Source organism: Leopardus geoffroyi, chromosome B2, assembly GCF_018350155.1.
Source record: "Leopardus geoffroyi isolate Oge1 chromosome B2, O.geoffroyi_Oge1_pat1.0, whole genome shotgun sequence".
Lineage (NCBI taxonomy): Eukaryota > Metazoa > Chordata > Mammalia > Carnivora > Felidae > Leopardus > Leopardus geoffroyi.
Genome location: NC_059332.1, coordinates 102,772,909 through 102,844,997, shown reverse-complemented (window position 1 = coordinate 102,844,997; position 72,089 = coordinate 102,772,909). Strand labels below are relative to the sequence as shown.

At 38.7% G+C, this 72,089-nt stretch overlaps 1 protein-coding gene, 1 long non-coding RNA gene and 1 pseudogene across 2 annotated transcripts; all 3 read left to right on the top strand.

The window, feature by feature from the left end:
* Positions 1-7,898: 7,898 nt before the first annotated feature.
* Positions 7,899-7,996, top strand: LOC123610041 (annotated as a pseudogene).
* Positions 7,997-18,078: 10,082 nt separating this feature from the next.
* On the top strand, positions 18,079-48,162 carry HDAC2 (histone deacetylase 2). The gene is made up of 14 exons (XM_045499329.1): positions 18,079-18,655; positions 28,023-28,135; positions 29,293-29,410; positions 31,019-31,093; positions 32,124-32,262; positions 34,732-34,873; positions 37,815-37,907; positions 38,111-38,219; positions 41,357-41,497; positions 41,781-41,889; positions 42,503-42,633; positions 43,097-43,252; positions 46,811-46,868; positions 47,788-48,162. Exons 1-14 carry the CDS (start codon positions 18,604-18,606, stop codon positions 47,816-47,818), a joined length of 1,467 nt encoding a protein of 488 aa, XP_045355285.1. The 5' UTR covers positions 18,079-18,603; the 3' UTR covers positions 47,819-48,162.
* Positions 48,163-54,126: 5,964 nt separating this feature from the next.
* On the top strand, positions 54,127-67,790 carry LOC123608890. The gene is made up of 5 exons (XR_006717499.1): positions 54,127-55,567; positions 59,470-59,787; positions 60,576-60,729; positions 60,934-60,990; positions 66,674-67,790. It is a non-coding gene; the product is annotated as an uncharacterized LOC123608890 (long non-coding RNA).
* The last annotated feature ends 4,299 nt before the right edge of the window (positions 67,791-72,089 follow it).

Here is a 72,089-nt window from a genome sequence, read left to right as displayed (position 1 = left end):
AGCATCTTTTTTTTTTTTTTTTAATGTTTACTTATTTTTGAGAGACGTAGAGAAATAGAACAGGGCGGGGAAGGGCAGAGAGAGAAGGAGACACAGAATCCAAAACAAGATCCAGGCTCCAAGCTGTCAGCACAGAGCCCAGTGTGGGGCTTGAACTCACGAACCACAAGATCATGACCTGAGCCAAAGTTGGACAGTCCATAGACTGAGCCACCCAGATGCTCCTCAGTTAAATGTCTGACTCTTGATTTTGGCTCAGGTCATGATCTCATGGTTCATGAGATTGAGCCCTATGTAGGGCTCCAAGCTCACAGTGTGGAGCCTACTTGAGATTCTCTCTCTCCCTCTCTGTGCCCCTGCTAGTGCATGTGCATTTTCTTTCTCTCAAAATAAATAAACTTAAAAAAAAAAAAAAAAGACTAGAATTAATTTTGAGAGTCACAACTAGCTTCTTCAAGAATAGAAGAACATAGAATGGAATGGAATAGAAATAGCAGAATGCTAGCTTCCCTAGTAAGAGCAAGTATTGCTTTAACATATTTTGTTTACAGTGTGCATACATTGGGTCACAATAAAAAATTATTTTTTTTTACGAGTCTATGTCATAGACAAAAGTTAAATACCCACTGGATTAAACCACGATCTCTTCCAGAGAATCCCAAATCAAACATAAGAGGAAAGATTTGGGAATTACCCGAGTTCAGTCACAAGCTCCTGTCCTGACTAGTGTGTTTTCTTGGACAAATTACTTAACTTCTGTACTTCTTGATTTTTTTCATCTGTAAAATGGGTATAAAAATAATAGCTCCTCATGGGACCATTGTGAAGATTACATGAATTAATGTAGCTATTGCTTGACATGGATGAGTTTTTTTAACTACTCTTAATGAAAATCTAAATATTTTATTAAAGATATTAAAATTATGGAAATACATAAGAGATATCCACATATAGGCCTATTTCATATAATGTGGAAATAGACAAATTCGTCAGGTTTCATTTTTTTCATGATGCGACAAATATGGAAAATGACAGTGTTTGCTGCTGTGGGATAAAGGAAATATCCCACTCTGGCTGGAGATGACTGCTCAGATGTGACTGCAGCTTCTGGACCGAAACAAATGGCAGCCCCGGGACCCGAAGGGATCAATATCTCTACATTTGACCCATCCCCAGCACAAAGTGGGAAGCTCTGGACTCTAAACCAAGAGATATATATATCTTTCCCATGGCCACTGTTACCAATTCAGGGTGGGCCTGTGATCAAGTCTGGCCAAGGAAACTGATGAGAAAGATTTATACCCCACTGTGTCATTCTCGCTCCCACTGGATGAAAAAAAAAAAAAGTGATGCCAGCCTTAGAAGGAGGCTGATTCTGTGGAGGGCAGAAAACGTGATCTAAGTAACCTGGTCTCTCACAAAATGTCTGAGCTGCTCAGTCAACCGGCCCTGAAGAACAGCCCCCTGTTCTAGACTCCCCGTTTAGGGAGGGATAATAAATGTGTTTATTGTTTAAGCCATTTTTGAGTTAGGATTTCAATTACATCCAACACACAGCATCCTAACTGATTCAGTGTCTTGTTCTATTCTATAGATTTTCCAACACTGTAATTCATGAATGCTGTACTGCGAAATGCAAAGTATTGCACGTGACTTAAGTAATCGGTGTCATGGGCCATAGAACTCAGATAATTGCAAGTGTTTACATTTGGGTTTTCAGGTTCTTCTCGGATCCTCATTAACCCTTCCGTGGCAAAGATTCCTGCTAACTGAAGACTGCTCCATCTCTACCTCATCTAGATTTTTTTTTTTTTTTTTCTGTTTGGCGGATTCAGTGTACTTTCATAGGTCTGGATAACCTCAGGGTGTTAACCGCTGGAAGCCACGGTGCCGCCATCTGTGTAACTGCTTCTTTGGGTAGCCTATGGGGAGCTCTCTCACGGAAATCCCATACCTGCTGTAAAAAGAGGTTTAAGTTCATGGAACTCAGTAACTATGAGGACATGGGAGACCACGCCCTCTAGGTGGCCCATGACCGGCTGTGTTCCTCGAATGATGTGGCCATCCTGAAGGGGTCAAAGGCACACAGCTGCAGCGGACAGGAAGAAGCCAGGGCAGGCACAAGGGACCATCTTCATAAGCTGCTCACTGCTCTCCCAACTCTTCTTCAGGCTGCTGCCTGGCATCATCCTCAAATGTACTGGCAGAAACGGAAGAGGGATCCATGGAACAGGCAGCCTGGGAGCTCCTGAGAACCCCCTTTATCACCACCATTTCAAAGCCTCTCATAAATGACAGAGGACAAGTGACAGGTGGCTCCAGCACGTCCCCGTGCCACAGCAGGTGAACGTGTGTCAGAGAAGAGGAGTGGACTTAGTTTACACAGAACACTGAAGAGTGACTGGAACAATAACAAAGCAGTTTTGAAGCAGAATTCACATGATCCCTTTATTTTTAGGCAACTTTGGATGACAAATGGTGGCACACACACATTTTCAGCCCTGCAATCACTTCAGAGGAACTCCTTCCTCTTATCGGCCAACTGAACTCATCTGGAAGCAGCCCACCGAGGCACGAGCGGGACTCCCTGCAACGGCTAGTTCAACCTGACAAGTCTCCCTACTGCCTTTGTTTGTTTTTATTTTTAATACTGGAAACATTAAGGAGCCGAAGAACTTTGGCTGCTGACCACTGGACTCCCCTTACTCATTAACTAGGTTCTGCTCCACTTCTGGCTCAGCACTTTGAATTTGGCATCCATGCAGCGACTTCCCCTGGGGAAGGATGACTGGGATGGGACAGGTTCTGGGAAACTCTTCGTGAGGACCTCTGAATTCTGTCCCTTGAAGGTACAGAGAGCTCTGCCAATCCCAAGGCCACTTCCCAATTTCTAACTCTGCTGTGTGTGATGCTTCTTTATAGAACAGTTCTTAAAATATTTACTTTTCAGCAAGGGAATGATGGCAGTGTTAGTTCCTAGAGATGAAGACACCATGCCATTTGGGTTGGCTGCATTCATTTTGGGAAACTTAAGGGAATTATTTGTACAAAGATAGGGCTAGCTAGTAACTGTCCACTGTCCTCAGAGATTGGTTTGAGGTCACCTTCAATCTGTGACAGATGCTACAGCCTAGGGTTTTAAGGATTATAGAGAACAATAAACATCAAGTATAGAGTTAGTCAGGTCCTTCCCTCAAAAAGATTTAAAAAAGAGAGAGAGAGAGAGAAAAGTTTTTAGTTCAAGGAAATTTAGGTGGTGATCCTCCTTTAGGGTTATTTGATATTGCATTATATTGTTAACTAACAGCAATGCTTTGTAGCCCATTAGTGTCCTTGGTTGTTTCCATGGAACAAATAATCTGCATAGAGTTAAAGGAAACAGATTATGTGCACGCTTCAGAATAAACTGAGAGAAGGCTCATCCTGGCCATGATTTGTGGTTGATGCCAGAGCCTTCCTTACCCAGCACCTTGAGGGCCCAGTGGTGGGAAGAGCTGCAAAGGGTCCACTTCTAATGGGTCATTAGACTTCTTCACAATGGTAGGTGTGGCCCTTGTGGACAAAGTACCCTCAGTGTTCTTAAATTTATCACAATAAGGATTCTAAAGAGAACAAAGGAAAGAGGGAATGGGAGTCCCTTAAAAAGAAATGTGAAATCGTTTTTATCCTCCAACCAGTGAATTAAAACCTATTCATATTATAAGCATGTATAATGGATACATACATTAGAGTACACGGTACTCTAGTTTCCACCTGAGGGAGATATTAATTGAGGTACAACAAACTGTACGTAGTCAAAGTATACAACTTGATGAGTTTTGACCTATGTTCTATTCCTTGAATGGGATGAGACTTGTTGAATTTCCTCGGAAAGTTTCTACTGCCTTGGGAATCTCACCGTATGGGACTTAGAAGGTCTCGGGGCAGGGAGGGGGAAGAAGTCAACTGTTATACATGCACAGATCCCAGCACCAGAGCATAAAAGTGACATCCGGAGGGACCTGAAGAGCAAGGAGACCATAAAAATCAACCATTCTCTGTAAGCGGCTCTGGGACAGAAGGCAAGAGGAGGGTCCTTTTTCATCTGTATTCTCTTCTTTGCCAACACGGTCCATAGGAAGGTGCCACCTCTCGTCTGGATGGCTGCAGTGGGTGGCAGCAAGGGTCACACAAGATGACGGGGTCCCCAACCAATCCACTGGCGGTAGAGTCTCAGTCCAGGGTTCTCAGAGGCCTAAAATTAAACAGATTGAACACACAGTGGGAGGGGAGGCACCGCTCGGAGAAAAGGGCCACGAGTCCGTAGGCATGATGTTGCCTAGTATGTCACACAGCATCTTTCAAAAACAGCTGCCAACACTCTCGGTCCGTTTTTTCCCAAAGGCAACCTTGCGTCTTACCCATTGCGTAATGAGCTCTGTGTCCCCTGGCCTTGAACCGGGGTGTGTCTTTGTGGTTGTCTTATCTAAGAAAGTTCTGTAGAAGTGAAGATGTATGACTTCTGAGACAAGATCACAAAAATGCCATTTTCTTTTTTTTTTACTTTGTTCTTTTGGCATGCTCATTCACAGAACTCAGCCACTATGCTGGGAAAAACACTAAGCAGCCACAGGGAGAGTCTCAAACCATCTTCTCAGAAATAACTTCCTCACAAGGGGAAAAATAAAAGCTATATAGTGGAGAAACCTGGTGGGCATTACCTTAACCAAGTTCATAGGCCAGTTAACATGATCAATAATGAGGGAAACAGACACCCTGTGTCACCAGGCATAACACACTGAGAAAGACACATCACTTCAGAGGCATTTCTGCAAACGATGAAATCTAGCAACAAGAAATATCAGATAAACACAAAGAGAAAGACGTTCTATAAAATAATTGGCCTGTACTCCTCAAAAATGGCAAGATGAAGACAGACAAAAAAAAAAAAAAAAATACAACAACAACAACAACAACAACCCAAAACCGGTTTCCGATTAAAGGAGATTAAACAGGCATTTCAGCTAAATGTTATATATGGTCCTGGACTGGATCTTAAACTGGGGCAGGGAGGGAGGAGAATAACTATAAAAATATTACTGGGATAGTTGTAGAAATCTTAACACACACTCTGAATTAGACAATAGCATTACATAACTATTATATCTCCTAACTTTGATAATTCTACTCTAATTATGTAGGGGAATGTCTTAGCCCTCAGGAAATACACACAGGAATGTTTCCAACCTCCTTTTAAATGGTTCAGAAAAAGAAAAATGTATGTGGGAGTAACTAGCAAATCTGGAGAAACGGTATACCGGAGTTTCTCATCCCATCCTTGCAAATATTCTGAAAGTTTCAAATTATGTCAAAATAAAAAGCTCTTCCCAGGGAAACCCCCCAAAAGAAGAAAAGGACATACGTGTTTATGGGATGGGGCTGGTTTGGGCACAAGGCAATACTTGCTCCTAGAGGCTTCTCTGAATCCAACAAGCTTACAGGCTGGTTGTGCTTTAGGGAACAATGGGTGACCCTCAGAGAAGGGGCATCAAGTACAGAGGATGTCATGGATTCTGGACAGGGGTCTGGACCAGCAAGGGACTCCCACAGCATAGCGATCAGCCTGTGCAAGCTCTTCCTTTTGTGACACCTTGTGGCAAAAAAGAGCTACTACAGACTTCTCTATTTGCCAGGATTAACCTTTGAGCTCAGTCATCTCCCAGAGTTCTTGAACAATTTGGGGGGAAAGATTTTAAGGAGACATTACGCTTCCTATTAAATATGGCAGGTGAGTTTTCAAACTAGACCGTAGGAAAAAAAAAAAGACATGTAAGAGTGTTTGTATCCTGAGTTTACCAGGTGATGCCAGTCATACTTCCTAAGCTTTGTATGCTCCTGTGCAACAACTGTGTCAAAAACTAAGCAAGTGCCAAGAAAAGATGATGAAAATACAACTGGGTAAGTTCTCATGAATGGGAAAAATTCAAAACAAAGCTATGTAACAGTCCTTTTGCATCATTCATGTTCTTGAAAAGTTGTTAGTAACCTGAATTGTTATAATTGAAATCATATTTCCATTGTAATGAGAAGCATTTAAAAGACTATTATATATTATAGCACAACATTTTGAAATGTGAATACTTACAGACTTTTAAAAATTTTTTAATCCAAATTTTCAGTCTCTGAAAAAGTCATGTTCCTGTAAAGGGCAGCATTCCTTCAAAGTTGGATGTTTAAATAGGTAGAGACTAGTGATAAGTCACGTAAGCGTGAGAGCAGAAATTCTGTGTTTTAAAATAGTGGACAACATGATAGAAAAAAATGTGTGTATAGCTACTCAGATAATTTATTGATAAGACAGATAAATCTTTATTACTTTTATTTTTTATATTGCTTCATGTATTATCAAGACTGTTTTGGTTATAAGAGACAGAGATCCAAATCAACTATTATAAGCAAAAAATAAAAAAATAATAAAGTGAATTTATCGGCTTATACAACTGAAGTATAAACAAAAAATTAAAAAAATAATAAAGTGAATTTATCGGCTCATACAACTGAAGAGTCCAGAGGTAGTTCTAACTCTCAGGCATGGCTAGATATAGAAGCTCAAATATTTCCTTCCTTCCTTCCATCCTTCCCTCCTTTCTTCTTTCCTTTTTTCCTTCCTTCCTTCCTTCCCTTCCTTCCTTCTTCCCTTCCTCCCTACCTTCTTTCCTTCATTCCTTCCTTCCCTCCTGTCATCTATCACTTTTCTACTTCCCTCTTTAATTCTCTCAGTTGCTCCTTGTACAAACAGCCTCCTCCTTCGTGCCAGGAAAGACAGCCAAGAGCAGATAGACAAGTCTCTCAATTTGCTCTATCAGCAATGTCTGGGGAAATACTCTGGTCCAATTTGGATCACAAGCACATGCCTGGGAGGGAAGGAGGGAGGCCATGTGATTCAACCCTTCCAGGATCATGGCCCAAGGTGGGAAGCAGAGTAAGATGTTACAAGGTGTAGTTCCCCTAAAGAACCAGAAAAAAAGGGGAAAATGTGGTACAAAAACCACAGCTATTCTCCCCCATACTTGATAAAGGCAGCTTTTTATAATATAATTCTAATGGACCTAAACATAGCGATATATCAGAAGCTCTTTAAGGTAAATATTGGACAAATGCACAAAGATCTATTATAATACATTTAAAGAAGGTACGGTTTTATAAGAGCCCAAGATTTTTAAAAATCTAATAGAGGTTTGGTTAAACAAATCCTACTTTATTCATGAAATAGTTTTGCATTTATTTATATAGAAATGTATTATTGATAGGGAAAACATAAATTTAAAACAGTACGCACTTATCAAACAGTATACCAATAGTTTTGTTCGATAAAACCACTTTTGTTTTATAATGTATTTTCTTATGTGCTTACATAGCTTAGTATGCATTTAAAAAATAGGGCAGTACATGCAAGAAAATGTTATTTCAGGCTAGAAAGAGATGAATGATAGATGATTTTCTTTGGCCTGTTTACATTTTTTTATTTTTCTATAGAACCACATATAAAACAAAACTCAAATACTATATAATCCGAAGTTTTATGCATCAACTTTAGTTGCAAGTACTAATCCATTTCAGACTAGCATAAGGCCTGGAGGCAGTCAGTTTCAAGATGGTGGCGACAGGTCTGTGTCAGGCCTCGCTAGCTTACTTAGTTAACTTGGGACTCAGCGATTCGGTAAGAAATGATAATTGTGCTGTCAAAAGAGGACCACTGTGGGACACGTCTGGGGGGGCTCAATTGGTTAAGCATCCGACTTTGGCTCAGGTCATGGTTCATGAGTTCAAGCCCTGTGTGGGGCTCTGTGCTGGAAGCCAGAGCCTGGAGCCTGCTTCAAATTCTGTGCCCCTCCCCCGTTCTCTCTCTCTCTCAAAAATAAAAAAAAATAAAACATTAAAATTGGAATGATACAGAGAATACCAGCATGTCCTCTGCACAAGAGTGACACACAGTCCTGAAACGTTCCATATTAAAAAAAAAAAAAAAATAGCACAGTTCTTTTGTCTAACATGAACACTGATCAAAAATTATAAAGTTGTTATTAAACATCTTTGTAATAATCACATTACATTAAGGGCATCAACATTTTTTCCCAGAATAAGTTCCAAATATTTGGGGATCAAAATTGATAAAATGCACAAAAATTCACATTATAGAAACCATTCTAGGACGATAACTATGATGTTAGCAAAATAGACTTGAAAGGATAGATAGTTCAGAAAGAAACAGAAAAGGAAAGAAAGGAGGAAGGGAGAAAAAGGGAAGGAAATTTTGCCAGGCACCAACTAAGTACTTAGGGCAAGCATTTTTATAATTAGAAAATTCCAGCAAGGTTACTTTTTAAATTATTTAATATGCAACTTTAAGATACCAAAAGTTCAATGTATAAATAAATTTTTAGGGAATCTACAATTTTAGGTATTTCCTATTATCTTAAAATTTTAGTAGAAAAATAATTGAGGAAGTAAAAGCAAGATGAATTATTAACGCTGATTCCATCCTACCTAGCCAATGAGTGTTTGCAAGTAATGTAACTGAAAGCAATAACTAATAAGGGAAATAATTTAACGGGAAATATTTATTTAATAGAATAAAATAAGCTAAGCTAAATTCTGGTAGATTTTTATTATAAAGACACTGAATAATTTTCCGGTGGGTGTAGCGAAAATCTTTATTGCCTGTTATAAGTACTTTTAAAGTACTTGGAAATACAGTGTAGAGGGAAACTCAGCAAAATATAAAAACTGCATAACCTATGCAGTTCTTTTCTTCTTTAGTTTCTGTGGTATCCTAATAGCTTAAAGAAAGCATTAACATAAGAGAGCTGAAGTGCACCAGATTTCAGTCATGCAGTATACAGCTTACTCTTCAGTGACACAGTACCCATTCTATCTTTATGATTTTATTAGTCAGGTTCTCTAAAGAAACAGAATCAATAAGATGTGTGTATCTGTAAAAAGATATATTTTGGGGCGCCTGGGTGGCGCAGTCGGTTAAGCGTCCGATTTCAGCCAGGTCACGATCTCGGGGTCCGTGAGTTGGAGACCCGCATCAGGCTCTGGGCTGATGGCTCAGAGCCTGGAGCCTGTTTCCGATTCTGTGTCTCCCTCTCTCTGCCCCTCCCCCGTTCATACTCTGTCTCTCTCTGTCCCAAAAATAAATAAACGTTGAAATAAAAAATTAAAAAAAAAAAAAAAGATATATTTTAAGGCATTAGCTCCTACAATTATGGAGATGGGCACGCCCAAAATCTGCAGGGTGGGTCAGCAGGCTGGAGACCCAGGGAAGAGGTGATGCTGAATTTCAAGTCCAAAGGCTAGAGACCCAGGAGTCAATATTGCAGTTCAAGTCTGAAGGCCATCTGCTGGCAGAATTCCCTCTTGCTCGGAAGTCAGTCTTTTGTTCAGATTAGAACTTTAACCAACTGGATGGGGCCCAACCACATTATGGAAGGCAGTCTGCTTTACTCAACCTACTGGTTCAAATCTTAATCCCACCTAGAAACATCCTCACAGAGAGACCCAGAATAATGGTTAACCAAGTATCTCAGCATTCCGTGGCTCAATTAAGTTGACAGGTAAAACTAACCATCACTCAGAAACATCCAGAATGTCTGAATATCTCAGAACTGTGGTCCCAGCAAGGTGACACATAAAATTAACCACCAAAATGGCCTATGTTAGATCTGATGTCTATGAGATTACCAGTAATTTTTCTTTATTTTCTACACAAATGGCTCATTTTCTAGTTGAATACATTATAATAAAAATTAAGTTTTCAAAGTTATTTTATAAAGAGAAAGATGAGACGTTCAGTACAAGATAGAGAAAACCATCAGAGTTAATTATATGTCATTTGCTATCAAGAGGCTAATAGCTGAGGTGGATACTTTTGGGCTAATCAGCATTTTGACCCTCTTCTTATGTTTGGGCAGTCTGTCATTGATGTATTTTAGTGGGAGCCATGCTCCCATCTTCTACCAAAAGACCACACACTTCACTTCCATTGATTCCTGACAGCTAGAGCATATAACCTAAGAACCATTTATTGGGTGCTCCTGCCCAGGACTTTTGTGCTGAAGTTAACACACAGAGAAGGCAGGGACAGTGCACGAAGTGGCAGCTAACTCCAGGGTCTTAAACTGGGTTTGGTGATTGTTAGCAGTGACAGTTTCCAATGTCCACGGAGAAAGCACCCTCATAACCAGACCCTGCATATGAAGATATTTAGCTGTGTTTTATCATCCGTCTTACTGGTTGATTCTTCTCAACTTTCCAAGCCTGTTCCTCTTGCTTTCCCATCAACTTCTTGAGCCATCTATACCCTTCTCATACATTCCGTTTTGCTTATCATCACCAGAACTGGCAACCAAGAAGCTTGACCAATATAATACTCTTATCTAGGAGGCTTCAAGGGATTATTTTGATGTATTTTATAGAGTAGTTGTAGCATAAGTGGGGCTATTTTGATGCATTACAAAGCCTGAATTAATTTTAGAACATTATGATGTGTACATTTACATCAGTCATCCAAAATTTGAAGACTTATAAGACAAGTTTCCCTTCTGTTATGGACTGACTTGTGTTCCATTAAAGTTCATATGTCGAAGTCCTAACCCCTAGAACCTCTGAATGTGATGTATTTGGAGTTAGGACCTTTAAAGAGGTGAGTTAAAATGGGGCTGTTAGGTTTGGTACTAATCCAATAAGACTTTTTTTTTTTCAGTGTTTATTTTTGAGAGAGAGAGAGTGGGAGCAGGGGAGAGGCAGAGAGACAGAGAGAGACAGAGAGAGAGACTGAGACTGGAGCAGGCTCCAGGCTCTGAGCTGTTAGCACAGAACCTGATGTGGGGCTCAAACTGAGAAACTGTGAGTCATGACCTGAGCTGAAGTCAGATGCTTAACCAACTGAGCCACCCAGGCACCCCCAATAAGACTTTTTGTATGGTGCCCTTACAAAAGACGTTAGGTCACAGACAACACAAAGGGATGACCACGTGAGGACACAGCGAAAAGCCAGCCATCTGCAAGCCAAAGAAAGAGGACTCAGAAGAAACTAAACCTGCCAATACCTTTATCTTAGGCTTCTAGCCTCCAAAATTGTGAGAAAATAAATTTCTATTGTTTAAGCCACTTAATTTATGGTATTGTGTTATTGCAGCCCGAGTAAACTAATACATATGCCCTCAAGGATCTTATAATTTTGTAAAGGTAAATAAGTATGAATAAGAAAAAAATATAGATGCTAACATATAAACCACACATAGGATGCTGGAGGATAAAGGTGGAGAGTTAGGGAAGAGGGGTTAGGACAATGCTATATGAATTTAGATATTATTTGTCTTATTTTTAAGTGAGATCTTTTCTTGAGTCAAGCCTCATACAAATACTTCTTATTTAAGCTTAAGAAGAAATGCAAATGTATTTGGGTAATTAACCTACCATCATAAATGAAATACAATAAAAGTGTATTGGAGGGGAAAGCAAGTGATGGAGGGGAAAGAAAAAAAAAAAAAAATCCAAGCCTTAACAGACTGTTTTTAAAAGTTTTGCCTGAAAGATGCTTTTAACAGACTAATATACCAACAAATGTAAGCATTTATTATATCAACAGACTATAAAAACTAGCATCAAATTATCCCCGTAAAGCAAGGAGGCAAAATTATGATACCAGGCCATCAGCCATGAACATCCGGTGAAGCACAGTTGCCACTAGCTCAACTAAGACCGGAGTCCACAGTAAAAGTTTAATGCTTTACAAAATGAGAAGACATTACTATAGAAAAAAGGACAGCACTAAACAATGCAGTCTGTACCATTATGCGCACTCGGGTGTTGGTCATTGTTACATAAAGGAAGGTGTGGTAATGTCTTGGAGCATGGCAATGCAAAATTTGGATGAAAAAGAAAACAAGGTCACAGGTGCATTATATCTCAATAAAATTAGAAAAAAGAAAAAAATGGTCAGTTAGAAGAGAGCAAGAGAAGGTAACCTTCACTGCTGCTGAACAATATCTATTCTAGATTGTCAGCATTCCCTGTCCGTGTTCACACAAAAAAGATACTGAAACTTCAACAATTTGTGATTCTATTTAAGTGCTTTTGATGAATACTTCAACATCTTTGTATTCACATTAGCACAAAGGGGATAAAAGCATCTCCATTTTCCTCTCCTAAGTAACGATCTGATAGTTTTCCAATAAAACTCATCCAGAGGTAATGTGCTAGGAATTTTTACATGTTCCCCCCTGCTCCACCCATGACTGGAAAGAAGAATCTAGAATTCACCGTAAGCTGGATATATCTGTGGGTTCACAGTATAAGGAAAAATTTCTCATTGCTAACAATGCTTTGGCATTACATGGTCATGAACTGTCAAGCCCTTGAGATTTTATTGCATCTTGCAAGTGAGTTAAGTTAACCTGTTAAAGTTTCATGGACTCTGGCTGAAGTCAGGAGATTCCCGGATCAGAGACAAAGTACTTTACTGCTCACAGCATAGCAAAACTGAATGAGCATCAACCCATTTTTTTCAGTTTCTCTTGTCTCCTAAGTCCCAGAAAGAATACGTAACAACCCAGATGACACCTGCACACAGAGTGGGTTGTACTGCAAAAGAGAAACCCGGGACCAAGGGCCCAGATTTCCGAGCAAGCAGCAAGCAAGCCAGTCTCCCTGACCCTGAGAGATGGCACTTACACATTAGTCATGATATGTCACCTTCCTACTTAGATATCTATGTGACTAGCTACAGAAACTGCTTAGTCTCAGGAGACAGAGAAGTCTTGCAACCTGGCATACTCAGCAAGAATGTGCAGGGACCGGCCTCTTCTAACAATCCACCCTACGTGTTCTTGACAGAACTCAAACTTTCACATGGATATATTACCATTAACCACTCTGATTAATCTGACTAGCAGAGGCTTCATTCATTTGGTCTCATATAGCGTTTAATTAAGGCCCTGTCATTGACAGCCAAGCAGCAGGAGGAGACCAATCTGTAGTGTTGACCTCAGGCATGCCCCAAGGTTCCTGAAATCCCATAAACCATTGGGTCACTGGCTTTTTTCCTTATGATTCTGATTTGACCTTTCTATCTGGTCTGAGGCATTAATCCAGTTCAGCTGATGTATTAAGGATGGTTCAAAACCTGCCACCTAGGGTAATTCTATCATCTATAACAACCCTGGCTGGTGAGTTGAGGCAGACTTCACTGCTTTCTAAGGCTTCGGTGGCATCACTGATCACTTGAGCTAAACTCAGGGACAAATTTCTCACCATCTTTTCTAATTGCCTGACATCATCAGGATAATCAACCACAGAGTGCACATAAAGGAGCCAGTTATCCTTCTGGGAAGTTCCTCCAAATAACTAAGGGTGGCCCTGTTTCAAAGAGATCTCCACTGTCATCTGAAACCTATGCAATCTACTGGTGGGTCCTTAAACACTTCAAAGTCTCTTATGACCATAGCTAGGGTGCACATTACTGTGACCTTGGAAGCGGTAAAATTAATACCTGACTTCCATACAAGAAGTATAGTTCTGGGAGTGGACAGGGTATCCCCAGAAATCAAGTATTATTTATTACAACTGTTGGGGATCGCTAGTGGGATCAACCTAAGTCTGAAAACACAGGTTGGCTGTGTCTCCAACATGGTGAAGAAGTACCCCCACCTGGAGGAAAGCTACACAAGCAGGATACTGTGCAGCCACCTGTCTTTAAACCTACTGGTTGGTATTCAGCCTGCAAGCCCCCCAGTTCCTCTTCATTAACAGGCAATACAGTGGAGGGCCATGTAATTCCCAGTTGACTGTATAATCTGGTCAAATGTTTGCTACCAATTTCCATGGACTTCCCTCAAATTCTGCTGGTTGACAAGGCTCTCATCCTTCCTTTTTAGTAAGCCATGTCTTTATCAGCCCCCCAATCTCATCACTAAAAACTGTCAAGAAATGTGAAGGGTCTGAGATTTTACACTATTTGCAAGCTAACAAGCTAGACAACCACAGTTTCATAGACACAAGACTCCTGTGCCAAAGGCAAAGGTAATTTATTATTCAAAGCAATAGCAGTGACCAGAGTATAAGTATTATGTTTTGTGCTGTGGCCAAGCCCCAATTCCTACAGGTCATGAGGAAGAGGACCAGATGACACTTACACTTGTAGCGTGTTGCGTTATAGGAGATGAACCCTGAACTTAGAGAACCTGAATCTTTTATAATGGGTAGTACGCGTGCCCTGCCTTTGCCCCAGAGGGAGTCACCTTCTCTTATCTTCCAAAGCTGTTCATTATACAAACATCTTTGAATGGATTGTTTGGAAAAAAGGGCATTCAGTACCTCCACTCTCAAGATGTTCAAAACCCAAGGAAAGCTGTCTCTCCACAGAAATCTAATTTCTAACTGGAAATCACCAAAAGCCACTAACTCCTAATGCATATTTTAGATGAAGTAGGATTGTATCCAACTGCATTTAACAAAGTCCTGACTACAGTGGTTTACCCAAATATTTGTTTTGATATGTTTTTTCCCTGCATGTAACCAGAAGTCAGGAGGTGGACAGTCCAGGTCTGGTACAGATATAAACGAGGTCTTCAAGGACCCAGGTCCCACCATTCTGCTCCATGATCCTCATTATTGGGCTTTTCACTCAGTGGTCCCAACACACATACTCTACCTCCATTCGTACAGTTCTGTGCTAAGTAGAGAGAAATAATTATCAGATTTGAAGGAAAGTTAAAAAACTTGAGAGGAAAGATGAAGAATTAAGATACAAGTGTTGGGTGATTGGGAGACACTAGCAAATAGATTTTCCCAGATAAAGCATGGGTATAGAATTTTTCTAGAAGATGTGTGTAAGTAGATGGGCTGGATGAAAGTAATACTATGTTTTAAGGGACAGAAGCAAAGCATCCATCAGCTAAGAAGCTAAGAGGGGTGACATGGAAAGTGTAATGCAACAGAATAATTTAGTAGATAAGCTATGATTCAAAAATCTATTTTTAATAAAAATGGGAAATATAAAATTTTATTACACAAATGCACAGCTCAAATAGCACAATAATGTTTCATTATTTGGTGCTACTGTTCAGATTAATGAGTTATAGCTTATAGTACTGGGTAAAAATAGGAACCATGTTTCTAGGGAAATCAAAATTCAGCTTGAGGCTGGTTTAGTGTGTGACAGCACCCTCATGTTAGTAATTCTACTTCTCTACCTTCTGTACTACCTTATGGAATTGCTACAAAGAATTTAACACCAAGAAATCTAAATTTCCCTTAGAGTAGAAACAAGCTTACATGAACAATTCTTTTATAGTAACTAAAAATTAAACTATCTGCTGCAGTTGGTAGCAGGGTTTCATTTTTAGCATAAGCTGAGACAATTGTTTTCCGGTTTTTTTTTTTTTTAAACAATCGGTTTCTAAATAATCTAAATAGTTTCTAGTCAATCAGTGCTAAATAGTCAAAATAATCCAATTATGTTTAACAGATCCTTTCACTTGAATAATCTCAAAGTACTAAACATCTTCAAGATTATAAAGATATGTCCATGTAGACGAAGTAGGAACCAAAGAAAAATAGTTTAAGAATAAAGACAATCCTCCAGGCCCTTGGGTGGCTCAGTTGGTTGAGTGTCCAGCTTTGGCTCAGGTCAGGATCTCGTGGTTCTGAATTCAACCCCACATTGGGCTCCCTGCTGTCAGTGAGGAGCCTACTTTGGATCCTCTCTCCCCCTCTCTCCCTGCCCCTCCCCCTGCAAATAAGTGAACATTTAAAAAATAATGTAAAAAAAAAAAAAGAATAAAGATAATCCTCAATTACACATTCTATGAATTAACCTTGTTCTCAACTTGTTTCCTTCTCCTATATATTGTCTAAAACTTTTTTCTTTTTTTTATGTTTATTTATTTTTGAGAAAAAAAGAGACAGAGACAGAGCGTGAGAGGGGGAGGGGCAGAGAGAGAGAGAGAGAGGGAGACAGAGAATCCGAAGCAGGCTCCAGCCTCTGAGCTGTTAGCACACAGCTGGACATGGGGCTTGAATTCACAGACCGCAAGTTCATGACCCGAGCCAAAGATGGATGCCCAACCAACTGAGCCACCCAGGCACCCAAAAGACTTTCTTTTTTCTGATGGTGAAAAGGTTTGTGACAGATGAGTTTGAATACGGTAAATGAAATTAGAGTTTGTCAATTCTGATAGAATGTTTGATAATCTACAGTTCATTATGACGTTTAGGCACATAATTCACTTGGTCAGCTCTTGTCACTGGGTAAGATATCCTTCTCCAATGCTAGTTTCTAAGGGTAAAATAATTTGCTTCAATTAGTTTAAAATTAAATAATAAATAACATAACAAGTTCCTCAACAGTTAAGATATATGCCCAGGCTCATCTCACACATTCAAAGCTAAATGCTGTGGATGCAAACAATGATTATTATTACCAGTATTGTAATAACAATCATAATAATCCCTTATATTTACAAAGTTCTCACTGTTTAAAAACTATTCCATATTAACTTTCTTATTTGAGCCACTCAGTATTCATATGAGGAACTATTCTTTAAGTGATCCTGCCTCATTTTACAGATAAGGCAATTCAGACCAAAAAAAGTTTAAGTGACTTGCCCCATGTCATAGGCACAGAGATAAAATTGCATGCAAGGCAGACATAGTCCTTCCTCTGGCTAACCTCTATTCTAATCAGAAGTTAAAAGAAGTTGTGAGCAATCTTAACGTGGTGTTGAGCTAGAGCAGTACTAGTCCCAAGAACTACATGAGGGGCAAAGACAGACTTGGGGTCAAGGAGGTAGGTAGAGTCAGGGAAATTTTCCTGAAGTAAATAAAGTCTCACTTCAGACTTCACTATGCTGAATCTGAGAAGAATATTAGTTTTTGCTCAGAATCTACCAAGTTGATTTTGGACTTGATAGAGTAAAACTTTAAAGTCAATACCTTGTAATTAACCTTAAGCCAATGTTTCTCACACTGTGGTTCTTGTACCAACTGCATCAGTTACCTGGTATGCTTGTTAAAAATACAGACTTGGGAAAAGGGGTTACTCTGGACTTTTCTTAAACTTCTTGGGGTGAGATCCAGGAAAATTGCTTTTTTAAGTATAAATACCTTGAGGATTTTGAAGTCAATAGCAAAATCAAGAAGATATTTTTGGTAGTGGCTCCAAATGGCTCCTGCTTCAATAAGGCCTTTTTTTTTTTGGTGAGGTTATGGAAGAGAGTGTGTATTCGTGTATTCAGGTATTTGGGAGAAAATTGTACAAGATATAGTTGGAATAAGAGTGCTACACTGTAGACTGTCAGAAGCCCCCACCCCTCACAATGCAATGTGGTTGGCTTACAATAGGTGCTTGACAAATGTTTGTTGACCTATTGATCAGACACAGGTATTTATCGCTTCCATGAGTTTTGAAAGTGTTTTAGCATTCTGCTCCAATCTTCTAGTGTCCAAACAGCAGCAGCAGTATGGATGTGTGGATTTGGGGAGGGGGGGTAAGACTGAATGAATTCAAACCCTGGATCAACAGTGGAGACGACCAAGTACCTTACTAAAGAAGAAATAGGAATAATACTTACATCTCAGTGTTTGGGGGAGTCTTAAATGGCCTAACAGGTAGCTTTTATAAATAGGTATCAATGAAAATATTCTAAGTGCAAATGCTTACCACTGTGCTTTACGCCCTGATGTAAATGCATTCTATAAATACTCATTCAAAACCAGGCAGTACGGTACTACTTATTGTCTGTATTAGGCCCCCTTAACAGGTCGCAACCTCGGAGCAATTATCAACAAAAAATAAAGAATAAATGAACAAACAAGAAACCTGAGGCGACCCGGCCCAGGGACCATGGGCTGCAGCCCGGCGTGTTCGAACAGGCCAGAAGGGGTGCAAGAGTGGTCTCTCCCCGCCCGGCTCCCGGCACGTGGTCCGCTCGGGCGGGAGCTTCGCGACAGTGGGGGAGGGGAGCGGCGTGGGACGACGCGGAGGGGGTCTAGGCGGCCAAGACTACGGTTGGGGAGGCGCGACTGCGCAGACTCCGAATAGGCGCAACCACTGTGCGAAGATTGTGAGGGGGGAGCGCTCACCCGGCGCCACACTCCCTTTAGCTACTTGTGGAGTGATAGCCTGACTATTTTTCTCGTTTCACGACTGCATTTGGCGCCGCTCTCCACAAGTTATTCATCATTAGAAGGCCTCTTATCTCAAGGCTGACAAGGATTCTTTTTCTAGTCGGACCCCTCTTTCCCCCCCGTGAAGGCCACAGTGGACGCGTCCCACCTCCCCTCGGCCTCCGGAGGTGGTTTGGCTGCCCCCTCCCCCTCCCCAGTGTCGCGAGTTGGCGCCGCTGCCACCCCCCGCTCCGCGCTCTCGGCCCCTCGGCCGGGCGGTACCGAGTCCTCCCGGCATCCCCTCCTCTCCTCCCTTCGGCTGGCCCTTCCCCGCGGGACTGCCACCCCCACCTTCGCCCCAGCCCTTTTCTTTCCCCGCCGAGCCGCGGCGGCAGCAGCAGCAGCAGGAGGAGGAGCCGGAGCCCGGAGGCGGCGGTGGCCGGGGAGCCCATGGCGTACAGTCAGGGAGGCGGCAAGAAGAAAGTCTGCTACTACTACGATGGTGAGAGGCCGGGACGGCGGCAGGGTGGGCGGGCAGGGCTGGGGAGCCAGGCCGGGAGCCGAGCCGGACTCCGCGGCCGCCGAAGCGAGTGGGCGCCGGTGCTGAGGGGTGGGAAGGAGGAGGGACCGACGTCTGGCCGCATCTTAACCCATTCCCGACCCGACGCCGTCAGGGGGAGCCCCTCCGCGGCGAGCGGCCCCCGCCGGCTCTGCGGCGGGTGCCAGGTGGACGCCCCCCTTTTCCCTCTTGCCGCTCTCCCTCCGGCTGTACGGTCCGCCGCCCTGAAGGCGGCCGCCTGTAGGACGGCGCCGGCCTACCCTGCCTCGGTGGAGGTGGCCAAGGGGATGGTCCGGCCTCTCGTCTCTCCTGCCCGCCACTCGCGGGAACGGAGGTGTTGGGGGACCCTGCTCCGGCCCCCGATCCCTCCCCCCCCGGGTCAAAATATCTACCCCGGCCCAGACTTCACACAAAGCCCCGCGGCCCCGAGAGCCCCGCCCCCAGTCCCCGTCCCTACCCCCCTACCCCCCCCCTCCCCGCGGTCGCGGCTCGCTCCCGCCCCGCCCCTCCCTTCCTCTTTGGCTCTGGCTGGCCGCAGTGTCTGCTCCTTTCTCCGCCTCCAGCTTCACCCCGGACCCCTCGACCGGGTCGCGGCTGGCGAGTAGTTACTGAGGGTGGGGGCCCATGGACGCCTTGGGGCACACTCACTCCTCCGTTTCGCCGGGGCTCCATCCCTCTCCTTTGTTCGCCCGGTGCTTTCAGCGCCACTTTCTCAGGATTCAAACGACAGGGCTTCACTTCCTCGAAAAAAATTGGGGTTTTTCGAGTTTGAGGTAGTTAGTCTTCGCGGGAAATATGACGGTGCTAGGGAGACGTGGAGCTGTTACTGCTTGCGTTCGTGGATCAGACTCGATGGGTCCTGGCTTGCCTCTGTGAGAGGCGGTTACCACCCACTTCTTTGTTGCTCTTTGTTCGATCAGGAAATACACCCTGCTTTGGAGGTTTAGGAGAGCATTGGCATCTTGCTTGTGAAAGCTGTTACTAGGTGGTGGGAGTTTGGGTGTAGGAAAACTTTGAGGAGTCGTGCGGAAAGTGCTGAATAATCAGGTAAGCTTGAGCTTGCGGCCCAGTAAAATATGAAAATCAGATAGCTTAAATTTTAGGGGTTCTCCCATTTGAAATTTGAGCAGAGACGTTACACAAAGACATTAACGGCAAATAGTTTCTCCTGGATTATTCTCCACAGAAGGATTTTGAAAAGTTAACAAAGAAGCTAGGCTCCGTGACCTGCGAGTCCTATTTGATGTGTCTCAAGCAGTACAAATCTTGAAAGTTGTTTCCTACAAGTGGTGTATTGTCTGTATTACAGAATCTTAGGTGGAACCAGACCTTAGAGATCTGGTTCAGAATGAAGCTGATTTTAATTTGAAAATGGCCATACCATATTACTTCATTTAGCAAAGATGAATCTTTTAATGCCTGATCATATAAAATGTGTCTTTGGGGGAAAACTTCAGATCATACAGAAGAAATCTAAATTGTTTGATGTTTGATGGCTAGTACTAAGTAGTTAACAGCTGTGGTATAAAACATTTTTTGAGAGCATTGCATATATGTGTAATACAAATTGAAATTATGCCATCCTGGAGGGATAGAGATAGGAGTACATTTTAATTTTAATATGAGCTATATTTCTTAATGATCAGTCTTTAAAAATTTATGCGTATTTTGAGTCACTGGCGGAGCCCTTGCTCTCCATTCCCTGATCAAATTGGAAAGTAAATAACCGTATGTGTAAATTAATTTTTAAAATGATATTGTTTCTAAGGTTTAAAAAGCGGGGGAAACTAGTGCTAAGGCTCTTCCTGCAGCTTAGTTGCTATTGACAGTGATAGGCTCTAATGAAGCTGCTTGTAACTTCTTGTCATCAGACTTGAATTGTAGAAGCAGGAAGTACACGTAAGGAGCAGTTTTAAGAACAGCTGTTTGTTTCTGGGCCCATTTGTGATGAGCCTTTGCTGAGGGAATGGGATGCCAAGAGCAGGATGCGGGGCTTGATAGGTAGAGTGGAAAAAATCAAGTCTCATGAGTATCACTTATTTACTGTATACCATTCAACTGCTTTACCTGATGACCAACACCAGTTGTGTAACTGAGTTTTTGGAAATCTAAGGCTCTTGCCTCATTTTTAGAATGGAATTTTTGGTTGCTTTCATTTGGGATTTTCTTTGGATTTTTGTCAGGGGTGGGGGGAGCTAATAAAATGTTTTGGAGAAACTATTAAGTTGGCTGGGTATCATTATGCTAATTATTAGTACGTGATAGCATATATACTAAGCTTTGAACAATTAATTCAAAAAGCTTACATTTTCATTATCCCCGAAACCCTATTTTGTCAGCTTATAAAGGTAGTGGTAATTTTTCTTTTTCTAATTGTGAGGAAAGAGAAAGGTAAAGTAGCTTCTGCACCAAAGAATGGGGAGACTTGGAGGTATACAACATGGATTGGATTGAAACTAAAAATCTGCTCGCCTAAATTAGCTGCTTTTAATGTGTTGGTAAAGAGAGTAGAAGACAGGAGTGAAGCGAATTGTACAACCATAGGAATCCTACGTTTAGGCTTAGTGGGACCATTAGGCACACTCTTTGCAACACAGAGAGAATATCTAGCAAATGAAAGAGACTTCTTGAAGACGTGTATTTTTCTCTGTATGCTTTATAGTGTTCAGTATTATACCCTTTAGATGGCTGGAACGCTGGTTCCAGGTGAACCTTCAGGCATTGGTGGATGAGGTATCCTTAAACCTTTGAGGAAACTGCAGCAATTGTTGACCCATGCCTCCAAAGTTTCCAAAAACTCCCTTCTAAATCTTGGTATTCTTGTAGGTACTACAGGATTATCAATACTATGTAAAGTGACATAACTAGTTGCTGAGATCCCTTCTGACTTTAAAATGATGTGATTTCTGTACTTAAATGTAATTAGCAAACCAAGCTGTGTTAACGGCCTTGTCTGTGATACTCACATTTATTTTATTTTTTTAAGTTTACTTATTTATCTTGTGAGAGAGAGCCCACGCAAGCAGTGGTGGGGCAGAGAGAGAGGGAGAGGGAGAATCCCAAGCAGGGTCCCTTCTACAGAGCCAGATGTGGGCCGATCATGACCTGAGCCAAATCAAGAGTCAGACACCTAACCACTGAGCCAACCAGGTGCCCCACAATGCATTTATAACACTTTATCTAGAAATGTTAAATGTGCTCTGTTTTGAATCAAGCTTTAGGCCAATCACATTTAGTGCCTATTTTACAATGTATGTGATATAATAGGGTTGTATATATATGTCATTTACATAATTGTCTGTATATTGCTCTGTGCTGTTTTTTCCTCTTGATAGTGTGCATCAGAATTTTTGGAGACAAGTGGTTCAATGCAAAGCATGCACCACTATACAAGGATAGAATATAAAAGTTATCAAGATTGCACCTCCCAGGATACTCATAAGAATTCTGTTTGGCAGCCAACTATTCACAGATTTTCTTAGACTTTTATTTGTAACAGTGGTGCCAAAGCCTTTTGTTAGATAGATAGCCTTTAATAAAATGGCATGGGTTCTTTGCTGTATTATAAATATTATCTGTAAAATAGGTAATCATTTTTTCTAGAACAGGTTATCAGCAAATCAGAGTACTGAATGAATTACAGCAGCAGTTCATAAATACCAGTAGTCCTAATTGCACATCACTATTTAGACCTAGTACTGTGTAATACTTAAATAAAACAGTTTTTCTTATACTTGGGTCCTCTTCCCCCAGCTATTCTTTACTACTCGTTTCCTTAAAATTTCACCTTATGAGACTTTTCCCTATTACCTTAATCCTCATTACTGATTTTTTTCCCTATTATACTCTCATGCTGTTTATATCACCTGAATTTTGTCCACCTCACTGAATATAAGCTTTGTGAGGACAGAGTCTTGTCTGTTTTGCTTATGTCTGTGCCTCCATCATGTAAATAAAAGTTAAAGGTTTTTTAAATTATTGATGAATAAATGATCAGTACCTTATTTTTATGGATAGAACACTTTTTTTTTTTTTAACATTTATTTATTTTTGAGACAGAGAGAGAGCATGAACAAGGGAGGGTCAGAGAAAGAGGGAGACACAGAATCTGAAACAGGCTCAGGCTCTGAGCTGTCAGCACAGAGCCCGACGCGGGGCTCGAACCCACGGACTGCGAGATCATGACCTGAGCCGAAGTCGGACGCTTAACCGACTGAGCCACCCAGGCGCCCCTGGATAGAGCACTTTCATATAACATTTTCTTTGCTTCTTAAAACCATTCTGAGTTATAGACAGGTAAAATGAGTGGCATTTTGTCTATATTACATTTGAAAATAGATTTGTATCCCTGTTTGACCCAGTCCACTCCTTATCCTTTACCACATTGACTGGTTTTAATGTCCAAGAAGAGGTCAAAACCTGGTACCTAAAAGATTTTTCTTTTTTTCCTTTGGTGACGCAACAGTGGACCTCCTTAGGCTGCTACAAAAAAAGGATGGGCCGGGGGCTTCCTCTTACAAAACAGAAAGTATTAGTAATTATTTTTCTTAACAAAAACTTGTAAATGCTTCGGTTGATAAGTATTTAAGGAGATAGTTGGAATTGGTAATCTCTTAGAGAATGATAATAGCATTGAAATATGAATGAGATCAGATTTAAAAGTTTAATAAGGATATTTGTACTGGTTAATAAGTCCTGTTCCTCTCTATTTCCATAGCAGTTAGCTTATACTTGTTTATGAAAGCCCATAGAAATATCAGATGGGTTTAATATTGGTGTGCCAAGTAGACAAAAGATTATTTAAATCCTAAGAAGGAAATAAAAGCTGTATACCTAAGTGTGGACCTTTGCAGGCTGTTCAGACAAGGAAGGCCTGAAGGAAGAGAATGGGCCAGTTTTAAAAGAGTTTTCCTATGAGGACACATGGGTGGCTTAGTGGCTTAAGCATCTGACTTCAGCTCAGGTCATGATCTCTTGATTTGTGGTATTGAGCCCCCCGTCGGGCTGTGTGCTGAGCTCTGGAGCCTGCTTGAGATTCTGTGTCTCCCTCTCTCTCTGCCCTTCCCTGTTCATGCTCTGTCCCACTCTTTAAAAAATAAACATTAAAAAAAAAACATTAGGGGAAAAAAGTTTTCCTATGTAGTACATTGCAAACTACAAAGGCCAAGTAAGTTAGGATTTGGCACACTAAACAAAAGGGAAGATGTAGGGGAACCATGGGATGCCAAGGCAAGGTAGTAAAGGGCCAGACCACGCAAGACATGTACTAAGAGATTTTTAACTTTGTTCAGGGAACAGAAAACCACTGAAGGTTTTTAAATAGAACTCTTTAAGTGGAAAAAGGATGGTAAAGAGTGATGAATGGAAGACTGAAAGCAAGAATTGGATGTATGTTGGTCCACATAAAATATCATGGTTGTGGCTGACAGAAATGGACACATTTAAGAGAGGTTTTGAGAGTAAAAAGAACTTGTTGGTGGATTGGAAATGGAGCTGGAACTGGTTAATGGTGATACAGAATAAAGGATGATTCCTAAGTTTCTATTTGGATGGAACAGATTAGGTGACTCATTCCTAAGAGAAGAAGATTTTTAGAGCAGTCCTCTTGTTCACTGACTTGTCCAAGCACCTAGAAAAGTGCCTGGCACATGGTAGTCTCTTGATTTTGTTAAATGAATGAATGAACTTGAGAAGCTCCTGATACTTAAAGGTTGGTGGAGGAGTGGCTATGGGGTAGGAGTAAAGTCCGAGAGAGCAGTTTATGGAAGCCAGTGGCCAGTGTGTTAAAGATAGTGGACTAAGCAGTATGTGGAAGATGAAAAAATTAATATTTATAATCATTATTCTGCATGTTGTGAATCTTCACATATTTTTGTGCTGCAAAAATATTAATGTTTGATTATAGGCTGCTGTGTAGATCCCAGGATATCACATAATATACAACAGATGTAACAACTACATTTATAAAACCTGAAAAAAAATCTTAAATACATCTAGTCTCAAGTACTTTAGGTGAGAGTGTAGATCTTAGTAGCCATTTTGTTCTGATAGCTTCTTTTGAAGAGTGAACAGTTGCTAAAATTTTGCAGATAAAATGAATTCTTTGTGAGGACTTCTTCATGTTGACGATTAAAATTTGTTGTGTTCAGGGAACCACCTTGAGCTAATTTTTCTGATGTTTGCTTCATTGGTAAAACATTTTTATGTATTTTGATGAATATCAAGATAACATATAAAATGTCCAAGTTGCGGGGCGCCTGGGTGGCTCATTCAGTTAAGCGTCCGACTTCAGCTCAGGTCACGATCTCGCGGTTTGTGAGTTCAAGCCCCGCGTTGGGCTCTGGGCTGATGGCTCAGAGCCTGGAGCCTGCTTCGGATTCTGTGTCTCCCTCTCTCTCTGCCCCTCCCCTGTTCATGCTCTCTCTCTCTCTGTCCCGAAAATAAATAAACGTTAAAAAAAATAAAATAAAATAAAATGTCCAAGTTGCATTACTTCACCACTTAGATGAGTGGAATTTGTAGGTTCTTAAAACTAAGAAAAGACTTTTTATGTTTATTGAAAAGTGGATGGCTACAAAGCAGCCTTGAGAGAATTTTGAGATATGGGATTAAACCAGAAAGAATTGGGAGATGGTTCTTTTATTAACCCCTTACATTTTGGGGGAATTCTTGGTAAACCGGTTAATACTTACCTTTGGCTTGGTTGCCCTTGTGGACATGTGTCATTTAGGTAGGGGGCACATATTTTTGATGGGTCTGGGGCGCCTAAATTGTAGCAGAGAAAACTTGTTGAAAGCTATATGTATATTCATACAAAATTGGAGGACCCTATATTGGTAAAAAAGTGATGGATTAGATAGGTAGTTTCTTATATTCATTTTCTTGAAATTAGTGAAGACCCTAAACCTTTACCATATTATATCCTTTCCTAGCCAGGCTTTCCCCTACCATTTCTACTGACTGTAAATGTCGTTGCTGTCCTACTAGCTACTGCTTAAAGATGGTCTGCATTGTTCTGCCCACATTTGACTCTAGCTAGCTCTTCTAGCTTGGCAATATTACCGGACTCAGCTGCATCTCACATTTCTTCACTATAGGAACAATAGTAATAATAAATACCTACATCATAGAGTTAATTGACAAGATTAACAGATCATAATGTGAAGTGCTTAGAATTGTACCTCCTAGTAAGCACTCAATAGATGTTCATTGCTGCTATCATTTTTTTTTCAAACACGCTTGCTGAGAAATTGCTACTGTAGTCACCCTTCTGTAGGTTATTGGCATCTTTCCTATTATTAGATTTTTAGTGGCTTTCCATTGGACTCTCAGTATGTCTATAACTAGAGTTATTTGGTCTTAAAATATAATAGATGTTAGAGACATCTCATCTTAGTAAATCTAACCAAGTGTTTGGAAGTTCTCTGAAGACGAGTTTCTTTATTCTTATTCTCATGGTCTCTTGGTAGTGATAACTTAGAAGTAACCTCCCTTGCATTAATTTGGGTACATGATGCTTTGTGATTCTAGCGGGCTTTCTATACCTCAAGAATTTCTTGAAACCAGGTTGCTTTCAAGGAAGTATGTGTGGTGCCAACCATGTAGAACTGAGCTTCATACTATATCCTTGTAAAGGTAGTTTATTTCATACATGACCTCTGAATTGTGATATACATACGCAGAGGAATGTTACATATCCCCATAGTCTTCCTTAGCTACTTGTCTGTATTGTCTTAGCTTTGTTGTTGGCTCTTGGTTTAAGAAAGGTGGCTTTCCCTTTAAATGACTGTGTATATGTTGTTTTCGGAAGAGAGTTTGTATTGAAAATGAGTTAAGTAAATTAGTGTTACAATACCAACAAAATAAAACAGTAGTAGTATTTAGAAATAGCTATGTTATGGAAATAGGCCCATTATAAAACAGGAATGTTTGTCCTGGAGTATTATCAAATACATGGAAGAGAGAAATGCAAGTTTTTGAGTTCTCAGTTTACATTAAACCAAAAAAGGTGGGGGCACCTGGGTGACTCAGTCAGTTAAGCCGCCATCTTCAGTTCAGGTCATGATCTCCTCGTTTGTGGTATCGAGCCCCCCATTGGGCTCTGTCCTCGGAACCTGGAGCCTACTTCCAATTCTGTCTCTCTCTCTCTCTCTCTCTCTCTCTGCCCCTCCCCTGCTTGCTCTGTGTGTGTGTCTCTCTCAAAAATAATAAACATTAAAAAAATTTTTTTTTAACCAAAAGTGTATATTAGGATTTTGGAAGATTTTTTTGATCCTGAAGATAGAGAGGGAAATGGTATTCTTTAACCCTAGTTTTTACATGAACTCATGTTGAAGTGATTAACTTCAAGCCATTAAAGTCAGCTTGACTGTCCTAACAAAAATTCAGAATTATTTATTTAAAGACTAGAATTGATACTAAAATAATTTCTAATTTAATACAGTCTGTTGCAGAAAGTGCTTGTTACATTAAAAAAAATAGTATATTTTTAGAGGTTTCCTTAATATTTTTATTATAAAACCACTAGGTCTTTACCTAAAAGTATTGATTTTATTGAAATATGATAGATGAAAATCTGGTTTTGGTGTTACCTGCTCATTTTAAAATAGACCTTATGTATAAGTTTTAAAACGTTGGTATATAAGATGTCATGGAAAGGTAGGCTGGCAGTTACAACTTTTAATGAGACAAAATATCCTTTCTACCTTAAAAAATGTCATGAGTATGTGTGTCTCATCAGAGCAGAATTTTATTTATGATCTAAATTTCATTTACCAAAAATTTCTCTCATAAACTGTGATAAGGATGTATGTGGAATGTTTTAACCCACATAATTCTAACTCTAAAGGATTTCTGGAATGCCAGTAAATATTCAGGAAGTAATTGCTGTAAAATCTTTAAATAATAACAGTGAAAGTCAGCGAATTTACCTTAGGCATCTGAACTTGCCAGTGGATATGAAAAGTAATTATCAATTTAAGTAACAAAAACCACTTTTGTAAGTCATTACAGAGTATTTTATTTGGACTAATCCTAAATAAGAAATTTTGGTAAGCGGAAAATCAGAAAGCTTCCTTGCCTTAATCTATAAATAAGCATAACATATACTAATGGAGTTATCACATGTAAACGTGTACATAGTATCTTGGTTTTCTAATATAATTTGAAAGTTGAAAAATCCAAAATCATTATTTAAGGTTTTAAATCTTATTTGGGTGATAAATGCCTGCTACTGGTAAACCTACATAAATTTAGATTGTGAAGATTCTCTTGTTCGTATTATTCAGTTGATGTTGTTTTTCTATTTTAGGTGATATTGGGAATTATTATTATGGACAGGGTCATCCCATGAAACCTCATAGAATCCGCATGACCCACAACTTGCTGCTAAATTATGGCTTATATAGAAAAATGGAAATATATGTGAGTATACCTTTTGGTAAATATTCAGCAGTGATTTTATTTTTTTAATCTACTGCCCTGAAACTTTATTACTCCCTTTGGAGGGCATTTAGCAGATGAAAAAGTCTGGAAGAAAACAGAAACTCCTTTTTGTTTTATTCTTCAGAGAAAACTGGGAGTGTGGGAACTGTAGCCTCTCTTTTCCCTGCTCCTCCACTACTTTTAAAAAGTTTCCCATATCCCACCTTTTCACGTTCTGGAGAACAACTCAGTTTAGCATACTAAATATTTTTGTTACCGTAGTGGTTGACCTGGCTGTGCTGCTGAAGAGTTGACCTGGGACTATTACGAAAGAATTAGGTAGAAAATTCTAGAAAATTGGCATATGGAACAGTGTGTTAGTGGACGTGCAGAATATAAATAACATTTAAGATACAGCTGCTTTAAATGTTTTTGCACTGATGGGAGTATATATAAACAAATGTAAGACACAATTCTTGCCTATCTGGGGAGAAAAGAAAGACTTGAAGCAGTTAACAATGTTGGGGGTGTGTGTATGTATGTGTGTGTGTATATATGTATATATGTGTATATGTATGTATATATGTATATATACATGTACGTATATACACATGAGTTATTTTCTTTGAAATATAAACAGAGGAGAGGATTGGATAAGACTATCTGGAAGCCTTCTGGGCTTCTGGGAGAAGTGTGTCATAAATAAAATTGAGCTCTTGGGCACAAGGATAATTAAGATAGGCAAAGGAAAGGAAGAGAGATCCTGAACAAAGACTTAAAATTGAGATTGAGTCTCATTCTCACTATATGCAGAGCAGGTTTATGATAGAAGGCTTGTGACGGAAAATGAAAGAAAGTGTTTCTAAACATGGATTCGGTAAGTGTTGAGCCATTTCCACTAAAATAAAAGGAGTGATTAATTTATAGTTGGGGCCAGACCTGTCTAATGCTTTTAAAGGAGTAGAAATTCGCTTCAGAATTGATACGGTTTCCTAAAAACACACATGTATAAATTTGGATTAGCTTTGAAATTTATTTTGTTCTGGCCAGCCTAATTCTTTTAGAGGACAGTTAGGGGAAATTGTATATTTTGTGTTTGATAATTCTGATATAACCAGTTGTAATTCCACAATTCTGACATTTGGTTTTCTTCACAGAGGCCCCATAAAGCCACTGCTGAGGAAATGACAAAATACCACAGTGATGAGTACATCAAATTTCTACGTTCAATAAGACCAGATAATATGTCTGAGTATAGTAAGCAGATGCAGAGATGTACGTTTCTGTGCTAAAAATATATGCTAGTATTGATAAGTGTAAATGAGTATTTTTAGAAGCTTATAATTAGAGTTATCCAAATCTAGGTATTCTGCCTGATCTAAATATTATTTTAATTATTGGCTTGAAAAGTCAATGTAAAAATATTAAAGCTACTTTGTAAAAAACAAAAGCAAACTCTACTTGAAGCCTATTGATTTGCCAAACTGCCGAAGAGCTATTTGGTGTTCCTCTACTCTTTGTTTTGGTTAACTTTGGGAGAATGAGTATTAGTGGGAAGACTTTGTTCCCTTGCTGTTTAAAAAAAAGTGATTATACTTTGATTGGTCTTAGCCTGGTATATATATCTCATTTTCTATTTGTGTGCTTTAGTTAATCTGGATTGTAATACATAATCTGTTCCTTCCCGTTGTTAGTGACACTTTTGATTTTCTTCTATAAAGCATTTTATAGATAAAAAGTATTTTATTAGTGATTGGTTGGCTTGAAAGTGTAATGCAAAGTGTCATCCTAGAATGATTGCAACAGAGTTTTTTAAACCTTGTTAACTGGAGTTCATTCTTATCAGTGTTTTTATTAATCAATTTTAGTGATGATTTTTTTTTAATGAACAATTTCAATAATGCTAAATTAAGCGTAGTTGTTAGACATCTCATACATTTATAGAACTTTGTATACATTTGTACTATAGATTATTTATTCAGTAAAATGCTGTAATGTAAATAGAACATACTATTTATACATGTTTTTTTGATGGAGATTTAGGCTTAAGATTAAAAGTCATGAGTAGATGGGACAGATGAATTAACAGGATCGATTTATTAATACATAGTACTGAATTATATTATGATTATGATTATATCTGAGCAGTAAGAAACTAAAATTTATTCATTGTAGTGTTAGATTAAGGATATATATATAAAGCTATGTAAAATAATTACCCTTACTTTTGAAGAAGTTGTAATTTGAGAGGTGGGGAGAGACTTGAGAATGGGTTATATACATATATGTCCCTTTTATCCTGTCTGTACTAAGGAACTAAATATATTGCAGTGTGTCACGTATCTGTAGGTATTGTTTTCTCATGCTTTATATACTCCTTTCTTCTACACCCTGGCTGTTATGAACTTAGTTAATTCTTCTCCTTTGAGATGGGGTAGGCAACCTGCTGCTTTATCTTTTTAGTACTTGCTAAAATATAGTTCAAAGTTATGGATAGTCTGTGCATGTAAGGAATTGTAGAGAGAGTAAATTATAAAGGAATTAAAGTTGCTTCAATTTTGTAGAATCTTGATTAATTTATTGAATATTTGAGGAGAAATGCCTAAATTTAAGTATGTGTTTTAATTAAATCAAATACGTTCTATATTTTGATTGCTACTGATTTTTTGGTAATAGAGTAGAGATGTTCTACAAATAATCCTGGTAAGATTTGATGGTGGTGTTTCACATATAATGCTTTAATTACCTTGGATAAATGATATATTAAGTAACAAGCTTTAGCTTTCTACCAAATTGTTTTATGATTGCATCAAATAAAGTTTTTAGAAGAAAAGGTTTCATTAATTCACAGAAGGGCTTGTAACTGAAATCCATCTTTCACAGTTAATGTTGGAGAGGATTGTCCAGTGTTTGATGGACTCTTTGAGTTTTGTCAGCTCTCAACTGGTGGCTCAGTTGGTAAGTGTCCTGATTTAGATTTAAAAATTGGCTTAGGGGCACCTGGGTGGCTCAGTTGGTTAAGCGTCCAACTCTTGGTTTTGGCTCAGGTCAAGATCTCACGGTTTGTGGGTTCAAGCCTTGCGTCAGGCTCTGTGCTGGCATCACAGAGCCTGCTTGGGATCCTTTTTCCCCCTCACCTGCTTGTGCTCGCTCTCTCAAACTTAAAAAAAATGACTTAAACTTAGTATGTATCTTTTGGGTTATTTGTTTAGAGCAAAAGTTTTAATGGTAGTGGATTTTAATAACAAAAAAGTAGTCTGTATGTTTATAGTAGAGTACAGTTGTCTTTAAAAACTCCTGTGTTTGGGGCACCTGGCTGACCCATTGGGTAGAGCATGTGACTCTTGGTCTAGGAATCATGAATTCAAGCCCCACATTGGGTGTAGAGCTTACTTTGAAAAAAAAGTAAGTAAAGGTAGTTACTTCTTTCTTTAAAAATCAGTCAATGAATTCCCCATGTTTTATGGTCATAATGATTTGAAGTTTTCAGTTTCTTACTGCTATTATATTTTCACTTAGAGATTTCTCTCTTCTGCCTCTCTAGTTACCAATTTCCATATATACCCTTATTTAATCAGATCACAGCTATAGGATAATATTTATCTAAGGAGGGGCGCCTGGCTGGCTCAGTCGGTTAAGCGTCTGACTTTGGCCTAGGTCATGATCTCACAGTTCGTGAGTTTGAGCCCCACGTCAGGCTCTGTGCTGACACCTTGGAGCCTGAAGCCTGCTTCGGATTCTGTGTCTTCCTCTTTCTGCCCCTCCCCAGCTCATGCTTGCACTTTATCTCTGTCAAAAATAAATAAACTTAAAATATATATATATATTTATCTAAGAAAAAATTGCTGTTTGTGCCCTAGACGGTGATCCTTATATTTTTGTAATTTTAAGTTCTTTTATACATGGCATACTCTATATAGGGCTTTTGTCTAGTTCTACTGCTTTTTATTTTAAACACTTTCAAAGTCTACCCTGTCTGGTTTTTTAGCTGGAGCTGTGAAGTTAAACCGACAACAAACTGATATGGCTGTTAACTGGGCTGGAGGATTACATCATGCTAAGAAATCAGAAGCATCAGGATTCTGTTATGTTAATGATATTGTACTTGCCATCCTTGAGTTACTAAAGTAAGTTAATTTGTGTTATTTTTCTTATGAAAAAAGTTTAAAACAATATGAATCTATGGCTTTAAAAAACATATCAAGTAGGTTAAAAGTAGTTATGGTGAGTCTTCTATGGATTTTTTATAAACCATTGTAGAAATGCAGGACATTTTCCCATTCCTTGGATTAGTGAGAATGAAAAATGCCTATGTATATCTAAAAGTCCCATTAAATATCCTTTTAAAAATACTAGAAGTAGTGTAGCAATTTAGATTTGGGTTATAGTTTCAACTAATGAGAAATGACATGACCCTGAAGTTCATGTTCTAACATTTTGTAAGTTTTAACTCTTGAAGGCAAAAATATGAAATGTTGTGTTAAAGGAAATTTGTTTTTTGAATGAGTTTGTGTAGTTTTACGTGCAGTGGGGCTTTGTTCTCTACTAATGGATAAAATTATCTCTAAATTACTAGAACAGTTTTAAAGTTACCCTTGATGGCAGTTTGAGAGCGGTATCTATAGAGGAGGTACTTAAGAATTTGGAAATTTATAAAGTTTTGGTTTTTTTTAACCATTATCGGTTGTAACATGTCTTAGATTCCACTTGAGATTGTAGTGAATTAGTTTTTTCTCAGTACTGAAAATGTTGTCTATAGTTGATACCATGCATACGGTTCATAGAAGCTAATTTTTCAGTCATGTAAAATTTGGAATTGACTCCTCATATAAACAACTAAAATGTTTCAGTGAGCTCATTGAGAGCCAAGGAAAACCATTTGAAATTATTTGCCTTGGTTTTTAATTTACTACTGATGTTGGTTCTTGTGTCTTCATCTCTTGAGTAATAGTTCTTGCCCACATGCTTATATTCCTTTTTTTTTTTTTTTTTTTTACATTTATTTACTTTTGAGACAGAGAGAGACAGAGCATGAACGGGGAAGGGTCAGAGAGAGAGGGAGACACAGAATCTGAAACAGGCTCTAGGCTCTGAGCGGGTAGCACAGAGCCTGACGCGGGGCTCGAACTCACAGACCATGAGATCATGACCTGAGCCGAAGTCGGACACTTAACCGACTGAGCCACCCAGGCGCCCCCCACATGCTTATATTCTTTTTTTTTTAATTTTTTTTTTTTCAATGTTTATTTATTTTTGGGACAGAGAGAGACAGAGCATGAACGGGGTAGGGGCAGAGAGAGAGGGAGACACAGAATCGGAAACAGGCTCCAGGTTCTGAGCCATCAGCCCAGAGCCTGACGCGGGGCTCGAACTCCCAGACCGCGAGATCGTGACCTGGCTGAAGTTGGACGCTTAACCGACTGCACCACCCAGGCGCCCCCACATGCTTATATTCTTAAACAAGTTTAACTTAATTTGTCTAGACATACTTCTTTAACTGATGTGATCAAACATTTAATTAGTTGACAGTTGATGAACCACTTAGAAACTTGCTTTGCTCACAGCTTTATTATTTTTGTGAAGAGATTCTGCTATGATGAGACATTCTACTTTTATTTCATAACTTTGCTGAATGGTGCTTTCCTGTGAGTTGAGACTGTTCCTAAGAGTGCTTAGTTTGATAATGTCAGTTTACATTATTTTCTTTTAACATAGCTGTGGTATCATCATGTAATAAATACAGTGCTGCCATTAAACTCAGTAACAGAATAATCCTCAGGTTACAGTGCCATAAAAGGATGACATTCAAAGTTCACCTTCCTTTTCTCTTGTTTTGACCTGGGTGCGTGCTAGTAATAAGATGTCACATTATGACGATACACATGGCTCTTAAAATGCATTCAAGTTATAACTGTATTGCTGCAATTTGCAGTGCTCCAATCAGCACTGTGAAGTGACAAGAGTACCGAATGTGGTTTCTGTCACAACTGCTCTACTCTGCAGTTGAAGCACAAAAGAAGCCGTAGACAATATGTAAACAAATAAACGTGTCCATGTTTCAGTAACACTTTATTTATGGACATTGAAATTTGAATTTCACTTCATTGTCACATATCCTGAACTATTCCTGTTTTATTTTTCAGCCATTTAAAAATGTAAAAATTATTCTTACATTAAAGCTTTAAAAAAGATCCCATTGGCCAAATTTGGACTATGAACCATAGATTGCTAACCACTGTTGTATAACCCTGAAAATGTACTAGAGAGATGTTTTAAAGTAACAGTTCTAAGTATGGTATAATCTTCAGTTGTTAATATATAGGAACATGTGCTATGTTTTTAAAACCTGTAGAATAGGACAGATTTCACAGAGAGTAAATACATTTTCTTACCTAGATTGGGGCTAAAGAGAAGATTTAAGGATCTAAGGCTCAAACTTGTAATTTCAGGTGTATGAATGGTCTCTTAAGCTGGAAGTAAAGTAAGAAAAGGGATTAAACATTCTGGAATGCAAGAGCTCAAAAATAGGTTTTCTGAATCCATGGTGGTTCTTCCCCATCTTAAAACCCTTTGAAAACTTACGGCTTTGTTTTCAGGTATCATCAAAGAGTCTTATATATTGATATTGATATCCATCATGGTGATGGTGTCGAAGAAGCTTTTTATACCACAGATCGTGTAATGACTGTATCATTCCATAAGTATGGGGAATACTTTCCCGGAACAGGAGATTTGCGGGTAAGACTGAATTCGGTCTGAATAAATAATTACGAGATAAATATTAGGAAAACTGAGGAAGCTAATAATTATATATCTAAACTAATATTGTTCTTGAGTCATTAATTTGAAATTTGTGTGCAGAATAGAGTCTTTTTTTATATGTTATCTAACATATGCTAGAATTCACTTTCGTTGACTATACAAAAATTCTGAGAGGACTTCCTTCGGCTCGGTCACTTTCTTTGATTGAATAATTGTTTTTGAACATCCCTGAAGCACTAAGCAGTCTTCTTGATTGCTGTTCATTTGAATCTTCAAAACCTACTTGATAGTAGTCAACATTGTCTTTGATTGTAAAGACTGGTGGAAGAAAATAAGAAAACAATAAAATCTTTTTTAGATTCTTGTACTGTTCTTTTTATAGTTAGTCTTGATTTAATAGGTCTAATTTTTATCTCTTTTTCCTTTGGGGAAAGAATACCATAGCTTATCCCGCCTGCCTGTTAAATTAAATGCAACTATTTCTTTTATATTTCTGTTATCTTCTTCCATTTGGTGGTCTTTAATGAATGTAAAAACCAGTGGTCAAATCTTGTTTCTACAAAGTTCCTGAAGTTTTTTTTTTTTTTCTTTTTCTACACTAGTTTTTCTTGAACCAAACTATATGCATGTTGAAATTTATTAAAAAATTTAAATAGCTGTTTTTAATTCAGCCTGGATTATATAGGAAATTTCTCTTAGCATGGCATTCAACATTAGTTCTAAATTATTTTATTAAGATTATTTTTCATATCTGTGGTATGGAGTTTATTTTAGCAACCATGTTTTTCAAATATGTGAGTTTTCTTTATTTGACCACAAGGTGGTGCTCTTTCAGTAAGAGTTGTGATGGTGAAATCTTTCTTATAAATAGGTAGAGCATCAGTGGTTTATTTCTGTTTAAATTATGTGGCTTTTAAAATTGAAAATTTACATTTTCACTTTCTTGCCTGTTAGCTCGTTCAGTGTCTTTCCTCACTTGGTCTTAACTTACATACTAGTGATTCTCAGAGTATGACCCTTAAACTGGCAGTATCACTGTCTCCTGGGAACATATTGTCAGGCCTCAGAAACTCAGATTCTGTGCATTAAAGTTTGAGAGGCACTGCTCTAAATTACTAGAATTCCTTTGCCTACAACCATTGCACTAGAAATTCAGCAAAAGCCTTCCTAATTTTAAGTTTAAAAAAATTAAAGTCTCTTTTCAGTATGGTCCTAATTAATCTCAGAAATGGCAAAAGTCAGCCTGTGTTTTAATTTCTGACAGTATTCTTATGATTGTTTGAAGTTGGTGGAAAATATTGGAGAATGAATGTTTTTAAAAGATTTCAGGATGACTTTGAATATCTTCTACTCACTTAAGATTTTGCACACACTATATGAAAGAGCCTCGTAATATTTTTTCCCTTTGGTTATTATAAAAGGTATCCCCAAAATTTTGCAAGGAACTCAAGATCAATCATACATGTAGTTATATTTGGAGTTTCATAAAACTTGTATCTTTAGGTGTTAATTTGATAAACATTCCTTTTCCTTCGTGACAATTTATTCTAAATTAGAAAAGAAGGATACTTTGAGCGTTGATCATTGTTCAAAATTGTATGCATTTATTAGATCGGGAGCATAAGTAGAAGAAAAAGGGGTATGATACAGTAGTAGTTGAGGAATTAGAAATGGAAGGGATATAGCCTGGTGCTACAAGGGGAGCAGCTCTGAGTTGCCAGCCTTTGGCTGGAGTGAGAAGTGCTGACCAACTTTCTGTATCCTGAAATCTCAGTGTCAAGATACATTCCAGGAATTTGGTTTTTAATGAAGGAGTTTAAGAATTCACAGTGCTTTTAGTTTATCCACACCTGTATGGTTTGCATTTAGTTACATATAAACATTTAGATTTCTTAAGAAAAATTTGGTTGGGAGGAGATGTGTAATCCCACTTGTCTTCGTTGGAAGTTGGCTCATAATAACTAATATTGAAGGATAAACTATGCTTTTTTAAAATGAATCAAGCTCAGATTATTATATGAGAGATCAGGGGAGAATTTACACACAAGTGTTAGTAATCCTAAGGATTCCAGTATATTGAATCATAATTTAAAACACCTGAGTATCAGTCACCCCTAATCCTTTGGTGTGGCAGGTAAAGAACTGTTTTGTAGCAATTTTTATACTGTACTGTTTCTTCAAGGAACATGTATGTGTGCACATGCAGAGGTACATTTACACTCACGCATCTATGCGTGAAATAAGTATTTCAAATACTTATTTATACAAATAACTATATGTTGTGTGTGTGTGTGTATCCTAAGTGTGTCTACATTGCTGAACCCAGCTCTCTGGTCTTTTGCTTCATTTGGAAGGTATTAATGCCTACAGTGGTATTTATTCAACAAGTAGAAACATTTACTTCAAGCACAATTAAAGAGCAGATTTTGGTGATTTAGTCTGTAGTTGTCAAGACATCAGGACAGTCAGGGCTTATCTTTCATCATAAATAAACTTACACCAGATTATGAGCCACAAGGCGGATTCTGCATTATAGAGACAATTGTTCTGCAGGGTTTTTCTGCTCAGAATATTTATTTTCTGTAGCTTTATTCATAATGTTGTCTTACATATTCTGTTGATGATTACTTTCTTGGTCTCATGTAATATTGCCTTTAATTGTTTATGTTCAATTTCTGTATCCCAAGATAACCATTTCAGATTAATTGGAACTCATTCTTTTCAGCCTAATAATGCAATCCATTAATATTGGAATATGTACTTCTTCTGTATTATTTCCTTTCTTAACCTAAAAGCTGAATTCAGAATTGGATATTGTTACCTGTTTTTACAATCTTGCAGAAAACTATTTTAATAAACATGTCAAATACTTTCACTATGAAATACTCCCTAAGAGCTGTTTAATTATGTATTTTAGGATATTGGTGCTGGAAAAGGCAAATACTATGCTGTCAATTTTCCAATGAGAGATGGTATAGATGATGAGTCCTATGGGCAGATTTTTAAGCCTGTAAGTATTACTATTTCAAAATCAAAATGGAGAGGCACCTTGCTGGCACAGTTAGGGCCTGTAACTCTTGATCTTGGAGTTATGAGTTAGAGCCCCATGATGGGTATAAAGATACTTAATAAAATCTTTAAAAAAAACATAAAATCAAAATGGAATTTTAAAAGTATTTTTAGAGATAATAACTTTGGTTATCTTGTACATAGATTATCTCAAAAGTGATGGAAATGTATCAACCTAGTGCTGTGGTGCTACAGTGCGGTGCTGACTCACTATCTGGTGATAGGCTTGGTTGCTTCAATTTGACAGTCAAAGGTAAGCAATTTAATGGATGATAGTCCCAGGAGAATTTTTTTTTCTTCCAAGAACTTCCCATACTAGTTTTCATTACAATTTTTACACAGAGCTACATGCTCTGTAATTTTCATGGGTTTTGTTGAATGTATGTATGCATTAACTATAATTAATCTTGTTTCAGTAAATTAGGTTTTCTTTTGTTGATACATTCAGCGGTGAATACTTCTATAAAGTTTCTTGCAGTCTCAACCAAAGCAGCCATTTTCAGTGTTTTTGGTTCCTCTCTTTGGTGTTTATCTTTTATTTTTTCTTTTAAGTTTATGTGTATTTTGAGAGAGAAAGAGGGCACACGTGTGTGTGTGCACAGGGGGGATGCAGGGAGTGAGGGAGAGGGAGGACCCTAAGCAGGCTCCGTGCCCCCAACACAGAGCCCGAGGGGGCTCCATCCCATGAACAAGATCGTGCCCTGAGCCGAAGTCAAGAGTCAAGACGCTCAACCGACTGAGCCACCCAGGCACCCCTGGTTTTTATCTTTCTAGAAATATAACATGCAAATTTTGTTACTTTCTATTTTAGCTTTGCGTATTCACTTCCTATCATGGAAGAAGAGGGATTTAGCTCTTTTTCACCACTTTGTCCCCAACACATGCACACACCCTTCCAGTGTCTTCATTTTTACAATTTAAATCTGGGTATGTATACTAGAATTTTGGTTGTGGCATTCAGTGTTTACAGTGTCATTAACGTTAAAGCACTTTTCAGTTACCAGAGTTTTCTTTTTTGCATAACTTGTTTTTCTTGCCCAGTTTCTCAATTACTTAGCTTTCTCTTTACTCATTATTAAACTGCCAGTGTCTAAATAGCTTCAAATGTTCAGATGCATCAAATATTCCATCATTTTTACCTTCTTGAAGAATAGGCTTCTGATCTGTTACTGTTTGGTTGAGTATCCCCTATAGATATGGTAGAACAAAGAGCTCTTTGCTTCTCTTGTGTGCCTCCCCTCCCCTATTGCTCTTTCCTCGGTCTTCCTCCTCACTTTTGTCTCATTTTGGTGGCACACATTCTCAAGTAGCTTTCTGAGAAATGAGAAAAGATGTGGGAGATTAGTACTACACCAGAAATTTAAATTTGATCAAGTGTTGGAATTAACTTGTGATAGAAGTCCAAAGTAAAAGATCACCATCATGGAATTAACTCTAGAGTTTAAGAATAAATCTGAAACTTTGTTTAATAAGGTCTTAAAATTTGTTATATGGGGATCAATAATGATGACTATTGTACATGATTTTGTAGTTGTTTTCCTTTTGAACTTTTAGGTAACAAATGGATACTTTGAATTCCTTCGTAAGATGTGAAGAATTCTCAATAGAACTTTTCCAGAATTACTGTTGGCTTAAATGGAATTAAATAACTAAATCCAGATATTAAAGGCTATTTTACTTAATGTTACGATTGCTTCTGTACCAGTTAGCATTAGAATTATGGTATAATCTATTTTGCTTTTATTAGGTTGAACCATACAAACTTGATTGCCCCTTTTCTTGGTAGGTCAGCAGTGGCCAAATAATAGTTTCATATGTTGGACTTAATGTGTTGATAACCATATGTTGGCCTCAAAATGGACATGTTCTTTTAAAAATGATCTAACTAATATTAGTACAGAATGGGTATTAACAGACCATTTTCCTGTCTTAGCTGTTTGAAAATGCTTTAATGCCTTCATACTGAAAAGTAATAGCATTCATAATCATAAACTATAGTGTTTTACTCTTACATTAATGTACACTTCAGCCAACTGTTACAATTTCCCTGGTATAAAGCATAAGGATATTTGCAATCCCAAATCTTAAACTTGATTCTAAGCTTTCTGCACTGCCAACTTCAATTTGTATTTCTTAAGTCTATTAGTCACCTCTTGTCCATCTCCTTTCTGCCCTCCTTTATGTTGTTACTATTGTGATCTCTGCCATTCATTTTTATCTGTTACAAGAAACACTCATTTTTCTAGTAGTGGTAATAGAAATTGGGTTATGAATCATATGGTGCAACTATTGAAGAAAATTAGAAATGCTCACAATATACAGTTACATGAAAAAACTAATTAAACCTTATTAACTCAGAATTGTAGGGAAATGTTTAAGGGGCACCTGGTGGTTCAGTTGGTTAAGCATCCGTCTGACTCTTGGTTTCAGCTCAGGTCATGATCTCACGGTTCATGGGATCAAGCCCAATGTCAGGTTCTGTACTAACAGTGTGGAGCCTACTGAGGACTTTTCTCCCTCTCTCTCTGCCCCTCACCCACTTACACATGCACTCTCTTTCTCCCTCCCCCCAATAAAGTAAACTTTAAAAAAAGAAATATTTCAAATACTATCTTTGAATGATGGTGTTTTAGATAGCTTTTCCTTTGCACTGTTTTGATTTTTCCTGATAATCTCCAGTAAGCATGGTTTTCTTTTACAATTGAAGGGTTTTTTTTCTTTAAAGATTGATTTGTATACCTGAGTAATATATCAAGAAATTACTGGTAATTAACTTGTAATTGATTATTGAACTGGTACATGTATCCAAAGAAATACTTTGTTTTTATATTGGGTTTACTTTTTCCTCAAATTTCTACACATAGAAGTTTGTTGAAGTATTTCTTATACTAATAGATACTAATTTTATAATCTTAGATAAGTAAAAAAAATTATCCACAGTATTGCTACCTGAAGATAACCCACAGTTAAACTTTGTTATATAGCTTTCCATAATTTGTATGAGTCTAGAGGGAAAATTTAGATAGTGTATGTTTCATCGTAACCTTTCCCCCCACCCCGCATAACCTCACAAGAACATAGAATCTTCATATCACAGAACTTTTTCATATGTTAATAAAAAATATTCATATTTTAATCTTAGTTGTATATTTGACTTTTCTGTCAGGGATACTTGCTAAAGTAGCCAGTGTTTTAAAAATCATTGTGTGAAAGGTATATGATTGAAAAGTAAATTTTAGACTGGAGATTTCTTGAAATTTTTACATATTTTTTAAATACTTAGAAAAGCCATTTTGGTTGAGTAAAACTTTGCATTTATTATCTTTTTAAAACTTTTCAAACTGCTAAAATATTTAGATTTGTATGTTACTCAGATCTTCTTTGTCTTAGGTCATGCTAAATGTGTAGAAGTTGTAAAAACTTTCAATTTACCATTACTGATGCTTGGGGGAGGTGGATACACAATTCGTAATGTTGCTCGATGTTGGACATACGAGACTGCAGTTGCCCTTGATTGTGAGATTCCCAATGGTAAGTATTCTTATTATGATATCTTTATTGGTTGGAACTGTTTATATATACAAATGGATGGATGGATGGATGGATGGATGGATGGATGGATGGATGGGTGGATGGATGATTAGAGTAGATTCCAAAACCATGTAAATAGAATAGTCACTTAATAAATTCCCTTTGTGTTCACTTTTAAATATTTTCTTGGGGAACATTTCACAACTTGAATCTGGATTTTGTGCATGGATTTGTGTGAAAACTGAACTTTTAATATGTCACTTTATTTCATTGTTTTTAATAGAATTGCCATATAATGATTACTTTGAGTATTTTGGCCCGGACTTCAAACTGCATATTAGTCCTTCAAACATGACAAACCAGAATACTCCCGAATATATGGAAAAGATAAAGTAAGAAATCATTGAATTGGTTTGATAAACATTTCATCTTTAGCTTTATATGTCAGATACTTCCTTTGTCTTATTCAAAAGCATTGAAACCTTAAGATTACTGATTTTTTTTCCTGAGATAATGAAAATGTATGGACCTCATAGCTCAAAAATATTTCCATTTTCTATTAAATATTCTTAAATCGCAAAGGTTCTCTAAATTGTATACTTCCTTGCCTTACATGAAAGTGAAATTTTCATTTTTGAAAACATTTTGATAAAGCTTTATTTCTAAGAACAAAGTGTTTAGAGGGTTATTGTAGTACACAGGCCTGAGTTTGTGTCCTCTTTCTTTGCCACACATTACTTTTGTGACATGTGGCAGGTTCATTTGCCTTGAAGGCTTGTATTTTCTCACCAGTGAAATGGGGGATGCAATAGTACCTACATTATAAATTTTGAGGATTGAATGGGTTAATGACAGTCTGAAGTATCAGTGCATTTATGTGTTACTAATTTAACTCACAGGTTAAGTCAGATAAAGATGAAATTTTTGCTTAATGTTTCCTGTTACATTTAAGAGGAACTTGAAAGAAAATGAATTTTGTCTAATGCATTTGTACGTGTAATTTAGACAGCGCTTATTTGAAAATTTACGCATGTTACCTCATGCACCTGGCGTCCAGATGCAAGCTATTCCAGAAGATGCTGTTCATGAAGACAGCGGAGATGAAGATGGAGAAGATCCAGACAAGAGAATTTCTAGTAAGATAATACCTTGATGTGTATTCTGTTACATTTTTCTGATTTGTTAAAAACATCACTACAAACTGAAGGTTTAATGGCCTGAGAACTTCACTTTGGGTCATGTTTCCTGAGCACACCATTATTACTGGCCTTTTTTTCCATTGCTAATCTTCCATAGTTTTACTTTCATATGCCTTAAAGCCTGATTTGAGTGTCAACGTTTTCAGTTCATGTGACTGTACATATGTGGTCAAATTTAATTATGTATATTTGGGAATTAATTAGTAATACCAATTATCCAAAGTAGAATGGGTTGAATAACATTAAGCACCTTCTGTTTGACTTTCCAGCTTCTCATTCTATTTATTATTGATTGCTAGAGCAATAGCATAATAGTATGCTGTTGTGGTGTAGACATTCTAACATACTTGGTGTTAATGATATTTTTAATGTTGTCTATCTAAAATCTTTGTATAATTAGTTCGAGCATCTGACAAACGGATAGCTTGTGATGAAGAATTCTCAGACTCTGAGGATGAAGGAGAAGGAGGTCGTAGAAATGTGGCTGATCATAAGAAAGGAGCCAAGAAAGCTAGAATTGAAGAAGACAAGAAGGAAACAGAGGACAAAAAAGCAGGTCAGGTTTATTTTTTGGTAAAGGTGTTTTAACTCTAAATTTTAAAAATGAGCTTCACTGCAGTTTTTATGAGAGCCTGAAGGCCATTACACAAGTAAGTATTAGAAAGGTGTGTGTGCTAGGTAGATGACTTTTTTTTCCCAATGTAAATGGTGCTTAGCTCTTAAATCTTTTATTTAGGGCTCTGCTGATGTTACTAATCACATTTGCTCTATAATGTAGAAAACCTTATTACCTACTGTCTCTTGCTGACATAGGCATAAAATAGCAAACATTACACTATGATGATACAGACTGGGTGAGAAGACCAAGTGATTATAGGTCCGTTTGTAGTCTGTGGGCAGAACTGAAATTCTAAGATAATCTTTAATTACCTAAAGTTTATTTGATGGGAATTAAACACAAAAGAAGAGTCATATTATCTTCAGACCAGTTTTTCACCATTGTGAAAAAGCTAGGAGAATAGACTTTGCTCAGAAGTTGTTGAATGAAAACATAAAAACTCTGAGGAAAGAGAAGGGATTTGGAAGCTGGGTTGGAGAGGAGGTATAATACTTCAATGCTTTAACTTTAAAAATGCTGTTAGTAGCTTGTCTTTTGACAAAATGATGCTCTAAGTGGTGAATTTACTACCAGAATTGGTTATCTTTTATCTGAGTTCCCAGAGCACTTACACATACCTTGGTCATTTTGTTTAACACATTGTATTATAGTGCCTCATTACAGGATTTTACGTATCTCCTTGCTAGATTGGGCTGCCCAAGGCTAGGGAACACCAGATCTTAAATATCTGTACTCTCAACACTTGGTGCATTTCTTGATTGGATACCTGATGCCTGTATACAAGTAATGGTGATGAGCATGAGTTTAGCTGGCTGTTAATTTTAACCCTGTAGCATGCGGAAAACTGATAGAGATACTGGGCCAACATCCTTTTCCTTTTATCTGTTATATCAAAGTTACATGAATGAGCTGGCTATCGTGTTCTTTTTTCTTTTTTACTAGAGAGGTTAGGATTCCACAGCATATCTGACACTTTTAGTTCTGTTCTTTTACTCATGATTCACTCCTCTAGAGGCTACCATTCTCTACCATTTTATAATTTTAACTTTGCAATATATCACAATGATGGCTCCAGTCTGCTCTTATGTACTGATTGACATCCAGAAATTCCATCTATTTTTGAGGTAAGGAGGACTTTGCTTTAGCTGTAGGATTGTTCTAGTATTTTTCATTTCTCTCACTGTCTGTATATATTCTTGTCGTTTTTGAAGTTTCTTCTCATTTTAAAATCTTTATCTTTTTTGTGCTTTTTGTTTGTTTTCCAAATGGGAAAACACATTTACTAGGGTGCTGCTTGTGTTTAATTGCCTTTTTAGCTAAAAAGAGAGCACCTTTTGCTCTGGCTTAGTAGCCTGGTAGTGGATTAATCTCTTAGTATTTAGCTCCTCAAAACTTTGTTGCTGATAATGATAACTTTAAAAAAAATTCTTTCGTGGTGGGGCTCTTCTTGTAAGACCTTCCAATTGTTAAAATCCCTTGTCCTACACATAAAGAAATATTACCATAGAAAACATTTTTAAAAATCTATAATCAAAACCTCTAAAGTGGGGGCCATTTCTTTTTCCTCCTCCCTTTCCCAGTTCCATTTTAGCAATTTGAATTATTAAGTTTACATATCTAAAATTAAGCCAGAAGTTGAAAGAAATGTCATCCTTCTTGTCACACACATGTTTGTATTGTAAGGCAGACCAGTTTCCTGAAATGTGTATGTAGAATGCTTAGTGATGATGTGTATAATCGCTGTATCTTTATTATTAGGTCATTACGTCACAACTTTGGCTCATATGCTTCTTTAAAGAAGAAATTCACATTTAGGCTAATTTGTTTTAGTAATCTTGAGTTTGTAGTGGTAATGTTACTATTTTATTGATTTTTATTAAAATGGTTGAGTTTCAGTACTTACACAGTGAGAGTTAAAGTGAATAAGCAGTAAGATTTAGCCTCTGTTGTGTCTTGGGTTTATCTTACCTGATTCTCTCTTCTCAGAATACTTCAGTCCCAGTGGTCTTTTCATTTCTTCCTTCTAAACCCGCTAATTCCACCTTGCCTCAAAGTCCTTTTAAGGTTTCCCTCCGTTCAAGATACTTCATCCCTTTTCCCACCCAAAACCTATTCATTCTTAAGACATCTCTCTCTCTCTCTCTCTCTTTTTTATCTATACCAGGTTATTTATTATGAAATTATTAATAAAGCAAAATACTTGGAAAAAAGCAAATATTGACTAACATAGGACCCGTTAAATGGATTATGGTACATAAGAATGAGGAAGATCTGGGGCGCCTGGGTGGCTCAGTCGGTTAAGCGTCCAACTCTTCATTTCGGCTCAGGTCATGATCCCATGGTTCGAACCCCACATTAGGCTCTGTGCTGACAGCATGGAGCCTGCATGGGATTCTCCCTCTCTCTTTCTCTCTGCCCCTCCCCTGCTCATGTGCTCTTTCTCTCTCTCCCTCAAAATAAATAAGTAAATTTAATGGAAAAAAAAGAAAAAAGAATGAGGAAGATCTGTATGTACTGCTATATAATGGGATGGTTCTCTGTTCTTTTTTTAAAGATTTTCTTTTCTTTCATTTTATTTTATTGTATGAATATAATTTATTATCAAATTGGCTTACATACAACACCCAGAGCTCATCCCAACAAGTGCCCTCAATGCCCATCACCCATTTTCCCTTCTCCCCCACCACCCATCCACCCTCAGTTTGTTCTCTGTATTTAAGAGTCTCCTGTGGTTTGCTTCCCTCCCTCTCTGTTTGTAACTATTTTCCCCCCTTCCCTTCCCCCAGGGTCTTCTGTTAAGTTTCTCAAGATCCACATATGAGTGAAAACATATGATATCTGTCCTTCTCTGACTTATTTCACTCAGCGTAATAATGCCTTTTAGTTCCATCCACGTTATTGCAAATGACAGGATTTCATTCTTTCTCATTGCCAAGTGCCACATCTTCTTTAATTCTGAGGGCATCTCTCAAAGGTCACTTCTTTGTGGTAGTTTTTCCCAACCTCCCTCAGTGCTGCTGTGCTCATGTCTGTAGGCTGAACTTCTCCACAGTGCATATCTCAGCTGTAATACCGTGATGCAAGGAAAACAACTTCAGAGGGCAGGGTCTATGTGACATTAACTCCTTGAACCTCTCTCATTTAGCACAGCACCTAACAAAGCTTGTATAGTTATTAAATTCATGAATAGTAAAATTGTATAGGACAGCTTTTTTTTAAATTTTTTTAAATATTTGTTTATTTTGGGGGAGAGCCCAAGTGAGGGAGGGGAAGAGAGAGGAGACAGAGGATCCGAAGTTGGCTCTGCACGGACGGTCTTGACTGCAGCAAGCCCGATGTGGGATCTCAAACTGTGAGACATGACCTGAGCCAAAGTTGAACACTAAAACAGCTGAGCCACCCAGGTGCCCCTAAGACAGCTTTTTATATTTTAAGTAAGGTATACATTTTATATTTTAAAGTAAGTTTTAATCTCTTCCCAATTTTTGTTTTTAGATGTTAAGGAAGAAGATAAATCCAAGGACAGTAGTGGTGAAAAAACAGATACCAAAGGGTAAATTGTGTTTTTTATCTAATAATTTCTATATACTACAAAAATAATAAATACATTTACTTTAGGTGTGTTATGTGTGTATTCTTTTGAGAAGTGCTGGACCGAACTTGACTGAGAGCATCAGTAAGTTGAATGAGGTGTTCTAAATTTTACTCTGTATTGGTGGTGCACAAGATAATATATGCCGTCTTAACTATCAGTGTATGTGTTATCTGTTTCTTTTTTACTTATGTAGCTTGCCTTAAAAAATGGTGAAGACTAGTAATGTTATGTTAAATCAGTTTGTATTGTACGTAATGTATCTGAGACCTTTTGCTATTAACTTTATGTGATCTTTTCATGGTGCTCTTATTTCTGTATACATGATTACTGTGTGTGTGTGTGTGTGTGTGTGTGTGTGTGTGTGTGTGGTGTTGGCAGATGGGTAAATTTAAAATTTTTTTTAATGTATGTTTATTTTTGAGAGAGACCAAGAGACAGAGAGCAAGCTGGGGAGGGGCAGAGAGAGGAAGACACAGAATCTGAAGCAGGCTCCAGGCTCTGAGCTGTCAGCACAGAGCCCAACACGGGGCTTGAACTCCACGAACCGTGAGATCATGACCTGAGAAGTCGGACACTTAACCGACTGAGCCACCCAGGCATCCCGAGATGGGTAAATTAAACACTGGGCTGGTATAACATGATTCATAATTTAGTTATGTTTGGCAAAATCATAATTGAGGTGTTTATCATCAGAAAGCATACATTTGACCACATGTAATTTTGTGCTAGCCTTTATAGGATAACTTGAATAGATTGTAAAGTCACTGGAAAGATTAAGGTAGTCAGTACTCTAAAAATTGACTCAAGGCATTATCAGTGTGTGTTTCTTGGCATGACCCTCCAGGACTTTAATATTTTATGTTGCCTCTTTTAACAGAGCCAAATCAGAACAGCTCAGCAACCCTTGAATTTGAGTGTCTCACCAATTTCGGAAACCATAAAAGAGTGAGAAAATATCGGGAAGAAAAATTTTTTCTTTTTGAAGACTTCTGGCTTCATTTTATACTACTTTGGCATGGACTGTATTTATTTTCAAAATGGCTTTTTTTGTTTTTGTTTTCCTTGGCAAGTTTTATTGTGAGTTTTCTAATTATGAAGCAAAATTTCTTTCTCCACCATGCTTTATGTGATAGTATTTAAAATTGATGTGAGTTATTATGTCAAAAAACTGATCTATTAAAGAAGTAATTGGCCTTTCTGAGCTGATTTTTCCATCTTTTGTAATTATCTTTATTAAAAAATTGTACTTGGATTGCCTTTTGTCTGTTTCTTACATGAAATCTTTTTTCAGAGGCAAATAACATGACTTTCTGTACAATTAGAATACACTAGAGGAACTGACAACAGCTTCAAGGACATCCATTTACTATTCAAGAAAGAGTATTTTACAGTAAATATTTATTAATGCGCTAGGAATTCTACCATCTTAGTTTTTATACTTTGGCCAGTCAGTGTCAGTGAAGATTGACATCTCATTACAATAATTTATCTCTGAATTAATAATATAAGCTATGCAACTAAGATCCAGGAATTATATTTGAGCTGAACCAAAGATTCCCAAAAATTGGAAAAAATGAAAATTCTGAATTGGAAGAAAACCATAATCAGAGAAGGAAACTGTCTTCCATACTAGCAATATGTGACTTTGTTGCCAACCCCCACTATGTACCAAGTAGACAAGGAATTGTATGGTTGTGTCTGACCAGAATTTTCCTGTATTCATATTAAGTCTGTCTAAAATAAAACCTATTTAGACAAAACCTGGTCTAAGCTGCATTTACGTAACATCCAGGTTCCACTCTTACACCTAAGTTTCCAAACCAAGGAAATAAACATTTAAAGAATCAGTTCATCTTTCAATTTATCGTGTATATTCATTTTAATGCTTCGGGTATGCAACTGAACATAATGGTGGAAGAATGCCCGCAGCACTGCTTACATTCTGGTGGTAGGAGGCAGACATGTGGGCAGTTTGTACTTGAGGATGTGCAAGAGAAAATACATTTTAGGAACCTGTCAAAACCAGTGAAATCACCTTGCCAGGCCTAACATGATGGTTTTGAGATGAAAATCCTAAAATTCTGGAAGATAGATAAAACATGTTTGTTTCTGCGTAAGCCCCTGCTTTCAGATGTTCACAGGAACACCTGGATTTAGGTAATGAGCAGCCATGCACCCATTCAGATTTATCATGTTTTTTCACTTTTGCCATATTTGCTTCAAGTGTTTTTTTTTTTTCCCTTTAAGTAGATTCTATACAGTTTGAAGACTTTATACACTTTGCCATGTAATTCCCCTTTTCCCACTCTTTAGAAGTAACCACTAGTCTGAAGTTCATGCATATTTTACCCATATTTTTACTCTTGCAAATCTGTCAGCATCTAAGCCTGTATGACATTAGATATTAAAGAACTCAGTCCTTCATTAAAGGAGTAAGGAAATGTGTTTGTGTTCTGTAACTTGGTTCATTTTATATTGTGATTTACCCTTGTTGCAAGTGTAGTTCATTTTATATATAACTGAAGCTTCAAGAGAGTTATGAAACAAATTCAGCCCAGGTCACTTGGTACAACATCCAAACGACAGAACTACTGAAAGAACGACAGAACTACTGAAAGAACATTTACAATTAAAAATTTCTAGAAATAAAAGTGCAGAGAAACCACGGTTCTGGTCTTACAGTGAGAAAGATCAATGTAACAGGATGTCAAGATCAATAATACACATTTGGAAATTAATACTGGATAATACTGAGATGGTGAGGGAAGAGAGAGTTAACTACTTTGGTGGGATAATGGATAGTCAGATGGAAGAAGTTTTACGCCTTCCACCAGAAAAATTTAAGTCGGAAAGGGGAAATGAAGCCCATAAGTACTAGAAACTTTAAGAAGAAAATAATTGGAGTAGAGATCTTTCTGACTCCAAACTGTAGAAGAAACAATTGATACATTCGACTAGGGGGGGGGGAAAAGTTGCAGGCTAATAAAACTAAGTTGAAGAAAAGACACGGCAGGGGGAGTTTGTAGAACCGCAACTTGTCACCGTTCAAAAGGCTAACATCTAAAGCTAGTAGAGAAAGACTAAAGTGCATGAAGGATGTGAAGTTAACTGGGAAAAAGATACACATAGTTGTTAAATATGAAAAGGTCCTGAACCACTTTGAAATGCATATTAATTTTTTGGCCTGATTTTTTTAAACCTATCATAAATTTGAAAAGTGTTGGCAAGAGTTTGAGGAAATTGTCATATTGTAGTAGGGTGTGTGAGTCACTATAACCTTGAGCTTAATTTAACAAAATTACAAATAATCCAAAATTCCACTTTTGGAAAGTTTAACATACTTGATGTGCAGATGACTTTCAGAGATCATTATGCAACAGTGTTTGAAAAAAAGATAAAAATGACTTAATGTTCAGTAGAGGCAGAGTTGAATGATTGTTATGAAAGAATACTTGTACGGCCATAGCAAATATGAGATATGGAAATACGGAATATGGAAAAACCTTCAAGGGCTACCATTAAGGGGAAAAAGGCAGATGTGGATCACATGACATACTACCTTATTTGTGTGTTAATAAAATATGTAGGAAAGGTGATAATGAAATGGAGCATTGGAGCATTGGCTGCTTCCATGGGGATTTGAAGGTTGGACCATTACACAAAAATCGTAATTAAAAAATGCAAGAAGATAATTTCCGGTCGAAGGGATAGGAATTTTGCACAGCGTTACAGCTTCCTTTTCCACGTCTCAAATTCTTGAGATGACTTTCAGATTCTTGCAGTCCATTTGTTGTGACAGTAGTGACTTAGTTTTACTTTTTCCCAGGAGGAGGAACGTGCCATGTGGCTAAAAGCCCCAATGCCTAAGATGAGATATAAACCATCTGGAAGAATCATGTAGTCCTGATCAGGGTAAAGTAGCTATCAACTATCATTAGTTTTTTTTTTTTTTTTTTTTTTTTTTAATGACACTTTACAACTAAGACCTCAACTCAGGGAAAAACAAAACGAAACAACGGTCCTTTAATGAAGATGTTGCTTTGTTCTTTTTCTAAAAAAAAAAAAAAATTTTAATGTTTATTTATTTATTTTTAACTTTTATTTATTTTGAGACAGAGACCGAGCATGAACCGGGGAGGGGCAGAGAGAGAGGGAGACAGAATCTGAAACAGGCTCCAGGCTCGGAGCTGTCAGCACAGAGCCCGATGCGGGGCTCAAACCCACGAACCGTGAGATCATGACCTGAGCCGAAGTCGGACGCTTAACCGACTGAGCCACCCAGGCACCCCAGATGTTGCTTTGTTCTTAGTTTTTCACATTTCTTCGTGACATGGGCGAATGCTTGTTCCAAGTCAGCATTGGTAATACAACGTAATGATATATAACTAATCTGCCCTTCTACCAAATCTACTAGCATCCTGTCGATAGAGTTTTCAGAGTTCTTACATTGAAGTCATGTACTTGCATCTGCTTCCATTGCCTTCAGTAAAAATATTGCTGAAGCTTCTCTGTTCTCTGAGATTCATAACATTTTGCATTTCTATTGTGATATAAATGACATGGGTTTTCAAGGTTTAAATGAAAACTTCGATTTGTGTGCTCTCACAAGTATACATTTCAATAGTGTAAGATCCCTTTTTCTTCACCATAATCCTGTGTAAGTTACTAACTTCTCTGTGCTTCCATTCGTTTTTAGTTTAAAATGAGGAGGGTGATAACCATCCCTACCTCACAGGGTTGTCACAAGGTTTGAGTAATGTTCAGTTAAGTGTTAGCTGCTATTGTAGGGGGGTCTGGCTGGCTCAGTCGGTAGAGTATGTGACTTGATCTCAAGGCTATGAGTTCAAGTCCCATGGTGGGTGTAGAGATTACTATTTAAAAAAAAAAAAAAAAGAAGAAAGAAAAATACAGCGATCAGTAAGTGTTTGCTGCCATTGGTTTTGTTAACATGTCAGGTAAAGGGTAATAGATGGGGCCAAAATGATTTCAGGGAGAAAGCCTGAAAGCTTCACGTGTTCTTCAGACATCACATGGATCGCATTTGAGCCTTTTGTTGCAATTTGGTGTCTACTAAAACTACTAGGTCATGGAGGTTAGAGAAACAATCTTTTGAGAACTCAGTTTAGCAAGCAATCTAGTAAGATTTGGCAAATTTAGGAGGATCTTAATGCTGTTGCAATTTGAGAATAATCTGTCAAGGAAGATTGTTGTGAGTGGATTATGGACAAAATAAGACATTGTTATTGGCTAGTCATTTGAGTAGCAATATTAATGCGAAGAACTAATGCTCAGGAGAGTTCCAGTATTTAGGAGCTGCTCAACGATTGCTGCAATTTCCCCACCTCACCACAAGATGGCATATATTCCATTGTTTAAATATTTTTCTAGCTGCATTTTTCTTCTGTAGTCACTTGGTCTATTTAACAAGCAGAGTAACACTAACAGGTTCTTTTGGATGCAGGCTTGGAATCAGTACTATTTGAATTAAGCTACAATTTGGTGTACTTAGTGGGGATTTTCTGTAGGTAAAACAATTATAACACTAATTCCTGAGTTTATATCCATAAAATAAAATAGAGTGTATCTGGTAATAAATTGTGACTTTTCTAGTAAAAAGTAGAATATAAATTAATGCGAGAAGAAGAAGAGTTTTCTATTTTTGCTGGGAGTTGTAATCATTTAATATATACAGTTAAACAGGAGAATTGTAATTTATTTCTAGGATATGTAGCTTAGTACAGTGAAGGTAATATGCAGGGGCGTTGGATTCTTGCTCCACAACTTCTGTCGTTAAGCTACGTACCTAACCTCTTTGATCTTTGGTGCTTCACAGAGTCATGATTAGGATTATTAATAAATTCTTTTCTAGTGGAATAAATGACAAGGGAGAGCATATTCCTTGGTTAGATTCTGTTATTTTGTTTTAAATACTTTTTGTTTTTGAGAGAGCTCAAGGGAGGGAGGGACAAAGAGAGAGGTGACAGAGGATCCGAAGCGGGCTCTGCGCTGAGAGCAGCAAACCTGATGTGAGGCTCCAACTCACAAACTAGCAGTTTCTGACCTGGGCCGAAGTCAGACGCTCAACTGACTGAGCCACCCAGGCGCCCCAGTTAGATTGTGTTATTGATAGAGCTCTGAACTGGTAAAAAAAAAAATGTTGGCGGGCTCACCTTGAGACAAGTGGTATGTGTGTAGGGGTGAGTTTAACAGTTATGATTGAAATCTAAAACTAATCCCTTTGGGTTGTGACGCTTCTAGCTTCTCTTGTGTATCATCCAACAAATGACTTTTTTTTGTTTCTTCAGAAATCAACATTTCAAGGGTGACCTCCAGTCATGCGGTCTATACTCACTAGGCTGATGTACAGGTAAAACTTCAATGAACAGGCGAGTATAGACAGGCATTCCTAAGTTAAAAGAGAAAACATTATCACAATTGCGTCTGCTTAACAGATACCAACAAAAGGTCATCATGGTCGGGCAACCAATAAGCTGAATGTTTGATTTGAAGGGACAAGAATTTCTCCTTTTGCCTTTTTCACCTGCACTTGTACTATGTCTTTCAAAGGGAAAAGCACTTGAAAAATCTCATTATTCTGCAGGATAGCAGGAAAGTTCCAACTTTGTTGCCTTTGACCAGATTTCAGGTGAGATCGACATGCTTGAGGGCACCCTCGTGTGCTCCAGGGGTGGGTACGAGCCTTCCAGATGCCAGAATGGGAGCACTAATCTCATCAGCATTTCAGAAGTTAGACTCTTCTAACTGGGCTGGATTTCTCATTTCCATAGGATCTGCCTGCAGTGGACATACAGTATTTTTCAGGAAAAGATTTTCTCTATGATCCACAGTCCAAACCATTATTGGCTATTATGCTCCCTATCAACCAAATGCAAAAGAAACTTCTTTTTGGTGCACTGAAAGGAGATACTCTTTTCAGACTCATTTATTTGTGTAGTTTAATGTTTACATGTAATAAACTTAGGTATAGTTTCTATGCTATTCCCTTAAATGGTGAATACCCTTTCAAAATCTGTTTTAAAATCAAATTAACATAAATCTTTAAGCACATAGTAAAGCTCTTTTCTCATCCTATTTCTAGAGTTAAGCAGAAAACTCTATAAGCTCATTTACTTCAGATCGATTTATGACCATGGTGGGCATAAATCTGATTTCCCATATACATATGCTGGACCCTAATGGTTATGTAAGGTAAGCAGCCTTATCTTAAACTTGCTTGGGCTTCTTTCCCGACTTCCTCAAAACACCATCATCACGTAGAGTAGCAACAGACAAAGAGCCGTGGCCTGGAAATCATAAATATGAAGTTAGTCCCCGCCTTTGCATTGTATAGTTCTGCTTTGGCCAAGTCACTTCAATTGTCTATGCCTCAGTTTACTCATCTGTAAACCTGGGTAGGTAACAGCTGGCAAATAACCATGCTTTTCCACCATGTCCTCTCTGTTACCTGTGGCAGATATCACAAACTGATAAGTGCTTTGCTGGCCTTAAAATTCTTCTCCACACAGAAAAACCCTACAATGAATCAGAGTTGGCATTGAAGATGAAATGCTTCTGCCGTTCCTGTGCTGTGAGATGTTTAAAGCCCAAAGTCAACAGAGCGAGCCTTCATGTCTTTATGCATAAGCATGGAATATATTTCTTGGTTGTCGAATATGATATATTAGAAATTATTTTTACTGTCAATATTTTCCTCATAGCTAAACATTTGCCCATAGAGATTCATTTTTAAAATTTTAAATCAGTTCATTATACCAAGAAGTGCTATTGGAAAACTATAAAGGTCATAGAGACCAGAGTTTCCCTGCGTCAGAGTCAAATCAGGAAAGAGAAACCGTACTGTAATGTGAATGTGAAATTTTAATAACAATCATTAATTATAATAGGATTGGAGTATTGAGGGATTGCCTACTAAAAATGAAGAGAATAAATTTTTAAAAACCACAGGAATAACATGTAAGGAGCAGCCACTACCCCTAGGGCTGTGAGCGTACCCAAAGAAGAGCCCAACTCCCCCCACCCAAGCTTCTGGAGAGGGCACACTGATGGCTCACTGGATGGCACAGAAGTCACTGGGGGACCGCATTGGTGGAACGTGCTGGAAATCCACCCTCTAACCCCTGCCCGAAATCCTGTCTCCAGGGGGCTGGGGAAGGCTACTCCTAGAAAGGTGTCTTGTGGAAGGGACTCAGCCATGAAACTGCTTGAGCTGCCTGATGGGGTACAGGTGAGACTCCGGCTGCTGGACGCTGCCGATCACCCTACAGTGGGGCCAAAAGCTAGGGAAGCTGCCCATGCTCCAGGCAGTAGGTGCCAGGGAAGCCGTGGACCTGCGGCGACCTGCTAAGAGCACACCACGACCGGAGGAGCCACTTCACCCTCTGGCACCCTCTACTGACAGCTTAATGTCGTGGCAGCTGGCAAAACAGAAACAGTTAAAAGATCGAACTCCCACGCCGCGGTGCAGGCAATGGAAGATGCGTTTGCAGCCGAGAGGCAAACTGATAACTGGTCTGTTCCTCTTTCCAAAGGACTCTTTGGTGTTAGCTGTTGTGTGCAACGGAGAAGTAAATTCTCAACCCTTCTCTCTGTGGACTTAGCTTGGCTAGGCTTGGGTTACTTCTGCCTTGCCCTTAGAGGTAAATCCTTTTTTTTTTTTTTTTTCTTTCTGCACAACTACCTAACATGTCTCTCAGTCACTGGCACCGCCAGTTGATTTCCTCTTTGCTGCCTTTTGACCCTTTGCTGGTAATTGCCTGACAGAATTCCTGTGACTAGGAGTATCAAGTGTAAGTGAAGGTAAAAATAATGAAGCTGTCTAGTCTTGGGGTATGAGCACTAGGAGGATAAACTTATTGAATGTTGAGTTTTACTCCAGACAACATAGGGAACTCTAAAACAACACTTGTTTGAGACACTTGCTGAAGCCAGATGGCATTGGAGCAAACTGTGTCTATGCTTAGTGAAGCTATATAAGGTAGTCTCAAGGCCACTGAAACTGGGCTCCACCATTTGCTATCTTTGTCACTTTGGACAAGTTTCCTAAACTCTCTGAGCCTCAGTTTCATCATCTACAAAATGAGGATGATCTCAGTTTCAGATAGATACAAAGACGAAATGAGAAACGACTTTATCTCTGGTTCTTCCCAAAGCCGTACGAGTATATTAACAAGAAGCAAAAATAAATCCAGAAGGAGAATGTAAGAGGATACAATAGCATGAAAGGGAAGTGATCATTTTGGAAAGTCATAGGCAGGCGGTAACTGGAACTTACTCTTGCAATGATAAAAAGTCAGGAACCAGTCCGTTTCCTGCCAGAACTTGGAAAAGGCTTAGAACGGGATGCCTCACTGAAGGCTGCAGTGCTGACGGGAGGTGAAAATGGGAAGACTGGCTGATGTCTTTAAGAGGAGCGATTAGATCCCTAAATACCATTCCCTACCCTGAGAAGCCTGGCAGACACCCTTCCGCCCCAATTAGGAGAGATTTGCCTTCTGCAGAAATTGAACCAGATTGGTTCTGGGCTCAGAGACATAGAAGATGAGATGACATATTGAGAAAACGAGCCTTCATACCAAACTGTGAGATTCTACTGAGTGTAGGTCTCTTTGTGAACTCATAATTCTTTTTCTTTTTTTTAAGATTTGATTTTTAAGTAATCTCTACACCCAGCATACGGCTCAAACACACAACCCCAAGATCAAGAGTTGCACACTCCACCAAGTGAGCCAGCCAGGCATTACGTGAACTCATAATTCTTGAGTTCGTTGAGCTTCATGGGTTTGTAGATATATTTAATCAAATTTGGGAAATTATTTGGAGAGATCAATAAAATTGACAAACTTTTAGCTAAGCTAAGAAAAGCAGGATACATAAATTAACTAAAATCAGCAATGGAAGTGGAGACATTACTACCAAACTTACAGAAATAAAGGTATTCAAGAGAATACTATGAAGAATTGTGTGCCAACAATTTGATAACTTAGATGACATGGAGAAATTCTTAGAAATACACAAATTATCAAAGCTGACTCAAAAAGAGAAAAATCTCAATAGACCTGTTATAAGCAAAGGGATTGAATATTTAAAAAAAATTTTTTTAATGTTTATTTATTTTTGAGAGACAGAATGCAAGTGGGTTGGGACAGAGAGACAGACACACACACAGAATCCGAAGCAGGCTCGAGCTGTCAGCACAGAGCCCGATGCAGGGCTCGAACTCAGGAACTGTAAGATCATGACCTGAGCTCAAGTCGGTCGCTCAACCGCCTGAGCCACCCAGGCACCCCAGGGATTGAATCTTTAATTAAAAAAACCAAAACCAAAAAAGAACTCCCAATAAAGAAAAGTCCAGGACCAGATGGCTTCACTGGTGAATTCTATCAATCATTTAAAGGATTAACACCAGTCCTCAAATTCTTACAAAAGGTAGACGATGAAGGAACACCTCCCAACTCATTTTATGAGGCCAGTCTTTTCCTGGTACCAAAGCCAGATGAAGACACCACCAGAAACAACTGAAGACCCATGTCTCTTGTGTATATCTGATATATATTTAAGCCATATAGAAGAGTGAAATACTGATACATGCTATAGCACAGACAAACCTTGAAAACATTACACCAAGGGTGCCTGAGCTCAGTCAAACATATGACTCGATTTTAGCTCAGGTCATGATCACACGGTTTGCAAGATTGAGCCCCGCACCAGAGCCAGCTGACAGTGTGGAGCCTGCCTGGGCTTCTCTCTCCCTCTCCCTCCCTTTCTCTCTCAGTAAATAAATAAATAAACCTTTAAAAATTACACTAAGTTCAAAGAAGCCCGACACAAAATGTCACCTGTTTTATGACTGCAGTTATACAGAATATTCAGAACAGATCAATTCTTAGCAAGAGAATTTAGATTGGCAGTTGCCGGAGGCTAGCACAGAGGGCTAAAATAATAGCTAGTGCCTGACGGGTACAAGATTTCCTTTGGGATGATGAAAACGTTTTGGAACTAGATAGAGGTGGTGGTTGTCCAACTGTGGATACACTGAATGCCACTGAATGGTCACTTTAAAATGGTCGATTTTGTGTTCTACGAATTTCACCTCTAAAATAAATACTTGTGTTTATGTTAGGCCCTCTCCTAACTGATGCTTTTCTGGTGGTGCTGAGTGCATTGGCCCCAAATCTAATCTAATCTGCCTTCCAATATAAGGAAGGAGCTAGACATTCAACAAGCAAGTATGCAGGCAAATACACAGTTACAGTTGTGGTGAGTGTATACAGAGGAAAAGAAGGAGTTGTAGGAAGAGAACAGGGAGGGAAATTGAATTAGACTGGGTGGTGGGGGGAAGGGGTGAAGGGAGAGACAGGGTCAGGAAGTTCTAGCTGAGGAAATGTCTTTTCAGCGGGATCTGAAGAATCAGAATTAGCCTAGTGGGGAACTGAGTATCGCATACCCTGGACGTTGGGAGCAGCACGCCAAGTGTCCCGAGACGAGAGAGAGAGCAGTGCATTTGAGAAAAGGAAAGAGTTGGAGCCCACCGAGCAAGGCACCGGAAGGAGCTGGAGAGAAGGACAATTGAACGCTATTATCAACTGAGAAGGTAGAAACAGGAAGTAACATGACATAATTCACATTTTAAAATGCTGTTGTGCGGTGAACAAATTGTTGAGAGGCAGGAATGAAAGCAGCGAGATCAGTTAGACGATGTGACATTTTACAAAACAGCCTGCAAGTTTGTGACATTGCTCCCATGGAGAAGTGGTGTCTCCGTCCTCCCCCTTGGATCTGAGTGGGCTCATGGCTGCTTCAAACAAAATACAACAGAACTGACACCTAGAGGACGCTTAAGGCTGGGTCATAAAAGACCATTCAGCTTCTTCCTCATGTTCTAGGGATATGCACTGCGGGGAAACCCAGCTGCCATGTCTGATTGTCCTGTAACTGCCCAGCTCGAGAGGTTTATGTAGACACTTCTGTTGCTAGTCCTAGCTGAACCCAGTCTTCCAGGCACCCTCCGCACCCCCAAGGGACCAGAGAGGGGAGTCCAGCTATCTTGGACCCTCTGGCCCAGCCCATGTTCCAATGAATGCCATTCAGTGACTTCAGTTGTTTCCTTGAGGAGCAGAAGAGTGGCCCAGCTCAGCTCTATGGGCACTCCCAGACCCTTCCCAGATTCTGATAATCTACTTTGAGGCTCCTCCAGATGGGGGCTGGGGGACACACATCGGCCTACCTCACCTGATAGTTCTTTGGATCAATCTCTTCAGAAAGAAGGTGAAGGAAGGGAATAAGATGAGCAAAAAACCAAAATTGGAGTCTCATCGCTGCCACTGTTAGTAGTGCCTGATTTAAGGCACGTTATTTAACCTCATTACTCCTTGGTTACCTAATTCATAAAATGGGGATGATGATACAATGGTGCTGATCTCATGGGTCTGTTGAGAGAATGACAAAAGAGAATGCATACAAAGTGCTCAAAGAGTGCCTGGCATATTTTAAGTGCCTAGTTTATATTACTTATTATTAATGCCTAAATTCTATTCCATAGATCAGAACAAAATTTGGCAAGTGAGACTACTCCGTGGTTTCTGAGTTGGCTTAATTTCTCAATATTATACCAGTGTCAAGATTCACTGTTGCTAGAACTAATGCTTTTAAAAATTAAGTATGTCATGATTTGGAAATTTGCTATCACAGAAATATATCATGATAGGTTAAAACGACCTTGTCTCCAAACACTTTCCAGGTACAAAAGTAAACAACTAGAACTATACATGGGAATGGAAGACAAGAGTTAGTGAATGAAGATATGAAAGTGCTTTGAAAGCAAGCTGGGAGGTTTTGATGACAACCTTTTAGCCATTCGGTATCACCATCCCCAAGGATACCGGCTCCAGCGTACCTTAAATATACATGACAAACACAGCTCAGGAGAAGGAAATGTCCCATCCCTTCTCCTTCTTTGGTCATAAGTGTGGAGACTAACTAATCTTCTTGTGTCATTCTCTCCAAGAAAGAATGGTGCTTGGAAATGTGAATAATGTGTGGAACTGTAAATTTTTATAGTGTTTTTGAGTCTGATTAAAAAAAAAAAATCATTGGCAAACATAAAAGACTTAGTTCCCAGATGTTCTTTTTTTTTTTTTTTTTTCAACGTTTATTTATTTTTGGGACAGAGAGAGACAGAGCATGAACGGGGGAGGGGCAGAGAGAGAGGGAGACACAGAATCGGAAACAGGCTCCAGGCTCCGAGCCATCAGCCCAGAGCCTGACGCGGGGCTCGAACTCACGGACCGCGAGATCGTGACCTGGCTGAAGTCGGGCGCTTAACCGACTGCGCCACCCAGGCGCCCCCAGATGTTCATTTTAGTATCGTTTATAGTAACAACCTAAATAGTTAGTCTTGCAAATTTCTGTAAGGAATTATAGTTTATTAACTCACTGGAATATTAATTATTCCATAAACATGATGGTGTAAAACTATATTGTTGACATAGAAATATATTTAGATATATTAATTCGTGAGGGAAAAGCAGGTTACATTGTTAACATTTTATAACTTTCAGATAACGGAGGGAAAGCTCGAGGTAAAAAAAAAAAAAGTCCCCACAAAGAAGCAAACTTTGAGATTCCCGGTGTTTTATTTTCGACTAGAATCTTAAAGAAATCCAGAAGGATACGTGCTGAAGATCTAGAACTTGTTGTGGGGCGGGCCCGATGAAGACTTGCCACAGAACAAAAGGAAATGGCGGGTTACTGACCTGCCCTTCGGAGAGGTTCCAGAGCAATCTTCGGGGATTGCCCTATGGTTAGTCAATCTGAATCTCCCTTAGAACAAGCTGAAAACCCAGAACAAAGCACAGGATAAAAATCTAAACCTGTGTCTCCCATAGTCTGTTTTGCAAAACACTAGTTCCATGGTATATGCATAGTTGATAAAATAAGAAGCATGTTCCTTTCTCAAATAGTTTGGGGAAGCTTTTAGATTAAATGTTGACAAATGTATTTGCAGGAGCACCTGACTGGAAACTTGAATGTGAAGCTGTGCTTGGTGATCTCCCAAACAGAGGTACCATGTTCACACTTCTCTAACTAGTGTCCTCGGAGATTCCTCATGGAAAAAAAGTGTCCCATGGTCCATAAAGTAGAGAAATATGTGTCAATGGGCTAGACACCTTCTCATCTTTGAATATCTTTCTTTTTCATCTCCTGTATTCAGCCCACTGGCATTGATTTGTTTCTTCCATCATAATATTTTTCGAATGTGTCCATTTAAAATCATATATTATTTTAATGTACGCCTGGGTGGCACCTGGCTGGCTGTGGCACCTGTGTGGCTCTGTTGGTTAGGCATCCGACTCCTGATTTAGGATCAGGTCATGATCTCATTCACGATGGTGAGATCATGCCCCATGTCAGGCTCCATGATGGGCAAGGAGCCTCAAGATTCTCTCTCTCTCTTCTTCTACCCTTCTCCCCAACCTGCACTCTCTCTCTCACAATAAATAAATAAATAAATAAATAAATAAATAAATAAAATCATATATTAACATTGAGCTTCTATTAAATACTAGGCATTTAAAAACCTTTATCATTTAGTTTTTGAAAAATTATGGATGCTAATTTCACCTCTGTTTTCTAAGTAGAGACACTGAGGTGTAGAGAGATTGGGTACCTTGATCAGGGTCAACGGACTCATAAGTGATTGAGCTTTGATTCGAGTCTTTGAAGTACATGCTTTCCCCAGTAGCACATTTTAATTCTACTTCAATGACCTTCCTTATTTTCACCATGCACCACAGCAACAGCCTCCTTAGTTTGTCTTCCTTCCCGGCAGTCTCTTTCTGCTTCGATCCGCCTAGCCCTGCTATATTCCTGCTGCCATATATTCCTGCTATATTCCTAATTTCTCTTACATGCATGTATCCCAAAGATCAAGGGCCCCAAAAGCTCTTATTTGAATCTGGCAGGGGAGGGAGCTGTGAGGGTCCAGTGGCTTCATGGAAACTTCACCTATGTAAAAAATGTTTCTGCTGCCATTAACACTTTCAAAGAAAAAAGATTATAAATCATCAGAAGAAGGTGAGACAGTTATAACTTTCTAGAGTATTTGAATATGTGCCCTCAAGTCAGGTAGCATCTAGAGAGGAGCAGGATATGGAGAAGGAATGAGCTAATGGTCCGGTTATTGCCTGACTTCCCTCTTTGCCTGCTGCACACCATGGGGAGGTAGGTCCTTCTCCCCTGCACAGGAGACCAGGTCTGGGAAACCTACCAACAATCCATGATGGAAACTGGAAAGGGAAGCTGATGTTTTGATTAAGCGAATATTTGAAATTATTTCATTCCAAAGAAAAATATCCCAATTAAAGTGCCAAGCATTCAGTATTCACAAACAGAAAACAGATGCAACATGTGTTCAGTTTGAAACTGACTTGGGAATAACTCTCCCGAAACTGAATGTGGACATATTTAAACAATATAATTCATAACAGAGCTCTAGAAGGGTTTCGAAGAGGAGACAAAGGAGTACTATACACACATTTAGCTATCCCTAGAGTATGGGCATGTACCGAATGTAATAAATATATGTCTGCTATTTAGCTCTGCAATTTCCACATGCTTTTTACGTGACTGCATTCCTGATTACATAAGACACTAAAATCTTTTTTAGGAATACATATAGTGGTAACGTTTTTAGAACCAAATTATAAAAATAATTAGCCAGTGGAAAAACTTTTTTTTCTACTTCTCAAGTTCAATATTTTCCTGAAAAAATTTTCTGCTTCCTGATTTGGAAAATGAACTTGGAGCCAAGATTTACTTTCTCTTAGAAAGGAAACTTCAATAAAGTTTTGTCATTCTTTGATCCTTTTAGAAAAACGAGGCTTATTACTCTTCAGAAAACAAAATTCTCCGATAACTTCTTGCATTCCTTTGGTATAAACGTGGGAGTACAAGACAGGATCATAGTTAAAAAAAAATTATTCTCAGGACTGCTAAATTTTAGCCAATCTTCCACCCAAGTGAATAAAAAGTTTTAGCAGGTCCATAAAATGCTTCCACATATTTCTAACCAGAATGTTGATGGTGGATACCAGGTTGTAATGTTTTGCAGTTAATATTGTCATCAGTATTTTCCATATGTTTTTTTGTTGTTTTCCTTGATTTACCAAATGAGATTTCTCAAATTTTTAATGTGTTGCTTTAGCTACAGTCCTCACATTCAAAATAAATTTACAGAGAATCTATTCAACAAATATATATTGAATGCTTGCTATGTGCAAAACACTATACTGTGCTGTTTTGAACTTTCCATTTGAATTAAACTTTTATATTGGTTAACTTATGTGTTAATTTCATAGACTGATTTTAGAAGCAAATTTTCAATTAGCTTTTCTTTATTCTAGTTCCTCACCAACCTACTTTACAATTGACTCTGTACCTGTGGCATCGCAATTGATAAAAAAGAGTGGGTTTAATACGGTGTATTATGCATCCAATACAATTTTAAATTATTAATCTGATGCAAAAGTGGAGAATAAGATTAAAACGTTAAATAAAAGTGGAAATATATAGATATAGTACATGACCTAAGACAATATAAACATATATGTGACCAGCGAAGATATTATGATAGATTTCATTATTTGCCCCAATTCCCCCTCCCCACCCCACTGTCCCTCTATGCCATGCCATTTGGCAGTGCTCTCCCACAGTAGGCATACTTCTTATGGACTATTACTTAGGTTGTGTTTGATCTCTACTTTTGGTTTGGTCATGTGAATTGCCTTGGTCAATAGAATGAGGCAGAAGGGATAGCGTGCTAGCTCCAAAGTTAAGCCTCAAGGGATCTTGCATATTTCCACTTTCTCTCTTGTGTTCCTGCCACCCATGAGAAAGATAAGCCCAGGGCTAGTCAGGTGCCAGAAAAAGGAATTTATAATTTTTTTTTTTCAACGTTTATTTATTTTTGGGACAGAGAGAGACAGAGCATGAACGGGGGAGGGGCAGAGAGAGAGAGACACACAGAATCGGAAACAGGCTCCAGGCTCTGAGCCATCAGCCCAGAGCCCGACGCGGGGCTCGAACTCACGGACCGCGAGATCGTGACCTGGCTGAAGTCGGACGCTTAACCGACTGCGCCACCCAGGCGCCCCCAGAAAAAGGAATTTAGACACATGGAAGTGGGTTGCCCCCACTAAAGTAGTCGAACCAACCTATAGCTGGAGCCCAGCTCTTATCAGCTCTGTTAGTTTTCCAGGACTGCCATAATAGACTAGGGGGCTTCAACAACAGAAATTCGGTTTTTCACAGCCCTGAAGCCTGGAAGTCCGAGATCAAGGCTAGAAGTCTGGTAGGTTTGGTTTCTTCTGAGGCTTCTCTTCTTGGCTTGTAGCTTGTCTTTATGTTCACCTAGCATTCTCTTTTGAGGCATTCCTCTTTTGTAAGAACACCAATCATACTGGATTAGGACCACCATAATGACCTAATTTTAACTTAATTACTTCTTTAAAGAGCCTTTCTCCAAATACAGTCACATTCTGAGGAACTAGGTGTTAGGACTTTGACATGTCATTTTTGGGGGGATGCAAGTCAACCTGTGACATCAACCAAACTCAGCCTAGATCAGGCAATCCTTAGGTGTCAAAGAGATTCATCAGCTATAATAATAATAGATTAGCATTTTAAGGCAGTGAATTTTGGTGTGCTTTGTTTCAAAATATTAGCTTATCAGGGGCACCCGGGTGGCTCAGTTGGTTGAGCGTCTGACTTTGGATCAGGTCATGATCTCACAGTTTGTGAGTTTGAGTCCCACATCAGACTCTTGGCAGTCAGCGCAGAGCCCATCTTGAATCCTCTGTCTCCCTCTCTCTCTGCCCCTCCCCCCGCTCATTCTCTCTCTCTCTCTCTCTCTCTCTTTCTCAAAAATAAATAAATACATTAAAAAAATTAGCTAACCAGTACAACTAGCATGAAAAAAATTTAAATAATTATTGGTCATGAGATACGGGGTAAATCAAAAATATTTTAAGATTGTTGGGTCACCTAGGTGGCTCAGTTGGTTAAGCGTCAGACTTCGGCTCAGGTCATGATTTCCCGAGTCTGAGATGTGCTGACAGCTCCGAGCCTGGAGCCTGCTTCAAATTCTGTCTCCCTCTCTCTCTCTGCCCCTCCCCCACTCGTGCTCGCTCTCTCTCTCTCTCTCAAAAATAAACATTAAAAAACTTAAAAAAAAGATTGTTGCTACATATTCTTTTTAATTGGCTGTATTTTTTTCTGTATATAAAGTAATACTTCTCCATTGTTATAAAAACAGAAAATATAGTAATACATAAAATATAAAAACAAGACTCAGTTGTAATGTGCCCCCTTCCCCATCATGTAGAAAACCAATGTTAAATACCTTTTAATTACTTTCCTATTTACAAACACAAACATATCCATACATATTTTTACACATACATCCACACATATTTTTACAAAATCAGGTATTGTATTATACATATTTTAAACTGCTTTTACTTTTTTTTAATAAAATTTCCAAGGATAGTGTCCTGTTAATGTAAAGCTATATCATAATTTTAATGACTGCATAGTATACTCTTTTATCAATTACCAGAATTTGCTAACATTTTATTGGCTATTATTTAGATTGCATTCATTTTTAAAAAAATTTTTTTAATGTTTATTTATTTTTGAGAGAGACAGAGACAGAGTGTGAGGTGGTGAGGGGGCAGAGAAAGGGAGACAGATTCTGAAGCAGACTCCAGGCTCTGAGCTGTCAGCACAGAGCTCGACGCGGGGCTCAAACTCACGGACCACAAGATCATGACCTAAGCTGAAGTCGGGCACTTAACCGAGTGAGCCACCCAGGCGCCCCTAGATTGACATTCATTTTTTATCATTATTTTATTTTTTTCATTAAAAATAAAAGATGCAATAATGTTTCTTTCTAAAATGCCTTGAGATTTGGGGTTAAAAAAATAAAATACACGTGGAGACTATTACTAACTATAAGTTACTATAGGTTTTTCTGCCAACTTTACATAGATGGCTTTAACAAAGTATAAAGATGAAAATGTATTTGGCTTTGGTATAAAGGTCAGTGAATTTAAATGATGATGGTTACAGCAGAGCTGATATTTTCTTTAAAATTTTTTATAAATGTATACTTTAATGAGAATATAAGCAAATAGGTAAGTTTGTGGAGAAGCTGACCAAGATACATATATTAGGAGATACAAGTGTCCATCTAAATTTTCTATATTTCCTTTTTTTTTTTTTTTCTTACAGAATATTCAAGTTGTTTAATGTGTAATTTCTCATGTGCCATTTTGGAAGTCCTTTCTTGTAAAGACCATTCTTTTGTCTGATTACAAACAGCAGCCACACTGTCAGTGATTATTCTGGACCTCCACGTTGGATAAATTCAATTTCTTCTCAAGACACAAGTTTCCGGGGCGCCTGGGTGGCGCAGTCGGTTAAGCGTCCGACTTCAGCCAGGTCACGATCTCGCGATCCGTGAGTTTGAGCCCCGCGTCAGGCTCTGGGCTGATGGCTCAGAGCCTGGAGCCTGTTTCCGATTCTGTGTCTCCCTCTCTCTCTGCCCCTCCCCCGTTCATGCTCTGTCTCTCTCTGCCCCAAAAATAAATAAACGTTGAAAAAAAAAATTAAAAAAAAATAAAAAATAAAAAAAGACACAAGTTTCCTTCTGAATTTCTGACGTAATGTTTTTATTATTTCTGCAGTGTCTGGTGGACCCTGATGAATCAGCAAATCTGGTGATTTCCTGCCCTTAGAACGCTGTGAAATTGAAGAAGAGTGAGATGGGAGTCCTGCTGAGCTCAAAACTTCTGATACATTGAGTTTAGGATTGTCTCTTCTGTCAGGGAACCTTATTCATGGAGTATGTGGTTTGACTACCTGAACAACTCTGCTGGCAGACGCCATCTTGATGCCCCTGATGGTTTCATTTTAAAACATTAATCCCACTGGTATCTACTGAATTACCTACGAAATGTGTGACACTTGCCTCCACACTACAGAAATGAAATGTGGCTTGAGATGTCTCCCTGCTGAAGAGGGAGCAGACAGGGATGGGTATAGGTGACCCTGAGGACTTGCCACCTGACATCCACAAGGTTGCTTATGGGATGATGAAGGAAGTTCAATGTTAAGTGTTAGAAAGAAACATGTTTTCTACTTTTATAATTAAAAAACTCTTCTTAAGAGCAGGGCTTTTCTTCCTGGTGTTTCTTTCTGTGTAAGAAACAAGTAAAATTCTCACTTGCCTAACAGCAGGATACATTTAACAACCCTCAACATCCTTCTAAGGAAGAGCCTCCCAGGCAAATATTTTCTGTGAGGCTTCTGAGGTGGTTTCTTTCCCCCTTGGGCTTGGGCCAGCCATCTGTTAATTGTGGGTCTGGTTTCTTTCTTGCCTTCTGTCACCCCCAACTCAGTGGGCCTGGCCACAAAAGGAAGTCAACATTGACCACACAAAGACACCCTCTGTCGTCAACTCCACCGAGGCTGGCTGCACTGCTGTTATCATTTGTTCTGTACTTCAGGGGACCCTACGTCGGTTGGGACTCAGTGCCAAAGAATCTCTACTTCTGGAGAATGTGGTGGTGATGTCCTTGTGTAATTTCTCCTCCGGAATACAAGACCACTCACTGTATCAAGTACTGTACTTCTCAGAGGCATCTTTCTCTGCAAAATTGGGAACCTCATGGGAGGAAACAATATTTTTAGCTGAACGAACTGTTTGAATCTAGGTTAGTGTGATCCAAAATTGTACGAAATCCACGCCAGCCTATTTTCTTTGCCTCCATCAATAAATTTAGAAAGTGCAGATTAGTGTAACTATATCAACTCTATTTTATTTAATGCTTTTAGCGGTGCTATGTGTTTTCCATATCAGGCTTCTGGGAAACAAATATTCACACTGTCAGATAATGCAAATGACAAGTGTATTCGCCATATCCTTACCTCCGGATATACGCTTGGTCAAAAGTTTGAGATGAAGAAGAATGAGACTGGGGACCAACAGGCATATATGTTTTCAGTCAAGATGACAAAAATCTGGGCCAAGGTAGACATCAGATTTTATATTGAATGATTTGTTAACAGATTAAATATGGGAAGTAGAAGATAAGCTGGAGTCATAATAATATTAATATTATTAATGGCAATAATATTGGTAATTGGTATTGGTAATTTATTGGTAATAAAATTGGTAATAACAATGGTAATCACAATGACTGCTAGAGTTTATTGGAAGCTTTCTGTTTTCCGGGGTCATGCTAAGCACATTATATACTTACCTTGTTTCTCTTCCACAACAACTGATCTAGGCAAATACTATTATTTTCATTATTATTTCTATTTTTGAGGTGAGAAGATTGAGGTGCAAAGTGATTAATTAGCTTGTCCTATCACCTTAAGGGTAGAAAGTGACAGAGCTGAGATTTTTACCAGATCCTGGGCTCTTAATCACTGCACCATACTGCTTATGAGCACTTATCTTTCACTGTGCTTTTCTGCACTGTGCAGGCTATTATTACTATATAATAAGATACCCCTATAAAGACCTAAGGAAGGAAAAGGTTGCTCAGGGCTCCTTATCTGAAGAGAACCGCCACTGCAGGGAGTTAAAACTCAGGCCAGCCAATGGGGTTTATTATACCCATTACGGCCATTGCTACATTTCCATGTCTAGATCTTTCTAAGCTCATCATGACGTAGGACTTTTAAGGAATTGCTTTGGGACCTTTCACAGAGCTTCCTATCAGGGAAATGTACTCTGTGTGCAGTGTTTGCTCTCTACAGTGTAGGCCCTGGGCGTGGGGTGCTTGCGATGGTTTCTCCCTCTCTGTCTCTCTCAGAATCATTAATGACTTCACTATCCATCCCTTCTGTATAAATACCCCCAACCACCCTTCTCCCTAGGCCCACTCCTAAAGCTCCCTTTCCTTTTTAGCTCATCTCCACCTGGCTCATTCTTCAGGTGTCACTGGTGCCGGCTGCGGCATCTTCCACCTGTGCATCCCGCCTTCTGGGCAAGGGTCATCCCTTCGATCCAGATAATGCATGCTGTGATCCAGGCAGCCAGGGAGCTGGAACGAGAGGACAAAGACACGCTGGCACTCTTTTGCCTGCCCTTTCAGGTCTGCAGAAGCTGCCTTAGGAACATAGCAAGACATCCAACCAGTCATGAGGGACTGCGTGGTTTCTGTCAGGGCTTTCATGAAACGTCAAAGTGATGAATAGCTTTGACATGTCTTATTGATGTCATGTCCACGCTCCACTATATCCATGTTGGCTCTTCCACGGTGTGAATCTAACAGAGCATTTGGGGCAGGCCCCACAATTAAATCCATCTCAGGCCTTCTCATTAAGGCCAGTGAGGTCTTATGGTTTCATTAATTGTATTTTCATTCGTTGCGGGGGAGTCTTTCAAAATTCATTGTAATTTTGTCCTTCTGTGAATCTGGGGAGCAGGCAACTACAAGTACAAATTCTATGTTAATAACCCAAAGCTTTTAACAGTAATTGACTCTTCCTTTGTTGAGGGCCCCACAGGAAGATGGGCTTGGCTACCACACATTAGAACTAACATGGTGGTGTTGGGGCGCCTGGGTGGCTCAGTCGGTTAAGCGGCCGACTTCAGCTCAGGTCATGATCTCGCGGTCCGTGAGTTCGAGCCCCGCGTCAGGCTCTGTGCTGACAGCTCAGAGCCTGGAGCCTGTTTCAGATTCTGTGTCTCCCTCTCTCTGACCCTCCTCTGTTCACGTTCTGTCTCTCTCTGTCTCAAAAAATAAAAAATAAACGTTGAAAAAAAAAAAAAAAGAACTAACATGGTGAATGAAAAGGGAATTTTGAAGGTATGACTTCTTGCCCTTGGCCTAAATTTGCAAGCATGTCTACAGTCACATGTGGAAGCTTCAAATTTAAAATATTGTAAGAGAAATCCTCTACTCTGAGGACACAGCAATGTAATGGTTTCTTTCTCTCTCTCTTGCAGAATCATTAGTAACTATTCCCTTAATAAAATGTATAAGCTATTTTTCTATTGATTTCTAATATATGTCATTGTCCTAAATATGGGGCTTCATTTTTCTTTTAATAGGTTGATATACTACATAATACATTCATCTGGTTCAAAAATGAGAGATGTAAAACATGGTAACTTTCTTTCCTACTTTTGCTCCCCCAACTTTCTCTTACCACCATGGCTAATCACTATTTTCAGTCCTTTGAATTGTTGCAGAGTTTTTAATGCATACAAAGGCTACTACTAATGCATGTGCACACACACACACATGATCTTTAAGAACAAATAAGGCAGCATTCATTCATTCATATACCTAGTCATCCAACAAAGGGAGGCATCCTAATGTGTCTAAAAGCATGGACCTCAAGGTCAAACAGAAGACCCTGGTTTGAATTCTGGCCCCATTTCTTACTAGTCATTTAACCGATGAAGTTACTACACCTCTCAGTGCTTTCATCTCCACAGTACCACAGTGAGGCCAAGAACACCTACTTACAGGTGGGTGACAATCAAATGCAAAGAAATATATAAAACAAATCTTAGTGCCCATTACATAATTAGTTTCCAGTCTTATTATCATATATCGACACGTAAGATGTGTAACTCACCATCCCTACCCTTATGGAGTTTACAGATAACAGGAAGGATGGACTTCATTCAGTTTAATTTCTTTTTCGTGGAGAAAAACATCCAAGGAAACAAAAAGGCAAGCCACAGAGCAAGAGAAAATATGTGCAAAACCTATCCGACAAAGGACTTTTATCTGGAACTTATAAAGCACTCTTACAACTCAAGAACAACCCGGTTTTAACACTGGGCAAAACGCTTAGGCCTTTCACCCGAGAAGAGATACAGATGGCTACTAAGCACCATGAAAAGTAACTCAACACAATTAGTCATTAGGGAAGCGCAAATGAAGAGTGTACTGAGACACCACAACGGCGACTAGTATGAAAAAATTAAAGACTGACGACCAAGGGCTAATGAGGATGGGGAGCAACTGGAACTCTCATGTGACGATGGTGGGAAACAGTCTGGTGTTTTCATCCGACCCAGCAATTTTACTCCTAGGTATTTGCCAAAGTAACATGAAAACTCATGTCCGCACAAAGATCTGTTTGCAAATGTTCATAGCAGCACTATTCATTGGAATTAAAAATAGGAGCAATTCAACTGTCTGTCTACTAATAAATTTTGTGGTATATCTCTTTCAAAAGGAACAAAATATGTTCAAAAAACAGAATGGATGAACCTCAGAAACTTTATCCTAATTGAAAGTCATATATTAAAAAAAAGACATATCCTCTATGGTTCCACTTATAGGAGAATCTAGAAAAGGCAAAATTATAATGACAAAAAGAATCAGAGTTTACCTTTGGCCAGAGTTTGGAGGAGGGGGTCGACTTCAAAGGGGCACAAAAAACCTTTCTTGGGATTATAGAAGGGTTTTATATCTTGGTTGTGATGGTGATTATACAATTGTATGCAGCTGTCAAAATTCATCAACTATGCACTTTAAATGGGTGGATTTTAGCATGTGTAAATTATACCTCAACAAAAAAGAAGGGGACAAAACAGTCTTAAAGGAGATATGAAAGGAATAAGCGTTATGGAAATCGAGAAGAGAAAGTTGGATCAGATGATTTAAATAGTTATTACTGAGGAAGCAGCATATGTGAGCTACCTCTGGAAGGATAAGCAGAATGTAGACATGGTTTTGTTCTTATGGGAATATTCCATCTGATGGGAACAGTGTGAGCATGGACGAGGAGCATGGGGAAATGTTGAGAGAGTGCCTAAGACCCCAACTTGATTCAAATTCAAATTCAAATTTGTGATTGAGGAGTAGAGGAGAAAAATGAGGTTGGAGACATAGGCTGGGACCCAAAATCTTGCAGTGCTTTGAATGGAAGGTAAGGAGATTGGACTTCATTTGGCAGAAAAAATAAATAAAATAAAGGCTTTTGAGCAGGGTGTCATGGGTTGTTGACAACATAATTTTATCTGTGCTTTTGATCATGAGGAAACTAATTATGGTCTGTGGGCCAAATGCAGCCCACTGCCTATTGTTGTAAATAAAGCTGTATTGGAATCCAGCCATGCTCATT

Coding starts and splice junctions, on each gene's coding strand:
- HDAC2 (XM_045499329.1), top strand. CDS start 18,604: ATGGCGTACAGTCAGGGAGGCGGCAAGAAGAAAGTCTGCTACTACTAC. Junction 42,634..43,096: donor TCCAGACAAGAGAATTTCTA/GTAAGATAATAC, acceptor TTGTATAATTAG/TTCGAGCATCTGACAAACGG. Junction 46,869..47,787: donor GAAAAAACAGATACCAAAGG/GTAAATTGTGTT, acceptor CTCTTTTAACAG/AGCCAAATCAGAACAGCTCA.